The 72,089-nt window shown below is 47.2% G+C and overlaps 2 protein-coding genes across 5 annotated transcripts in view; both read left to right on the top strand.

Moving 5' to 3' along the window:
• Positions 1-3,863, top strand: part of LOC135054805 (NACHT, LRR and PYD domains-containing protein 12-like) — a 211,884-nt gene extending 208,021 nt beyond the window's left edge. For all 4 annotated transcript variants that reach the window (XM_063958158.1, XM_063958160.1, XM_063958161.1 and 1 more), the window contains one exon: positions 925-3,863. In XM_063958158.1, the coding sequence (XP_063814228.1) occupies positions 925-1,084 (160 nt within the window). In that variant the 3' untranslated portion in view covers positions 1,085-3,863. The remainder of the gene's footprint in view (positions 1-924) is intronic.
• Positions 3,864-43,161: 39,298 nt separating this feature from the next.
• LOC135054804 (zinc finger protein 260-like) lies at positions 43,162-61,459 on the top strand. Its single transcript, XM_063958157.1, has 9 exons — positions 43,162-43,264; positions 45,008-45,159; positions 45,617-45,808; positions 46,395-46,473; positions 46,592-46,689; positions 46,827-46,923; positions 51,877-51,974; positions 53,777-53,888; positions 60,267-61,459. Exons 2-9 carry the CDS (start codon positions 45,079-45,081, stop codon positions 61,442-61,444), a joined length of 1,935 nt encoding a protein of 644 aa, XP_063814227.1. The 5' UTR covers positions 43,162-43,264; positions 45,008-45,078; the 3' UTR covers positions 61,445-61,459.
• The last annotated feature ends 10,630 nt before the right edge of the window (positions 61,460-72,089 follow it).

The following is a 72,089-nucleotide window of genomic DNA, read 5'->3' as shown; positions in this document are numbered from 1 at the left end:
AATCTTAACCCTACACTGGCTGCTGCCTAACCATAAATGCTGATGATGGGGGGGGGGGGGGGATTTGGATCTGTGAGGGAAGAGTGAGCAGGAGAGCGAGGCTTGCGTGGAGGAGGGAAGGCAAAGGTGTCACAGATGGGGGGAATTTGGAGCTGTGAGGAGAGATAACAGGAAAGAGTAATCTGTCGGAGAGGGGCTGCCATGGATGGATAGGGCATTTGGAGCTGTTCGGGAAGAGAGAGCAGGAGTGGAGTACCTGTGTGGGCGATCTGTGGTGCTATGGATGGGGAGGGAGGAGGGGTGTTGTTGCTGTGAGGGGAGAGAAAGCTGAAGAACAGTACCTGTGTGGTGTGTGGGGAGGGTTAATACCCCTTTCACACCGCCAATGCCGTATCCCACCAAGGAATTGGAATCGGGTCTTTCCCGGGTGGGATCCGGCATTGGCCGCTGCTGCAGGCTTCCCCGACCCGGCAATAAGCTGGGCAGGTTGCCATAGCACTGGGGGCCGGAGCCGGCTGCGGGGCTGGGAGATGAGATCATCTCCGCGTCGCCTCTCTCTGCTGTAGTAAACGGGTCCCGGGACGCATCGACCCGGGAGCCCGTTTACGCAGCCACTGACCCGGTATTGAACCCGGGTTAAACACTGCTTTATTCCTGGGTTGACCCGCAATTTCGGATATGCCCCTTTCACACCGCACATCGACCCGTGTCGACCCAGCAATATGCCGGGTCGATACCGGGTTATTTGTGCGGTGTGAAAGGGGTATTAGGGTTGTCATGGATAGGGAGTAGTTAGGAGCTGTAAAGCATTGTATATATATATATATATTACACAGTGTTATTCTGTCAGTGATGACATCATGCTGAGTGTGAGGCTGGAAATGATAAGAAATGACCTAATGCAGATCTCTCCTCTCTCATCAGGTTATATAGCTGTGGTCTGACCTCCTCCTGCTGTGATGATCTCCGCTCTGTTATTACTACAAACCGCTCTCTGACCAGACTGGACCTGACAAAGAACAAGCTGCAGGGTGGTGTAGTAAAACTTCGGGGGGGTGTAAGGTCTCTGCAGCTTCTGGTGTAAGGTTATGGAGTTACATCCACTATATGTGTTACATTTGAAACTGTATTTCAACCTGCACTGAATGTGAGATATGTATTACCCGTATCTATACATTTGGTTTGTATATTGTTCATGGCATACTTGCCTATTCTCCCAAGAATGACCGGGAGGCTCCTCAAAATCGGATGGCACTCCCGACCTCCTGGTAGAGTGGTCAAGTCTCCTAGCTGGGTGCTGTAATTCCACACAATGCCCAGCAACCCCCCATGCCACTGTCTGTATTGGGCAGTCTGGGGGGTTCAGATGATGCGATTTGCACTGAATTACGTCTTCATGGCCCCCCCCCCCCTGTCTCTCAATGCCGGTAATCCCGGCATTGTGTTGCAGGGGACGGGGGCCACAGTGATGCAATCACGTGACCACGCCCCAGAGTTCCGCCCCTATGCCATGTCATTTACCCCCGCCACACACCCCTGTGCCAACCGGGCTGCCCCCTCCCACATGGGGCAGCCAGAATATCAGCAAGTATGAGTGGCTATATATGTAGGACCAGATTAACAATGGGGCAGAAGGAGGTCTAGGCCTCAACATTAAAAAAAAGCCCATCATCATGACAATATATGATCAACAGCCAACAGCTGGCCACACGGTCGTTCATAAATCATAAGTACTGTATTACAATTGTATTTCTATTTTCCTAATAAAATGATGCAACTTTTATACTTTTGCGTGTTTAGGGAGACTATGTGGTTGATATTGTAGGGGATGTACACACTCACATGGCGCTGGCCACACCCACACAGCACTGGTCACACCCACACAGCACTGGTAACAGAATTTCCCCTTCTCAATATAGGCCCTTGAATATCTTCAGCCTCAGGCTCATGCGAGCAGCATCTGTCCCCTCACAAATATTATCTACTGTAGCTCTTTTGTTGACATTACTGCTGGGTCTCTTATGAGATGTACTGTATTTCAATTTTCCATAGTTACTGCCAGCGGCGGCTCCTGTTTTGGATAAGGGGGCTGCCACTGCCGCTACCCATGCTGCAGAGGAGAGAGAGAGAGAAGCCCAAGCAGGCAGCCGGCCAGCCGGGTCCAGATGCATGTACAATGGATCTGGCAGGTGCTGGAACCAGCGCATGCACACAAGCAGCAATTTGACTGTGCATGCGCAAAACCCGGTTTCTATGGACTGCATCAGCTGCAGCCCATAGAAGCCAAATTGAGCTGACTATCAGGAAGGGATTGGCATCCTACTGGAAGCCTGCTCTCTGCTAATCACAGCCAGCCTGGTCTGGCAGTCCCAGACGGATTAGACACCTCCCAATGGGACTGCTTGTCCTGTGGGTAATTGGAAGGTAGCGCTTCCAATAGAAAGTCACTGCCAGTCACAGAGTAGCCACTGAAGTCACATAGTGACTGCAAAGGGCTCAGCTAAGGTCACTGAAGTGGCAGATTTTACTGGGGTGCTGCATAGGTAAAATCTGCCACTAGTTACTACCAGGGGCGTAGCCAGAAACGTGTGGGCCCCATAGCAACAATTTGAAAGGGCCCCTGTCACAATGCTTTTAGAGAGACACCTCTCCACAGCAGTTGTTCATTTTAACAACTGCCCTAATAGTGCCCTAGTTCATTTTCTGAACCACAGTAAAGCCTTATTTAATGTTATGCCCCATAGTCGTGCCCTATTTCATTTTGTGAACCATAGTAGTGCCCTAGTTCACATTATGTCACATTATAGAGCTGCCAATTCACATTATGACATAAGATATCTTCACCTCATATTCTGTCACATTACTCTTCCCAAGTTCATATTATGTAACATTATAATGCCCTCCCTTTCATTTTATACTATATTACAATGAGCAGGTACAGGGGCATACCTAGATATATTGCAGGCCCCAAGGCAAACGTTTATAAGGGCCCCTATGCATCACCCAATGGTAAAAAAATGTATCTAACACATGTAACTTTGGCAGGGAACATGGCCCCCCCTAAGCTCTGGGCCCCATAGCAGCTGCACTCCCTGCACCTATGGTAGCTACGCCCTTGGTTACTACTGTCACTGGGTGTGTTCTGTCTTTATCTGTTTAGCATTGGACATATTTAGAATGTGCTTATGTCAATTAACCACTTGTTACACCAGAGTTTTTACATTGGGAAATAGCTGCTCTGTATAAGGTGTAAGTAGCAGATTTCCCACTATCTGCCTTGGGTATATATATGAGGCGCTGGCGTTTCTATAATGGGTGCAGTGTGTGCGGTGCACACGGGCCCCTAAGTCCACAGGGGGCCCCCACTGCGCACGCTGCAACTATTTTTAAAATACTCACCCCTCCGGAGTCCAGCGCCGGCACCTGCAGCGCTGTTAAAACACTGTGAAAATGGCTCAGCTGCCATTTTCACAGAGTTCTGAGCATGCGCAGTAGAGAAATCTCAGGGAAAATGGCCGCCTCACCATTTTCCTGGAGATCTGCACATGTGCAGTAGAGAAATCTCTAGTGCTCAGACTCTTAGCACTGCTGGCATAGAGGAGGATACCTGAATGGAGGAGGCTGAAACCGGGCCTCCTCCTCTCTTAAAGCGCCCCTGACATGAGGTCCACAGGGAGGCACTCTTCTCTTCAACTACATGGATGTAATGACACAGGGACATTTCCCATCAGACATCACCCTATGATTCTCCTGTATAGGACTTAGATCTTTACACCTCTTTTTATGTTTTTAATAGTAAATATTTGTACAGGTCTGTGATATTGCTTCATTATTTGATGTTGATTAAACCATTATTTGCTTAACCTGCTCCCCATTTTTCATCTCCTTACCTTGTTTTTTTTACTTTCTGTGCCCATGATTTAAACACAATAAATATGTTGAGGAAAAAAGACAATGTGAATGTTGCTCGCTGCACGCTGCCACATTGTAATGAAGCTTCAGTTAATTAGTCAAATCTAAAATGCTGTGGAATGATGTCATGTAATTACACATATCACTCTTGTGATCAATGTAAGACATAAATATGGTATAGAAAGGGGTATTTGCTGTACAGTGTGGGGACACAGTACAACATGTATAACTGCTGGTATAATATGAGTGATATCTTGTATAATATATATAATATGACATTGGCGCAACTAATGATGTGACACATACATCACTTATAGACTTCAATGGGCCTGATGTAGATGTGGATGGAGTTGCTATCACTGCTGCTTCCCCCTCAACACCCTTAAAAATGACAGATATTCCGCTGCCATCCTGCGTCCCATGTCGCCGGACCCGTTGCTGCACCTAGTACTTTGCACCAACCACATCTGAATAACCCCCAGTGTGTGATTGATATCTCCTGCTATCTATATAAGATATGTATCAACAGCAGCACACTCTCATGTACCACAGACAAGAAAAAGTAAAATTACGTACATGAAGCAATTTTCCATTAAATATATTTATATACATTATCAAAACATCAGAAGACAATGTCATGATCAAAAATACAAAATAAAAGCCTACTGAATAATAAGCAGCTATTTAGAATATCCATAAGTAAATATGACCAGTGGAATTCCCAAGGAATCACCTATTTCTTATAGATATATAAATCCATCAAAACATTCTCAGCTGATTAGTTATCCTTGGAATTTTTCATTCCGGCAGTATTACTGGTCAGCTGTATAATCAGGCTACCGTGGACCGTGTATAGAATAACATATGGATAGTCCATTTAGCATATGATTAATTGAAATGATTCAAATACAAATTAGACACTGTTTTCCCTGACTGTTGGACGGTTTAGCACTCTATTGTCAGAGTGACGTAAATCACTACCATCTACTGCCACCACTTGTGAATAATTAAAGGGGTCACAGGTCCCCCAACACTTTTATATAACAATTGCATGTAGGTTTGGCAATACAAGCATCGCTACAGTCTGTGGTCCACCCCCTACTTTGGCAATTAATAACAATTTATAACATAGCCTAGCGGTCTAACAATCTCTTCAAAAGATTTGGGTTCTGGGAGCATACAGTATGTGATAGACTAACAAAGAAATGCTATATTTAAAATAAAATTAAAAAAAGGTACACTGCTTATTTAGAAAATAAAATAAATTTCAAATTAAAAAAAGACAAAAACTTACAAAGTTAATATGCAGCTAATCTGTCCTGGGAGAAACAGAAGGAAAATGCAGAGACTGCAGGTTGCAAACATCGGTGCCAAACATAGAACAAAAGGTGCTCATACATTTTATCAGCAGAGCATCACATCTTGCATTAGGTCACTTTAGGCCCTCCTGATTGGCTGGTTAATTAAATCTAAATGTTCATATAACTTTAAACTTAAATTCACATAATTACATACCCTCCAATATTTTACACATAAAAATCGGTACAAATTCGAAAAGGGGGCGTGGCCACACCCCTTTTCCTATACTTTCAATGGAAGTTTGGAGAGCCAAAAATCGGTACAGACCATAAAAAAAAGGTACTGTACCTGCCAAAAATGTACAGTTGGAGGGTATGTAATTAGGCATAATATCCCATGCAAATGGATTACCTAGAATATGGGGTGTTCATATTACTCTGCTATTTTAGCTACAAAATGACTATAAATATGATACACTGTGAGGTGGGATTAGCTAGATAATGCATAGGTTTGAAACAATGCTTCTTATGGGCCCTACACATTTGGCGAGAACACTGAACGATATGAATTTTCTCATTCTTTAATGAACGAGAACTTGTTCATATCTTTCAGTGTGTATGCACCAACGATGAATGATGCGCGGCCCCACGCTCTTACATCGTTGGTGCCAAGTCGCTTACCCGCGCTCGTTCATCGTTGGTACCAGGTCACTTATACATACAGGCCAATATGGACAATCTCATCCATATTGGCATGCATTGCTATGGGGCCGGGTGACGGTGGGAGTGAAGAAACGTCACTCCCCCCATCACTCACCCCCCGCCGCCGGGTCGGCCTTATCGGCTGTCGTGCACCTCGGCGGCACATCGCCGTATGTGTAGGGCCTATTAGAGATTTGCAACTCGCACTCCACCTGCGAATTCACCTCAGATATGTTTATGTTTTACACACTATACTACTATGGACATACAATGTCAAGTATTCAACAATATCAAAGATGACATGACTTTAATCTGTTGTAGGTACCAATGTGTGAATCCGAGTACACTTGTGCTTCAATTACCTCCTATTGGGTGCTTCTATAGCTGCAAAAGAGACAAAAAAACGATGTCCTTTCAGGTAAATTGTCTCTTCCTGTAGCCCAGCCACCATGAGTTCATCAGCATTCAAATGAAGCTTGGCCTGGCTCTGACTTCAATTACCTTTGAAGTAAGGACATGACTTTGCAAGGCCTGACTTAGCATTCCCCATGCTAATGATAACCTTACAGTGCTAACAAAAGCTATTTGGTATCGGTCTTATCTTTCAGATTACAAGCTACGATCCTGAGTCCTAGCATTTGTCACTGTATTGATAAGTGTGCGGCAGATTCATAACTCAGTTTTAAAAGAAACATAACTTATAAAACTCTAATACTGATATTCTATCTGTGATATCTAGATTCTTCACATTGATAGATCAAATTTGAATGAAGTCAATCATCTTTTATATATATATATATATATATATATATATATATATATATATACTGTAAGAGACAGTGTAATTTTTTAATGCATACCAATCTTCAAGACACAAAGTCCAGATGTCGATGTTTAAGTCTGTCATAGACCATTATCAAGACAGTCAGCAATGCAGCATGGTAATATCAGCATCCATCAGGGCAGAGTATTAACTTATCACTTTACCTGGAGCTCCCATTTGTAGTCACCATTCCCATGTGCTAAACACATCCAGAAGTATGGATCGGAAGTGCCGTGCATTCCACCTGCTTGGAACACAAGGTACACGACCAGAAGTAGTGCTACTGCGTTTAGAACATCAACAAAAACATCCTAACAGCAAGCGAAAATGCTGCTGTATATCTTAAAATACCCAAACGGCCACCAATATTTAAGTATAACTCACCAATCTATATAAATATTTAAGTATAACTCACCAATCTATATAAAGCCCCAGAAGTTAAGAAGCTCTGAGTTCGTCAGGCTGACCCACAGTCATTTCAACCAGCTTTATTAAACCGGACACTCTAAGGTCCCTAATACAAAATCAACAAATACTATGTGACAAAGGCCATCTAGTTGCTAGGGATGGAAATTACAGCCAGGTGCTCCAGTCAGTTTCTCATCTATTACTGTATTATAAGTACAAAAATGCAACCTAGTACATTATATCCTACAAATTATTTTTTAGAAATTGTTTTTTAAAATGTATGTAAAAAAAATTGATATAACAGATTCAAAAGCCCAAAAATTAACCCATACCAAAAAAAACACAAAAAAAAAATCAAAAAGCCGAAAAATCTCTATCCAAGACCAGGCAAAAATCTATTTTAGAAATACATTCAGGCCTCTTGGGGCCACTTTATCCAGAGTTTAGATCCATCTTGCCTCCTTTTTACATAAGCACAGTTCTCTGTTGCCACCTCTGGGAGGTATGGGGACCTAAGTCAATGGTCCAACATCTCAAAAGATGAAACTTGGTGTCCTGCATGGAGGAAACGGATGGCCACCGGTTTATCAGACTTTCCCATTAATAAAGCTTTATGGACAGTATAAAGTGATAAATTACTACTCTGACATGATGGATGCTGATATTACCATGCTGCATTGCTGACTGTCTTGATAATGGTCTATGACAGACCAAACCATCGACATCTAGACTTTGTATCTTGAAGATTGGTATGCATTCAAAAATTACATTGTCTCTCTATGCTCATGTGAGTGCCCCTCTAGTTATATATTGCTGTGTTTCCTGACGAAGGAGACTATATCCTCAAAACGTTGAAATAAAAACTTCACAGCTCCTTCACTGAAATTACAAGTCTCTGACTGCCGCTTGCATTACAACATTTATCTAAGGAGCAGGACTTCAAACTGGAAAGCACCAGAGCACGATATTCATAACAAGTGAGCAGAGTGCCAGATAGTATATGAATATATATATATATATATATATATATATATAAATCTGCTCACATACAGTACATCACAAAAGTATGAGTAGATCTATACCACTAAATATTAAAATAGTCAGGGAGCTCCAGCACTAAATTTGTAAGACCCCCTAGAGCTCACAAGAGGGTTTTCTGCCAATAACACTCTGCTGTTCCCTTGATACGCACACCGGTACTTAGGGGGTCACCTGGACTTAAACATCCCGCAGTAGGGGCTCACACAATAGGCTGGAGACCACAGGATAATGAACTGGAGAGTACCTGAGGGTTAAAGGCACACAGGAGCATGGAGGGTGAGGTCAGAGCTGGGTCGGGGTCTCAACCAGGACAGATGAGGCACTGTGAAGATGGCTTTGGATGTATGCAGGCACTGAGTGGATAGAATACAGGCACAGAGTAGATGGTATATATTGCAGGCTGAGAACAGGAACACTAGGAAGGCAGATAAAGGGTTAACACACTAGGCTGAAGTGGGTACATGCAGGGCAGAAATCAAGTACAAATGATTAGGAAATCTGGCACAGTATCCACAGAACCAGCAAGATTTGCAGACAAGGACCAAAGGCTTATACACAAGGCACAAACTATAACCGTCAGAGAGCACTGGGCTGACTGGATTATAAGAGAACATTGACCAATGGGAAAGCCAGCGTGAAGCCGTTTACTAGATTACAAACCTCTGTGCAGCTACAGTACTGCACATACAGCCCGGCATTTCCTGAAACTAAACAATAGGCACCCTGCATCCTGGTTGCTAGGTACCCGCGGGGTCTACTAGCCGGAAGTGCAGTAACGTCCTGGTCACCTAGCAATGACCGGGACCAGTCGGGGGGACAAGCCGTGGCAGCACGTGACACACATCGTAAATCTGTTAGACGGATGCCTAACATCAGGTTAATATAATGAAACACAGCCATCACATTTTAAAGTGTTACCATACAGATGGAGCCGCACTCATTTAGTGCGGCTCAACTAGGCAATCCGGCGCCTAGCTCCGCAACGGGAGTGCACAGAGACATCCCATTCTAGTGAATGGGGCGCGTGCGCATCACGGACAGATGTGGCGGTAAGCGCGCACGGGCACCCACAGGCACAGACAGAGCCATGATTAGCGTGGCTCCATCTGTACATCTTAACTGAGCGTTATATGCAACATATTTATTTAATAAACATAACAGACCTGATGCTGACACTATATGTAACTAATATTAGGAAAATCCAAACATTCCACATTCAAGACAGGAGATTAGGGACAGTTGTACCAAAATGTATTGTACAGTCATTTTACATTTGTACAGAAAATTACGTCTTCACCAAACAAAGTGAAGAGATGAAGATAAGGGTTGTCATTCCGAGTTGTTCGCTTGCAAGCCGATTTTAGCAGCATTGCACACGCTAAGCCGTCGCCTACTGGGAGTGAATCTTAGCTTCTTAAAATTGCGAACGAAAGATTCGCAATATTAAGATAAGACATCTCTGTGCAGTTTCTGAGTAGCTCGACACTTACTCAGCATCTGCGATCAGTTCAGTGCTTGTCGTTCCTGGTTTGACATCACAAACACACCCAGCGTTCGCCCAGACACTCCTCCGTTTCTCCAGCCACTCCCGCGTTTTTCCCAGAAACTGTAGCGTTTTTTCCCACACGCCCATAAAACAGCCTGTTTCCGCCCAGAAACACCCACTTCCTGTCAATCACACTACGATCGCCTGAGCGAAGAAAAAGCCGTGAGTAAAAAACCTAACTTCTTAGCAAATTTACTTGGCGCAGTCGCAGTGCGGACATTGCGCATGCGCACTAAGCGGAAAATCGCTGCGATGCGATAAAATTTACCGAGCGAACAACTCGGAATGACCACCAAGATTCCTTGAAAGGGATATTAAGAACGGGAATTACAAGAACTAGAAAAAATAAAAACAGTGAAAAGGAATAACCTTATAACTTATACACAAAAAAACGACCAGAAAGAATATATAGAACCATCCTTCATAAAGCAATTATAAGGAAATAGAAAGAATACTAAACAATCACTCGCACATTTTCTTGGTAGATGAAGAACTAAAGAAAACCTTACCAAAGAGACTGAAAATCATATATAGAATATAGATAGGTAAAAAATGTGAAACAAGAATTAACCAGGAGCTATATCCAGATACAGCAATCCGCACATACCGAATACTATGGATTTCACCACTGCACAATTTGCAAGAGATGCAAAAACCAAAGAGCAGTAACCAAAGCAATAAAAACATTTATATCAAAAACACAGCCAAAGAAGAATTCAAAATAAAGAATCAACTATCTTACAACAGTGAAGGAGTCATCTACTTGATTGAGTGTCCTCATTCGGACAACAATAAATGGGCCAGAGAGAAAATTAAAAGTAAGAATTTTGGAGCATTTGTATAACATCAAAAGAGGACTTAAGACCCACAGCCTATAAGCACATTTTTATGAAAAACAAAGATCCAAATGGATTCGGATTCTTCGGCATTCAAAAAGTTCTAAAAAACTGGAGAGACCCAGCATATTCTTGTGAATAGGTGTCCAGATGCCCTCTCTAAGATGGGGATTGGCGTACCCAATGGATGCTGGAGGTGCTCCATCGCCGCTGGCAACCCATTTCACATATGTTGGCAATGCTCCCACCTTCATTCATTTTGTTCGGAAGTTCTTAAACTTTCTGCAATCATTACAGAAAAACCGGTTCCTTCTGGTCCTGGTTATTTAATTTATCCCCCACCCCTATTTTCAAAATATAAGAAATCTGTTATTCCATTTGAATAATGCTAAGTCAGTTCTCCCGGTATGGTGGCACTCCTCCTCTGCTCCAACAGTTAGAGAATGGTTTAATAAAATTGATTTTTATGTAAATGGAAGCTATTCTGTCTTCTGTAGAAGGTGACCACGCAGTATTTAGAGATACATGGTTCCGCTGGGTGATCTTCGAGGAATTGAAGACAGCATTTCATCCCACCCCTCATAAACCACTCTAGGTTCTTCAGGTCCTTCTAGATCCGTGACCCCCTGGTTATGTCATTGATTGGGCCTTCTTTATTTGGCTGCCCTACAAGATTGTTGGTATGCAGCTTGCTTCTCTTTTCTTTCTTTTTCAGTTTTTGTGGGAACTGGAGCTGTTCTTTTCCATCCCTCTATCCCTGCTTTTTTTTCTTTTCTTTTTCTCTTTCCTTCTGCTCTTTTCTGTCTTTCCTCCCTTCCACTACTTCAACAGATTTATTGCCTCTTTTTTGTTTTGTTCCAAGACTGCCTTATATGCTCCTGACATTGTCTTATGTGTTTTTGATATTTTTATATTATGTTGTCTCATTTCTGATTTGTATGAAGATTGTGACAATCATATCTACACAGTTTGTCTTGTTTACCCATTTACTGAAAACCAATAAAATCAATTTGCACTAAAAGATTGGAGAGGAGATTTCGTAAACCTACTCAAAGAATGAAATGGTGGATTTATAAACTAAAAACACTGGAACCTGTGGGACTAAATATAGATATTGAGCTGAATGCATTCCTACATTAAACCCACGCATTTTACATGTATCCCCTAAAAGTGTTTTCCTCCATTTTAATTTCTTTTTTTTTGCTTTTTTCTTTGTTAGTTGAATATATTTGAATATTTTTTTTTATTCTTATTATTTATCTTTAATTCGTGTTTTTATTTTTACTCACTATTCTATTATTTTGTTCTATATACTGAAATTGGACAAATACTTACAGCCAAATGCCATGGAAGCATTGTTTAGAAAAAAAAAAACCCTGAAAGGAACATGTGGTTAACACCAAAGAACGGACTTCCGATGCCGGCCTCTTCCGCAGTTCCGGTTTTACAAATAAAGAATATAGAAATTAAACAGTACTTAAAGAACCCCCCCTCCTCCCCATCCTTGACAAAAAATCCCTTAGTGATTAAAAAAGCATCGGAAAGGAGGGCAGCACAGGAGAACCGCTGGAGCTGACTGCATACTGATCGGGAAAGATTCCCCCACCGTCTGACGTCATCAAGAGATGCAGCAAACCTACTCCGGCAGAGTGAATATCGGAAGCCACAGGAGCAGTTCCAAAGCTCCCTAGGGTAAGATCAGTGTTAGCTATCCACCTCCCGGGCAACCTGCACCGTCCACAGTGACAAAAAAAAAAAAAAAAAAAGAGCTAAACATTATTTGAGTACTGTGCAATTTATTTTTTTTTTTATAGGATTTTGGTACTCACCGTTAAATCCTTTTCTCCTAGTCCGTAGAGGATGCTGGGGACTCCAAAAGGACCATGGGGTATAGACGGGATCCGCAGGAGCTTGGGCACACGAAAAAGACTTAAGACTGGGTGTGAACTGGCTCCTCCCTCTATGCCCCTCCTCCAGACCTCAGTTATAGGAACTGTGCCCAGGAGAGATGGACACTAAAAGGAAAGATTTTTGTCTTAACCAAGGGCTACCAAATAACCAGCCCACACCATAAACATACCGTACAACCGGAATAACACCAAAAGCAGATAACAGTATGCATAAAACTCCAGCAACCAGCTGTAACAAACCAATACACAAGTCGTGTATAATTAACTTAACCAGTAAGAAAATATACATAATGCAAGTAAGAGTCCGCACTGGGACGGGAGCCCAGCATCCTCTACGGACTAGGAGAAAAGGATTTAACGGTGAGTACCAAAATCCTATTTTCTCTTACATCCTAGAGGATGCTGGGGACTCCAAAAGGGGATTATACCAAAGCTCCAGAACGGGCGGGAGAGTGCGGACGAATCTGCAGCACCGACTGAGCAAACGCCAGGTCCTCATTGGCCAGGGTATCGAACTTATAGAACTTAGCAAAAGTGTTCGAACCCGACCAAGTAGCCGCTCGGCAAAGCTGTAGTGCCGAAACACCTCGGGCAGCCGCCCAAAATGAGCCCACCTTTCTGGTAGAATGGGCTTTTACCGCCTTCGGCACCGGTAACCCCACCGAAGAATGAGCCTGTTGGATCGTACTACAAATCCAACGTGCAATAGTCTGTTTTGACGCGGGATGACCAACCTTGTTGGCCGCATACAAAACAAACAACGCTTCAGTTTTCCTAGTAAAAGCCGTCCTAGACTTTTAACGCTCTTACAACATCCAGAGATTTTGGAATCGCCACTTCTTCCGAAGCTACCGGAACCACAATAGGTTGGTTAATGTGAAATGACGAAACCACCTTTGGTAGAAATTGTTGACGAGTCCTCAATTCCACCCTATCCGCATGAAAAATCAAGTACGGACTCTTATGAGATAAAGCTGCCAATTCCGATACTCGCCTGGCAGATGCCAGCGCCAAAAGCATAACCACCTTCCAAGTGAGACATTTTAATTCAACCTTCCACAAAGGTTCAAATCAGGATGACCTGAGGAACCGCAAGACGACATCAAGGTCCCATGGCGCTACAGGCGGTACAAACGGTGGATTGATATGCATTACACCCTTTACAAAGGTCTGAACCTCTGGGAGGGTAGCTAACTCTTTTTGAAAGAAAATAGACAAAGCCGAAATTTGCACTTTGATAGAACCCAATTTCAGGCCTGCATCTACAGCCGCCTGTAAAAAGTGGAGAAAACGACCCAAGTGAAAATCCTCAGCAGGAGCTTTAACCTCACACCAGGAAACGTATTTCCTCCAGATACGGTGATAGTGTTTCGCCGTAACCTCTTTCCTAGCCTTAATGACAGTTGGAATGACCTCCCTGGCGCTCAACCTCCATGCCGTCAAACGCAGCCGCGGTAAGTCCGGAAACACGCATGGACCCTATAACAGATCCTCCCTTAGAGGAAGCGGCCAAGGATCTTCCACCAGCAAGTCCTGAAGATCCGGGTACCAGGCCCTTCTTGGCCAGTCTGGAACGATGAGAATCGCCTGAACCCTTGCTCGACGAATGATCCCCAGCACCTTTGGAATGAGAGGAAGAGGAGGGAACACATACACCGACTGGAAGACCCACAGAGACACCAGGGCGTCCACCGCCGAGGCTTGTCCTGGAACAATACCTTGGGAGCTTCTTGTTGAGCCGAGACGCCATTATGTCTATCATCTGAATTCCCCAGCGTCCTGTCACTTCTGCAAAAACCTCTTGGTGCAGAGCCCACTCTCCCGGATGAAGGTCGTGTCTGCTGAGGAAATCTGCTTCCCAGTTGTCCACCCCCGGTAGGAAAATTGCTGACAGTGCGCTGACGTGTTGTTCCGCCCAGCGAAGTATCTTTGTGGCCTCCGCCATTGCCGCTCTGCTCCTTGTTCCGCCTTGCCTGTTTATATGGGCCACCGCTGTGATGTTGTCTGACTGTACCAGGACCAGTCGACCCTGAAGTAGACTTCTTGCTTGGAGCAGGCCGTTGTAAATGGCTCTTAACTCTAGAACATTTATGTGGAGACAGGCTTCCTGGGGCGACCATTTTCCCTGGAAATTTCTTCCTTGGGTGACTGCGCCCCAGTCCCGGAGACTTGCATCTGTTGTCAGAAGTACCCACTCTTGGATACCGAATCGGCATCTCCCCAAGAGGTGATTCACTTGTAGCCACCACCGGAGAGAAATTCTGGCTCTGGGAGATACACTTATCTTCCGGTGAATGTGTAGATGAGACCCAGACCATTTGCTCAGCAAGTCCCACTGAAACACACGGACGTGAAATTTGCCGTATGGAATGGCTTCGTACGCCGCAACCATCTTCCCCAGAACCCGAGTACAATGATGTATCGACACACTCGACGGCTTCAGAAGTTCTCTGACCATCGTCTGCAATTCCAGAGCCTTTTCTTCTGGAAGGAATACCTTCTGTACCTCCGTGTCCAGAATCATGCCCAGAAACGTAAGCAGAGTGGTCGGAATCAACTGTGATTTCGGCAAATTGAGGACCCATCCGTGTTGTCGCAGGACCGATAGAGACAACTCCACACTTTTCAGCAATCGTTCCTTGGACCTCGCCTTTATCAGGAGATCGTCCAAGTACGGGATAATTGAAACCCCTTGTTTGCGAAGAAGCACCATCCTTTCCGCCTTGACCTTGGTGAAAATCCTCGGAGCCGTGGAAAGCCCAAACGGCAACGTCTGAAATTGGAAATGAGAATCCTGTATCGCAAACCTGAGGAAAGCCTGATGCAGAGGATATATCGGGACATGTAAGTAGGCATCCTTTATGTCGACTGACACCATAAAATCCCCCCCTTCTAGGCTGGAGATCATAGCTCGAAGGGATTCCATCTTGAACTTGAAAACTTTCAAGTATGGATTGAGGGATTTTAAATTTAGAATTGGCCTGACCGAACCGTCCGCTTTCGGCACCACAAAGAGGCTCGAGTAGAACCCCTCCCCCCGCTGAGATGAGGGAACGGGAATAATGACTCTCTGTAGACACAGTTTTTGAAACGCTGTTAGCACCACCTCCCTGTCCGGAAGACCTACTGGTAATGCCGAAATGAAGAACCGGTGAGGGGGCATCTCCTGAAACTCCAGTTTGTATCCCTGAGACACGATCTCTAGTACCCAGGGATCCAGGCCTGATTGAATCCAGACCTGACTGAAACTTCGTAGACGGCACCCCACCGGTTCGGACTTCCCCAGGGAAGCCCCAGCGTCATGCGGTGGCCTTGGTAGCAGCAAGGGAGGACTTTTGGTCCTGGGCGCCTGAACCTGCAGAAGGTTTTCTTCCCCTTCCTCTACCTTTTGAAGCGAGGAAGGACGAGCCTTTTCCACGCCTGTATTTATTGTGACGAAACGACTGCATCTGCTGATGTGGTGCCTTTTTCTGTTGTGTGGCAACATACGGAAGAAAAGAGGACTTACCCGCAGTCGCGGTCGAGACCAGGTCAGCCAAGCCGTCCCCGAACAAGACAGTACCTTTGAAGGGTAGCGCTTCCATAGCCCTCTTGGAGTCGGCATCAGCATTCCATTAATGGATCCACAGGGCCCTCCTGGTTGATATCGACATGGCATTGGTTCTTGAACCCAAGAGACAGATGTCCCTCGCCGCATCTTTTATGTAATCTGCAGCGTCCTTAATATAACCAAGAGTTAGAAGGACATTATCTTTATCCAGAGTATCTATATCATTAGCTAAATTCTCAGCCCTTTTAGCAATGGCACTACTCACCCATACTGGCGCCACAGCGGGTCTAAGCAATGCACCTGAATTAGCGAAAATTGACTTCAGAGACGTCTCCAGCTTGCGATCCGCCGGATCTTTGAGAGCCGCTGTGTCAGGAGACGGAAGCGCCACTTTCTTATACAAACGAGATAAAGCTTTGTCAACAGTTGGAGATGCCTCCCATTTTTCCCTGTCATCAGAGGGGAAAGGATACGCCATGTAAATCCTCTTGGGAATCTGCCATTTCTTATCCGGCGACTCCCAAGCCTTTTCACAAAGAGTATTCATTTCATGAGAGGGGGGAAATTTTACCTCAGGTTTTTTTCCCTTGGACAAGCAAATCCTAGTTTCCTGTACCGCAGGTTCATCAGAAATGTGTAAAACATCTTTTATAGCCAGAATCATGTACTGAATACTCTTAACTAAACGGGGATGTAACGCTGCCTCAGTGAAATCGACGTCGGAATCAGAGTCAGTGTCGGTATCAGTATCTACAACCTGAGTAAATGGCCGCTTTTGCGCCCCAGACGGGGTCTGAACCAGAGACAAAGCCTCTTCCATGGACTTTTTCCACACCTGGGTCTGTGCCTCAGACTTATCTAATCTCTTTGATAAGGAAGTTACATTCGAGTTTATCGTATTAAGTAATGCTAGCAAATCAGGTGTCGGCTGCGTCGACAGTCCCAACTCTAGCCCCGCATCCGCTCCCCCAATAACCTCCTCCGGTGAATAAGCTTCAGCCTCAGACATGCCGACACACCACAACACAAAGAACGTCCCTGCTAGGTGACAGGCCTACAATAAAGCCCAGATAGAGGACACAGAGGGAGTATGCCAGCTCACACCCCAGCGCCCATATATCGCAAAAACGATATATGTACCCAGCGCTGCCTTATCTCACTATTGAGCACCAACACTGCGGCCCCCCCTCTGAAAAAGCACCCCCCCCCCCGTTACCTGGAGAAGCGTGGAGGTCCCCGCAGCGTCTCTGTCCCTCAACCGCGTGTTGTAGGGAAAATGGCGCCGGTGAGCTGCGGGACGAAGCTCCGCCCCCTTCCCGGCGCGCTTCGGCCCGCCAAATTCAAAATTGTTTAAAAATGCCGGCGGGGGTCTGTATATGGTGCCTAGGCACCCACAATCTTCCTGCCGCCCTTAGAAACTTCAGTAACATGCTGCCCAGGGTGCCCCCCAGCGCCCTACACCCAGTGAATACCGTTGGTGATGTGTGTGGGAGCATGGAGCACAGCGATACCGCTGTGCTGTACCTTCCGTCACTGAAGTCTTCTGCCGTCCCAAAGTCTTCTGATCTTCTCATACTCACCCGACTTCTGTCTTCTGGCTACTGTGAGGGGGTGACGGTGTGGCTCCGGGAACAAGCAGCTAGGCGCACCAAGTAATCAAACCCTCTGGAGCTAATGGTGGCCCTCATTCCGAGTTGTTCGCTCGCAAGCTGCTTTTAGCAGCTTTGCACACGCTAAGCCGCCGCCTACTGGGAGTGAATCTTAGCTTATCAAAATTGCGAACGAAAGATTAGCAGAATTGCGAATAGACACTTCTTAGCAGTTTCTGAGTAGCTGCACACTTACTCGGCATCTGCGATCAGTTCAGTGCTTGTCGTTCCTGGTTTGACGTCACAAACACTCCCAGTGTTCGCCCAGACACTCCTCCGTTTCTCCGGCCACTCCCGCGTTTTTCCCTAGAAACTGTAGCGTTTTTTCACACACTCCCATAAAACGGACAGTTTCCGCCCAGAAACACCCACTTCCTGTCAATCACATTACGATCACCAGAACGAAGAAAAAACCTTGTGATGCCGTGAGTAAAGTACCTAACTGCATAGCAAATTTACTTGGCGCAGTCGCACTGCGGACATTGCGCATGCGCATTAGCGACTAATCGCTCCGTTGCGAGAAAAAAATAACGAGCGAACAACTCGGAATGAGGGCCGGTGTCCAGTAGCCTGTTGCATTAATATCACCAAGTTCCTCCTTCCCCAATCCCCTGCCCTCTTTTCCTATACGCCATACACTCTTAGTGCTCGGATAAACTCAAACAGCTGTGTCCTTATACAGTAAGTTATACAGGATGAAGATTGTAAAGAATTGATGGCAGAGCATGAATATGGAACATTGGTAGACATTCTCTGCACTAATATAATGCAAGTATCTGTAGGATACTTGATAATATATATTTGATGGGTGGTATTCATGTGGCCAGCGGTCAGCAGACCGACGGTCACATGATCTCCCCCAAAATCCTGCCCCCTCACTATGCCGACCAACAGGGACTACTTCCACTCGTGTATGTCCACAACCCATAGAGTGGGAATAGAACCCGTGGTGACCGCAGGTCGCCACCGAGCCCGCAAGGGGCTTGCTGCGCTAGCCCTCCCCCCCTCCCGCCGTCGGTATGCTGCCGGGCGGTCGGGATAGGAGAAGTAGTATGAAAGCTATAGACCAATCAGCATCACAACTTACAATCTACAGATGTGCCTAGTTCTAGCTTTGTTGGGTATAGCAGCGTTTCATACCGCATTGAGTCATAGCCGATGGCTCCCCCATTAAAGTAATGGCTAGCGGGAGCATGCATACAGTATGTGTGCTCCCTGCTATCATACGCTACAAGTGCCAAGATGCGGCAACAATATAAGCTCACACATCTGAATGAGTTTCATGGTATTCCCGTGTCCATAGGCCCTCATTAAAAAATAACTTCCAACCCCTCATTGTCAATAAACCCCCCCCAGTGGTCTTACATTCTAATAATAGTACCACCCACACCCCGTAGTAATAAAAAAGTTCCATGTTTTAAAAAAACCATCCCCTCCTATTAAAAGCACCTGTTGCACCCCTCCAATACCCTGTGACCAGAGTATTTTTGTGAGTATTTTTTTTTATTTTGCCCCCATCCCCCCATAAACATAATTTAAATATTTATATTTATATCCCCACTGTTTAAAGTTTCTCCCTGGTGATTACCCACACCCCCCCTGGGCTTATACTCCCCCCTTCCCTATGCCATACCTCCTAACTGTCCTGATTCCAGTGGGACAGTCCCGCTTCTCGGACACTGCCCCGCTGTCCCACCCTCGGGAAGCAAAGTCCCGAGGCGGGGGGTGGAGTTGGGAGAGGCGTTGATTACCTGCTGTTCTGCTCTGCAAAGGAAGGGAGCAGGGGCTGCCCAGCTGCTCAGGGAGTGCTGGACACGCCCCCCAAAATGCCGTAAGATCGGCCAGTGAGTGTGGCCACGCCCACACAGGCCACACCCACCACACTGGAGGTCACGCCCTTTTTTCGGGTCGTGCCGCACGAGATATCCCGACCCTATCGAACCAAAAGTTGGGAGGTATGCCTATGCAGAGTGCAGCGGAGCATGTGTCAGGGGGACCTGATAATTAGTACCCCCTGCTGCAGCTGATCTCTGCAGGGTGAGGAACAAAGTTCCCCTCCCTGCAATGTGCCTCTCCGGAGCATGCAGACCACCGCATTACTGCCGAGTCCAGGCACACAGAAGGGACAGCAGATGCTGGTGGCTGCTAATTGCCTGTGATGCGTCCTAGCCAGGTAATGGATTCCTGCTTTGGCATCACATTGCCACCAAGCCAGGAAAGTGGTTAATAATGTAACCAATATTTTTCATCAAACTTACTGGTATGGAATTACAAGTTTTCAAAACACAGCTGTACAGCACAGGTTAGTGCTACACTATGTAATAGCCCAGGTAGGAGGCTATATTATATAATATTACAAATGAAGATGGGATCACAATGTTGCAACTATATCATTAATGACACATAAAAACCAGAACCAATAATACATCATCATATGGATTAAGCTTCACAAACGAAGCCAGATTTTACAAAAACTCACAATATATCCTAATCAGAGTTATAGATTCATTATTCTCATGGTCAGACACAACTACTGGGATTACAGGAACAGGTACAAGGTTCAAATCGCTGATGCATTCATTAGGAAGATTTATTTTATTGATATTAGGAATAATAGTGATTGGCTATGGAATAATGAAATGTATACCAATAATAGTGAAAGGCTGAAAAAATAAGAATTTACTTACCGATAATTCTATTTCTCGTAGTCCGTAGTGGATGCTGGGACTCCGTCAGGATCATGGGGAATAGCGGCTCCGCAGGAGACTGGGCACAAAAGTAAAAGCTTTAGGACTACCTGGTGTGCACTGGCTCCTCCCCCTATGACCCTCCTCCAAGCCTCAGTTAAGATACTGTGCCCGGACGAGCGTACACAATAAGGAAGGATTATTGAATCCCGGGTAAGACTCATACCAGCCACACCAATCACACCATATAACTTGTGATCTAAACCCAGTTAACAGCATGATAACATGAGGAGCCTCCAGAAAAGATGGCTCACTACAACAAAACCCGAATTTTTTGGCAACAATAACTATGTACAAGTTTTGCAGACAATCCGCACTTGGGATGGGCGCCCAGCATCCACTACGGACTACGAGAAATAGAATTATCGGTAAGTAAATTCTTATTTTCTCTGACGTCCTTGTGGATGCTGGGAACTCCGTCAGGACCATGGGGATTATACCAAAGCTCCCAAACGGGCGGGAGAGTGCGGATGACTCTGCAGCACCGAATGAGAGAACTCCAGGTCCTCCTTAGCCAGGGTATCAAATTTGTAGAATTTTACAAACGTGTTTTCCCCTGACCATGTAGCTGCTCGGCAAAGTTGTAAAGCCGAGACCCCTCGGGCAGCCGCCCAAGATGAACCCACCTTCCTGGTGGAATGGGCATTTACAGATTTTGGCTGTGGCAGGCCTGCCACAGAATGTGCAAGCTGAATTGTACTACAAATCCAACGAGCAATAGTCTGCTTAGAAGCAGGAGCACCCAGCTTGTTGGGTGCATACAAGATAAACAGCGAGTCAGATTTCCTGACTCCAGCCGTCCTGGAAACATATATTTTCAGGGCCCTGACTACATCCAGCAACTTGGAGTCCTCCAAGTCCCTAGTAGCCGCAGGTACCACAATAGGTTGGTTCAGGTGAAACGCTGAAACCACCTTAGGAAGAAATTGAGGACGAGTCCTCAATTCCGCCCTATCCGAATGAAATATCAGGTAAGGACTTTTATAGGATAAAGCCGCCAATTCTGATACACGCCTGGCTGAAGCCAAGGCCAACAGCATTACCACTTTCCATGTGAGATATTTTAAATCCACCGTGGCAAGTGGTTCGAACCAATGTGATTTTAGGAATCCCAAAACCACATTGAGATCCCAGGGTGCCACTAGAGGCACAAAGGGAGGCTGTATATGCAGTACCCCCTTGACAAACATCTGGACTTCAGGAACTGAAGCCAATTCTTTCTGGAAGAAAATTGACAAGGCCGAAATTTGAACCTTAATGGACCCTAATTTTAGGCCCATGGACAGTCCTGTTTGCAGGAAATGCAGGAAACGACCTAGTTGAAATTCCTCTGTCGGGGCCTTCCTGGCCTCGCACCACGCAACATATTTTCGCCAAACACGGTGATAATGTTGTGCGGTTACATCCTTCCTGGCTTTGATCAGGGTAGGGATGACTTCATCTGGAATGCCTTTTTCCTTCAGGATCCGGCGTTCAACAGCCATGCCGTCAAACGCAGCCGTGGTAAGTCTTGGAACAGACAGGGTCCTTGCTGAAGCAGGTCCCTTCTTAGAGGTAGAGGCCACGGATCCTCCATGAGCATCTCTTGAAGTTCCGGGTACCAAGTCCTTCTTGGCCAATCCGGAGCCACGAGTATAGTTCTTACTCCTCTCCGTCTTATAATCCTCAGTACCTTGGGTATGAGAGGCAGAGGAGGGAACACATACACTGACTGGTACACCCACGGTGTTACCAGAGCGTCCACCGCTATTGCCTGAGGGTCCCTTGACCTGGCGCAATACCTGTCTAGTTTTTTGTTGAGGCGGGACGCCATCATGTCCACCTTTGGTTTTTCCCAATGGTTTACAATCAATTGGAAGACTTCTGGATGAAGTCCCCACTCTCCCGGGTGTAGATCGTGTCTGCTGAGAAAGTCTGCTTCCCAGTTGTCCACTCCGGGAATGAACACTGCTGACAGTGCTATCACATGATTTTCCGCCCAGCGAAGAATCCTTGCAGCTTCTGCCATCGCTCTCCTGCTTCTTGTGCCGCCCTGTCTGTTTACGTGGGCGACTGCCGTGATGTTGTCCGACTGGATCAACACCGGCTGACCCTGAAGCAGAGGCCTTGCTTGACTTAGGGCATTGTAAATGGCCCTTAGTTCCAGGATATTAATGTGAAATGACGTTTCCATGCTTGACCACAAGCCCTGGAAATTTTTTCCCTGTGTGACTGCTCCCCAGCCTCTCAGGCTGGCATCCGTGGTCACCAGGACCCAGTCCTGAATGCCGAATCTGCGGCCCTCTAGAAGATGAGCACTCTGCAACCACCACAGGAGAGAAACCCTTGTCCTCGGAGACAGGGTTATCCGCTGATGCATTTGAAGATGCGATCCGGACCATTTGTCCAGCAGATCCCACTGAAAAGTTCTTGCGTGGAATCTGCCGAATGGAATCGCTTCGTAAGAAGCCACCATTTTTCCCAGGACCCTTGTGCATTGATGCACTGACACTTGGCCTGGTTTTAGGAGGTTCCTGACTAGCTCGGATAACTCCCTGGCTTTCTCCTCCGGGAGAAACACCTTTTTCTGGACTGTGTCCAGAATCATCCCTAGGAACAGCAGATGTGTCGTCGGAATCAGCTGCGATTTTGGGATATTTAGAATCCACCCGTGCTGTCGTAACACTACTTGAGACAGTGCTACTCCGACCTCTAACTGTTCCCTGGACCTTGCCCTTATCAGGAGATCGTCCAAGTAAGGGATAATTAAGACGCCTTTTCTTCGAAGAAGAATCATCATTTCAGCCATTACCTTGGTAAAGACCCGGGGTGCCGTGGACAATCCAAACGGCAGCGTCTGAAACTGATAATGACAGTTCTGTACCACAAACCTGAGGTACCCTTGGTGAGAAGGGCAAATTGGGACATGGAGGTAAGCATCCTTGATGTCCAGAGACACCATATAGTCCCCTTCTTCCAGGTTCGCTATCACTGCTCTGAGTGACTCCATCTTGAATTTGAACCTTTGTATGTAAGTGTTCAAGGATTTCAGATTTAAAATAGGTCTCACCGAGCCGTCCGGCTTCGGTACCACAAACAGCGTGGAATAATACCCCTTTCCCTGTTGCAGGAGGGGTACCTTGATTATCACCTGCTGGGAATACAGCTTGTGAATGGCTTCCAATACCGCCTCCCTGTCGGAGGGAGACGTTGGTAAAGCAGACTTCAGGAACCGGCGGGGGGGAGACGTCTCGAATTCCAATTTGTACCCCTGAGATACTACCTGAAGGATCCAGGGGTCCACTTGCGAGTGAGCCCACTGCGCGCTGAAATTCTTGAGACGGCCCCCCACCGTGCCTGAGTCCGCTTGTAAGGCCCCAGCGTCATGCTGAGGACTTGGCAGAAGCGGGGGAGGGCTTCTGTTCCTGGGAAGAGGCTGCCTGATGCAGTCTTTTTCCCCTTCCTCTGCCCCTGGGCAGAAATGAGGAGCCTTTTGCCCGCTTGCCCTTATGGGGACGAAAGGACTGAGCCTGAAAAGACGACGTCTTTTTCTGCTGAGAGGCGACCTGGGGTAAAAAGGTGGATTTCCCAGCAGTTGCCGTGGCCACCAGGTCCGATAGACCGACCCCAAATAACTCCTCCCCTTTATAAGGCAATACTTCCATATGCCGTTTAGAATCCGCATCACCTGACCACTGTCGCGTCCATAACCCTCTTCTGGCAGAAATGGACAGCGCACTTACTCTTGATGCCAGAGTGCAAATATCCCTCTGTGCATCTCGCATATATAGAAATGCATCTTTTAAATGCTCTATAGTCAATAATATACTGTCCCTATCCAGGGTATCAATATTTTCAGTCAGGGAATCCGACCAAGCCACCCCAGCGCTGCACATCCAGGCTGAGGCGATTGCTGGTCGCAGTATAACACCAGTATGTGTGTATATACTTTTTAGGATATTTTCCAGTTTTCTATCACCTGGTTCCTTTAGGGCGGCCGTATCAGGAGACGGTAACGCCACTTGTTTTGATAAGCGTGTGAGCGCTTTATCTACCCTAGGGGGTGTTTCCCAACGCGCCCTAACCTCTGGCGGGAAAGAGTATAATGCCAATAATTTTTTAGAAATTATCATTTTTTTATCGGGGGAAACCCACGCTTCATCACACACCTCGTTTAATTCATCTGATTCAGGAAAAACTACGGGTAGTTTTTTCACACCCCACATAATACCCTTTTTTGTTGTACTTGTAGTATCAGAAATGTTCAAAACCTCCTTCATTGCCGTGATCATGTAACGTGTGGCCCTACTGGAAGTCACGTTTGTCTCCTCACCGTCGACACTGGAGTCAGTATCCGTGTCTGGGTCTGTGTCGACCATCTGAGGTAACGGGCGCTTTAGAGCCCCTGACGGTTTTTGAGACGCCTGGACAGGCACTAGCTGATTTGCTGGCTGTCTCATGTCGTCAACAGTCTTTTGTAAAGTGCTGACGCTATCACGTAATTCCTTCCATAAAATCATCCAGTCAGGTGTCGACTCCCTAGGGGGTGACATCACTATTACCGGCAATTGCTCCACCTCCACATCATTTTCCTCCTCATACATGTCGACACAAACGTACCGACACACAGCACACACACAGGGAATGCTCTGATAGAGGACAGGACCCCACTAGCCCTTTGGGAAGACAGAGGGAGAGTTTGCCAGCACACACCAGAGCGCTATATATAATATATAGGGACAACCTTATATAAGTGTTTCTCCCTTATATAGCTGCTGTATTGATTATTATGCCAATTTAGTGCCCCCCCCCCCTCTCTTGTTTTACCCTGTTTCTGTAGTGCAGGACTGCAGGGGAGAGTCAGGGAGACGTCCTTCCAGCGGAGCTGTGAGGGAAAATGGCGCTTGTGTGCTGAGGAGATAGGCTCCGCCCCCTTCTCTGCGGCCTTTCTCCCGCTTTTTGTGGAAAACTGGCAGGGGTTAAAATTCATCCATATAGCCCAGGAGCTATATGTGATGCATTTTTCGCCAGCCAAGGTGTTTCTATTGCGTCTCAGGGCGCCCCCCCCCCCCAGCGCCCTGCACCCTCAGTGACCGGAGTGTGAAGTGTGCTGAGAGCAATGGCACACAGCTGCAGTGCTGTGCGCTACCTTGTTGAAGACAGGACGTCTTCTGCCGCCGATTTTCCGGACCTCTTCTGTCTTCTGGCTCTGTAAGGGGGCCGGTGGCGCGGCTCTGGGACCGAGCTCCATGGCTGGGCCTGTGATCGGTCCCTCTGGAGCTAATGATGTCCAGTAGCCTAAGAAGCCCAATCCACTCTGCACGCAGGTGAGTTCGCTTCTTCTCCCCTTAGTCCCTCGATGCAGTGAGCCTGTTGCCAGCAGGACTCACTGAAAATAAAAAACCTAAACTTAAACTTTTCACTAAGCAGCTCAGGAGAGCCACCTAGTGTGCACCCTTCTCGTTCGGGCACAAAAATCTAACTGAGGCTTGGAGGAGGGTCATAGGGGGAGGAGCCAGTGCACACCAGGTAGTCCTAAAGCTTTTACTTTTGTGCCCAGTCTCCTGCGGAGCCGCTATTCCCCATGGTCCTGACGAAGTCCCAGCATCCACAAGGACGTCAGAGAAATGTTATTAGGGAAAACTATAAATATATAATAAGGACCAGACAAGAGGAAATTGTGTAGTTATATGAACGTGTTGGACCAATAAATCAAATCAATTCTGTGATAAAATCTAAAAAAAAAAAATAAGATTTTACTCACCGGTAAATCTATTTCTCGTAGTCCGTAGTGGATGCTGGGACTCTGTAAGGACCATGGGGAATAGCGGCTCCGCAGGAGACTGGGCACAACTAAAGAAAGCTTTAGGACTACCTGGTGTGCACTGGCTCCTCCCTCTATGACCCTCCTCCAGACCTCAGTTAGGATACTGTGCTCGGAAGAGCTGACACAATAAGGAAAGGATTTGGAATCCCGGGTAAGACTCATACCAGCCACACCAATCACACGGTACAACTCGTGATACTATACCCAGTTAACAGTATGAAATACAACGGAACCTCTCAACAGATGGCTCTCGACAATAACCCTTTAGTTAAACAATAACTATATACAAGTATTGCAGACAATCCGCACTTGGGATGGGCGCCCAGCATCCACTACGGACTACGAGAAATAGATTTACCGGTGAGTAAAATCTTATTTTCTCTAACGTCCTAAGTGGATGCTGGGACTCCGTAAGGACCATGGGGATTATACCAAAGCTCCCAAACGGGCGGGAGAGTGCGGATGACTCTGCAGCACCGAATGAGCGAACTCTAGGTCCTCCTCAGCCAGGGTGTCAAACTTGTAGAATCTTGCAAATGTGTTTGACCCCGACCAAGTAGCTGCTCGGCAAAGTTGCAAAGCCGAGACCCCTCGGGCAGCCGCCCAAGAACAGCCCACCTTCCTCGTGGAATGGGCTTTCACTGATCTAGGATGCGGCAGTCCAGCCGCAGAATGTGCAAGCTGAATCGTGCTACAGATCCAGCGAGCAATAGTCTGCTTAGAAGCAGGAGCACCCAGCTTGTTGGGTGCATACAGGATAAATAGCGAGTCAGTTTTTCTGACTCTAGCCGTCCTGGAAACATAAATTTTCAGGGCCATGACTACGTCCAGCAACTTGGAATCCTCCAAGTCCCTAGTAGCCACAGGCACCACAATAGGTTGGTTCAAATGAAAAGCTGATACGACCTTAGGCAGGAATTGGGAACGAGTCCTCAGTTCCGCCCTATCCATATGGAAAATCAGATAAGGGCTTTTACATGACAAAGCCGCCAATTCTGACACACGCCTGGCCGAGGCCAAGGCCAACAGCATGACCACCTTCCACGTGAGATATTTTAGCTCCACGGTTTTAAGTGGCTCAAACCAATGCGACTTTAGGAAATCCAACACCACGTTGAGATCCCAAGGTGCCACTGGAGGCACAAAAGGGGGCTGAATATGCAGCACTCCTTTAACAAAAGTCTGAACTTCAGGCAGTGAAGCCAGTTCTTTTTGGAAGAAAATCGAAAGTGCCGAAATCTGGACCTTAATGGAACCCAATTTGAGGCCCATAGTCACCCCTGACTGTAGGAAGTGCAGGAATCGACCCAGCTGAACTTCCTCCGTTGGGGCCTTCTTGGCCTCACACCACGCAACATATTTCCGCCATATGCGGTGATAATGTTTTGCGGTCACATCCTTCCTGGCTTTGATCAGCGTAGGAATGACTTCCTCCGGAATGCCCTTTTCCTTTAGGATCCGGTGTTCAACCGCCATGCCGTCAAACGCAGCCGCGGTAAGTCTTGGAACAGACAGGGCCCCTGCTGCAGCAGGTCTTGTCTGAGCGGCAGAGGCCATGGGTCCTCTGAGATCATCTCTTGAAGTTCTGGGTACCAAGCTCTTCTTGGCCAATCCGGAACAATGAGTATAGTTCTTACTCTACTCCTTATTATCCTCAGTACCTTGGGTATGAGAGGAAGAGGAGGGAACACATAAACCGACCGGTACACCCATGGCGTCACTAGAGCGTCCACCGCTATCGCCTTAGGGTCCCTTGACCTGGTGCAATAGTTTTCTAGCTTTTTGTTGAGGCGGGACGCCATCATGTCCACCTGTGGCCTTTCCCACCGGTTTGTAATCAGCCTGAAGACTTCTGGATGAAGTCCCCACTCTCCCGGGTGGAAGTCGTGCCTGCTGAGGAAGTCTGCTTCCCAGTTGTCCACTCCCGGAATGAACACTGCTGACAGTGCTAACACGTGATTTTCCGCCCATCGGAGAATCCTTGTGGCTTCTGCCATCACCACCCTGCTTCTCGTGCCGCCCTGTCGGTTTACATGGGCGGCCGCCGTGATGTTGTCTGACTGGATCAGTACTGGCTGGCTTTGAAGCAGGGGTCTTGCCTGACTTAGGGCAGTGTAAATGGCCGTTAGTTCAAGAATATTTATGTGTAGGGACATCTCCTGGCTTGACCATAGTCCTTGGAAATTTCTTCCCTGTGTGACTGCTCCCCAGCCTCGAAGGCTGGCATCCGTGGTCACCAGGACCCAGTCCTGTATGCCGAATCTGCGGCCCTCCAGAAGATGAGCACTCTGCAGCCACCACAGTAGAGACACCCTGGTCCTTGCAGACAGGGTTATCAGCCGATGCATCTGAAGATGCGATCCGGACCACTTGTCCAACAGATCCCACTGAAAGATCCTTGCATGGAACCTTCCGAATGGAATTGCTTCGTAAGAAGCTACCATTTTTCCCAGGACTCGCGTGCAGTGGTGCACCGACACCTGTTTTGGTTTTAGGCGGTCTCTGACTAGCGATGACAACTCCTTGGCCTTCTTCTCCGGGAGAAACACCTTTTTCTGTTCTGTGTCCAGAACCATCCCCAGGAACAATAGACGCGTTGCAGGAACCAGCTGCGACTTTGGAATATTCAGGATCCAGCCGTGCTGTTGTAGCACTTCCCGAGCTAGTGCTACTGCGATCAGCAACTGTTCCCTGGACCTCGCCTTTATAAGGAGATCGTCCAAGTACGGGATAATTATAACTCCCTTTTTTCGAAGGAGTATCATCATTTCGGCCATTACCTTGGTAAACACCCTCGGTGCCGTGGACAGACCAAACGGCAACGTCTGGAATTGGTAATGACAGTCCTGTACCACAAATCTGAGGTACTCCTGGTGAGGAGGGTAAATGGGGACATGCAGGTAAGCATCCTTGATGTCCAGTGATACCATGCAATCCCCTTCCTCCAGGCTTGAAATAACCGCCCTGAGCGATTCCATCTTGAACTTGCATCTTTTTATATACGTGTTCAAGGATTTCAAATTTAAAATGGGTCTCACCGAACCGTCCGGTTTCGTTACCACAAACATTGTGGAATAGTAACCCCTTCCTTGTTGAAGGAGGGGTACCTTGACTATCACCTGCTGCGAATACAGCTTGTGAATTGCCTCCAGCACTGCCTCCCTGTCCAAGGGAGTCGTTGGCAAGGCAGATTTGAGGAAACGGCGAGGGGGAGACGTCTCGAATTCCAACTTGTATCCCTGAGATACCACTTGTAGAATCCAGGGATCCACCCGTGAGCAAGCCCACTGATCGCTGAAGTACTTGAGACGGGCCCCCACCGCACCTGGCTCCGCCACTGGAGCCCCAGCGTCATACTGTGGACTTAGAGGAAGAGGGGGAGGACTTTTGTTCCTGGGAACTGGCTGTATTTTGCAGCTTTTTTCCTCTACCTCTGCCTCTGGGCAGAAAGGACGCGCCTCTAACCCGCTTGCCTTTCTGGGGCCGAAAGGACTGTACTTGATAATACGGTGCTTTCTTTGGCTGTTAGGGAACATGGGGTAAAAAAGCTGATTTCCCAGCTGTCGCTGTGGAAACTAGGTCAGAGAGACCATCCCCAAACAACTCCTCACCCTTGTAAGGCAAAACTTCCATGTGCCTTTTAGAATCTGCATGCCCTGTCCACTGCCGAGTCCATAAACCCCTCCTGGCAGAAATGGACATTGCATTTATTTTAGATACCAGCCGGCAAATATCCCTCTGTGCATCTCTCATGTATAAGACTGCGTCTTTAATATGCTCTATGGTTAGCAATATAGTGTCCCTGTCTAAGGTATCAATATTTTCTGACAGGGAATCTGACCACGCAGCTGCAGCACTGCACATCCACGCTGAAGCAATAGCTGGTCTCAGTATAATGCCTGAGTGTGTATAAACAGACTTCAGGATAGCCTCCTGCTTTCTATCAGCAGGTTCCTTTAGGGCGGCCGTGTCCGGAGACGGTAGTGCCACCTTCTTTGATAGACGTGTGAGCGCTTTATCCACCCTAGGGGATGTCTCCCAGCGTAACCTGTCCTCTGGCGGGAAAGGGTACGCCATTGGTAACTTTTTAGAAATTACCAGTTTCTTATCGGGGGAAGCCCACGCTTCTTCACATACTTCATTTAATTCATCAGATGGGGGAAAAACCACTGGTAGTCTTTTCTCCCCAAACATTATACCCTTTTTTGTGGTACCTGGGGTAATATCAGAAATGTGCAAGACATTTTTCATTGCCGCAATCATATAATGGGTGGCTCTATTGGAATGTACACTCGTCTCCTCGTCGTCGACACTGGAGTCGGTATCCGTGTCGACATCTGTGTCTGCCATCTGAGGTAGCGGGCGTTTTAGAGCCCCTGATGGCTTTTGAGACGCTTGGGCAGGCACGAGCTGAGAAGCCGGCTGTCCCACATCTGTTATGTCGTCAAACCTTTTATGTAAGGAGTCGACACTACCACGTAATTCCTTCCACATGACCATCCATTTAGGTATCGGCCCCGCAGGGGGTGACATCACATTTATCGGCACCTGCTCCGCCTCCACATAAGCCTCCTCATCAAACATGTCGACACAGCCGTACCGACACACCGCACACACACAGGGAATGCTCTGACTGAGGACAGGACCCCACAAAGCCCTTCCAGCGGAGCTGTGAGGGAAAATGGCGCCAGTGTGCTGAGGGAGATAGCCCCGCCCCTTTTTCGGCGGACTTCTCCCTGTTTTTTATATGTATATCTGGCAGGGGTATTTTACACATATATAGTCTTTATGACTATATTATGTGTTATTTGCCAGCAAGGTACTCTATATCGCAGCCCATATACTTTCTTTTCTAGGAGCTCAGGAGAGCCCCTAGTGTGCATCCAGCTCAGCCGGGCACAAAATTCTAACTGAGGTCTGGAGGAGGGTCATAGAGGGAGGAGCCAGTGCACACCAGGTAGTCCTAAAGCTTTCTTTAGTTGTGCCCAGTCTCCTGCGGAGCCGCTATTCCCCATGGTCCTTACGGAGTCCCAGCATCCACTTAGGACGTTAGAGAAATCTCTTAATATAAAAAGGTGGTATAATGTACAGAACACATGGTGGCTGATTCTTAGTCGCATGCTGCTGCAACCACATTGCCATAATCAGTCTGTAACTTCCTGCTAGTATCAGCCGTTCCCTCGGTGTACAAACATGTGTCTGAAAGTACCGCGACTGAGATGCCCACTCTCAGGGGTACATTTACTAAAGCTTCTAAAAATAATAAGTGCCCATAGCAACCAATCAGATTCTGTTTATCATTTCTCTGTTGCAGCCTGGAAAATGATACACAGCATCCAATTGGGCAACATCACCACTTTTCATTTTTAGAAGCTTTCGTAAAATTTATCCCTCAGTGTCTACAGATGCTGTAATACTGCTTGGTGCATCTAGACGATACCATCAGTCACACCATCAAAACTTATACCAGCATTATGGTAAGTGCAGATTTTCCATTGAGTATGGCTGCCAATGTGAGGCAGATACGTGACCGGCCCCCATACAGTCCCGACAGTTGGCATGCTGACTAACAGGGACTATTTCCACTTGTGTGTGTCCACGACACCCATAGAGTGGGAAAAGAACCTGTGGCTTCGTTCTGCTCAACCCACCTACCCTAGCCATCCGCAACCTGGGACGTCCACGCATACCCAACCCCTTTCATAACCACTTTCCCGACATGCCTGTGACACTCCCAAAACACGCCCAAACCACAGACCATATCCATGAGTCTGAATAGCCACCCCCCAGTCACCAACCAGGAACACTCAGCACATTTCCAGTACATCTGTGATATTGTGTCTCAATCATGCCTCTGTGCATACAACCTGTAATGCCTGCACTGTACCAGTTTTTACGGAATTTGGTGCATTCACAGAAACAATAATAACTCTCCACTGCGTGAACATCAGCTGTCTGCAATAGAGAGTGATAAAGGCATTTCTTTTTTTACTACTACATAAACTGCAAACTGAATTCCACCACAATGTATCTATACAATATTAAGGGGTAACTTACCACCTTGCCACTCCCTGTAGATAGGCACACGCATGAGCTGGCTAGTCAGACCACAAATGAACATTGGATCTATTAGACACATATAACAGCTAACAGGTAGTAGTAGTAGTAGTAGTAGTAGTAGTAGTAGTAGTAGTAGTAGTAGTAGTAGTAGTAGTAGTAGGGACACAGGTGACAGCTGGGATGTAGTAGGGGCACACATGAATACTTGGGGTGCTAGTAACAGTACGGATACGTAACAGCTGGGTGGGGCAGTAGACACACAAGTGGTAAGGTAGTAATATGGAAACTTCTGGGGTTGTACAAAAAGTAGTGTCGAAGTCGAAAATATTGTACCCACATGCATCACGTGCAAACACCACACAGAGTGGCCTCCGTGCGCGTGCTTGTTCTGCCGTGCATGCGCATGCCCGCACGCTGCGTACATTGGCTCACGAAGACCTGCGTATTAGCGCGTTGTATGAGTACATACGGTAGCATACGCTTTCACATGGAAAAGCCACAAAGACATATCTGATATTATATCCACATAGTGCATCATTTACACATAGACTACACGCACCACACCAGCAACTTACATTCACTTCAGAAGTAGAACAATAGAGATATTCAACTTTACAGGATCTGAGGGGACAGAACTAGGTTAGGACATAGTGTTTGGTATCCAGATGTACAGTAATTTAAGGGCTACATTCCAATCGCAGTATGCAGAATATAGCATGCTCCTGCGCATACAATATTAATATCTCACTGTAATTACTGTACTCCTGATAGTCGGCAGGAACCCAGTGGAGGACATCTGCAAGTGCACCTGGACCAAGCATCGCCCACCTATTCAAACAGACCTATGACCCTTCACGTACTGTAAATGACCAGGCCTTTGACCTATGAAAGAGCCCTTTGTGTTATGTTTTGGACAATTGTATAAAAGTCAGGCCCCCTGGCCGGTCCCAGTCTAATTCTCTGAAGGTCATCTTGCTAGACTGACGAGGACCGGATCTGGGTGGCGCAGGCGAACAAACGTATGTACTCTTGGTTGTAGCTTTTTCTCTTGTATCATTGTATTTCTGTGTGTATCCCCTTTTAAGTAAATATTTGTTGCTGCGTTGGACTACAACATAACATATACAATTGGTGTCGCATTCCATTCCTGTTAGGGGTTTAAAGGGTATTCACCCACACGTGTAGCTGCATTGTGCTAACAGCGTGTCGGCGTGCTTACGCAACGCGTACACATTTCCTAGAGGTTTATCGCATACACTTAGCGGCCCGAACCCTTGTGTAATAAGGTACTGCTTTTTCCTGAAAGTTAATCGAACTTAACAGTAGGGACACACAGGATGATAGGGAAGTACAAAGGGAGGCAGCTGTTAGCTGCAGCTCTCCTGGATGCCAGGACATTCTGTCCTCCATCAGTACAGGACCTCAATGCAGATAAACATCTTGTAGTGGTCTGCTGCAGGACCTGAACTCATCACGGTTCCGGTATGAATGGTCGACCATGTTATGGTCGACAGTCATTAGGTCGACCACTATTGGTCGACATTGACATGGTCGATATGGACACATGGTCGACACGTGAAAATGGTCGACACATGAAAAGGTCGACGTGATTTTTTTTTAACCTTTTTTTGTGTCGTTTTTTTGCGTAAAGTTACTGGGAACCCCAATTAGTGCACCGCATCCCCTCGCATGGCTCGCTTCACTCGCCATGCTTCGGGCATGGTGCCTTCGCTTCGCTCGGCACAGATTACAGTTCCAATTGTAGTCCACGTGGATCGTAAAGTATGAAAAGGTTCCCCAAAAGTTAAAAAAATCATGTCGGCCTTTTCATGTGTCGACCATGTGTCCATGTCGACCAATAATGGTCGACCTAATGACTGTTGACCATAACATGGTCGACCATCTGAACGGATACCACTCATCACTTACTCTGCGTATCTGGTACTGTCTGCATCTTCTCAACTCGTCCGAGTCTGGGCGACCTCATACAGTAGGTCTATTCTTAAAAACTATTCAGAGGAAAGAACAGTCCCTTCCCTATTGCCATTATCTGATGCAATATTGGTCCTATACAGCTTGCAGGCTACAAGAATACGGTCTAATCAGTGATGCTTCACTCATAGGCAGCCACAGACCCAGATACACTGCTGGACACCAGGAAATGGTGTCCAGAATATGCCATGGTGGTCCATTCCAGGGGGCAAAAAGCCCCCTATTTCACAGCCCAGTCCTCATACAGCTGGGAGGTGTAGAAGCCTTTGGATCAATTCCTCTCTATGCTGCCTCCCTCCAGGTCTCAGTCACATGGATGATATGTGACGCTCGGCACAGATGAGCCAGAATTAATGAGGTCATGGCAATAAAGGTCAAAGGATATCTGTAACATAGGTGGAGTACAGAACCAAGGGAATAACCGAATATCGAAATTATTAAATGCAACCAAACCGTGTGCCATATGTGCTGGAAAAGAAATCTTGTTCTCCAAGTAAGTGGCTGTATTTACTATTCACAGGGGTCACCTACACTAGAGAGCAGATATAGCTGCTGCACTGCAGACACAATGGGCCTCATTCAGAGCTGTACGCACTGCGATATTGGATGTAGTGTATCGATAATGCTGCTACTGCGCAGGTGTCACAGCGATTGACCCGCTTGTGTCCATACAGAGGGTCTGATTCAGAGATATACATCATTTTGATATTTATGTAAATCTCCGATGTTTGCAGATTTGCTTCTGATACATGGTCACAGTGTTCCAAGAGCCATAGGTGATGGGGATTGCTCAAAGTAATGGGCTGTGTGACAGCCTCGTTTTCTGGAATGCTAAAGCCTGTGGCTGCGTCCTTCAATGCAGGGTCATTGGCTCCGGCATCCTGAGTAACCTTTTCGTGCTGGCTCCGGCATCTGAGTAACCTGTTCATGCTGGCTCCGGCGTCCTGAGTAACCTGTTCATGCTGGCTCAGGCGTCCTGAGTAACCTGTTTGTGCTGGCTCCGGCGTCCTGAGTAGCCTGTTCATGCTGGCTCCGGCATCCTGAGTAACCTATTCATGCTGGCTTCAGCATCCTGAGTAACCTGTTCATGCTGGCTCCAGCATCCTGAGTAACCTGTTCATGCTGGCTCCAGCATCCTGAGTAACCTATTCATGCTGGCTCCGGCATCCTGAGTAACCTGATCCAATGCTGAATATTCTGCATATTTCGGCAGAAACTCGCAGGCAGGCAACCTCCAATAGCATGCGCTTTTGCTTGCAACTCTGAATCAGCCCACATATACTTACTACAGAAGAGGTGTTACTTCAACTCTCACAGCTATGAGCAGAGAAGACAGTGGGTCTGGAACAATGGAATACTGTACAAATAAAGAAAATCACAGTGCAAAAGACACAAGGTAACAATGAGCTGGTATACATGCTACCATAGGTGCAGGGAGTGCAGCTGCTATGGGGCCCAGAGCTGAGAGGGGCCACCTTCCCTGTCACAGTTACATATGTTATATACAACGGTGTAGCTACCATAGGTGCTGGGAGTGCAGCTGCTATGGGGCCAACCTTCCCTACCACAGTTACATGTGTTATATACAAGGGTGTAGCTACCATAGGTGCTGGGAGTGCAGCTGCTATGGAGCCTATAGCTGAGAGGGGCCCATCTTCCCTGTCACAGTTACATGCGTTATACACAAGGGTGTAGCTACCATAGGTGCTGGGAGTGCAGCTGCTATGGAGCCTATAGCTGAGAGGGGCCCATCTTCCCTGTCACAGTTACATGCGTTATACACAAGGGTGTAGCTACCATAGGTGTAGGGAGCGCAGCTGCTATGGGGCCAACCTTCCCTACCACAGTTACATGTGTTATATACAAGGTTGTAGCTACCATAGGTGCAGGGAGCGCAGCTGCTATGGAGCCTATAGCTGAGAGGGGCCCATCTTCCCTGTCACAGTTACATGCGTTATACACAAGGGTGTAGCTACCATAGGTGCAGGGAGCGCAGCTGCTATGGGGCCAACCTTCCCTACCACAGTTACATGTGTTATATACAAGGTTGTAGCTACCATAGGTGCAGGGAGCGCAGCTGCTATGGGGCCCAGAGCTTAGGGGGGCCACCTTCCTTATCACAGTTACATGTGTAATATACATGGTGTAGCTACCATAGTTGCAGGGAGTGCAGCTATGGGGCCCACCTTCCCTGTTACAGTTACATGTGTTATATACAAGGGTGTAGCTACCATAGGTGCAGGGAGTGTAGCTGCTATGGGACCTAGAGCTGAGAGGGGCCACCTTCCCTGTCACAGTTACACGTGCCCTTACAAACTTTTGATATAGGGCCACAAACATTTAGTTACACCCCTGACAATAACCACCCAATGTAGGACGCAATAATACACCAGTGACCTCAAAAGCAGACATTGGCCTGACTTATATATAGACACAGACGTGGCAGCACTTTTTACTGCAGTCACATCTGCATCTTAATGCTAATGACTCCCATCCCCAGTGTATTAGTGTGCATCTGACTGAGACGCCCGATTGCAGCATATTAAGACACTGCATTTCCATCCGGTGCTACTTTAGACGTACCATCGGCACAGCATAGGTCACACCATCGAAACTTGCACCAAACTTATAAAAGATGCAGTTTCCCCATCTGAGTAAGGTGTAAAATTTGCCAGTTTTGCCACCCCCCTGTTACCTCCGAGTCACCTCACAGGAACATCTAATATAATTCCCAGACTGTACTGTGTCTCAATGCATAAGGAGGAATTACCTACCACAGGAGTGATGGGAGACCAGGAATTACCTACCACAGGAGTGATGGGAGACCAGGAATTACCTACCACAGGAGTGATGGGAGACCAGGAATTACCTACCACAGGAGAGATGGGAGACCAGGAATTACCTAGCACAGGAGTGATGGGAGACCAGTGCTCTGTGTGGCTTGTGGTCTGCATCGGGCTGGTTCACTGGGGATTCGCTTCTGGTCCATTTATGACGGAACAAGTTTTAGAGGCACCTGGTTCTCAGCACTTGCACCTGCATTCACAGCCTGGTGCATCTAAACATTGTTCCGGCATAAATGGACCGGAAATGAATCCCCAGTCATCCAGTCCGACACTGGTAAACAGCTGTAGCACTGAGGTCCACAATGGAGCCCAAAGAGTATTACTGGGAACAGATAAGATAACAGCAGTCAGACACGTTTCATTACAATAAAGAATTTCCTCAGAGAAACATTATACACTGTATGGTACAAAATATTATATGTGTGAGGCATATATTATATGCCTATGTATAATAATATATCACACTACCATTACACTGTTACTGGGGGTACAGGGGAAAATATGGGTGAGACACTGCTGTGCACCCTGTTATATTACACACGTATAATACACCTATACATAATAATATATCACACTACCATTACACTGTTACTAGGGGTACAGGGGAATACAGTCAGGTCCATAAATATTGGGACATCGACGCAATTCTCATATTTTGGGCTCTATAAACCACCACAATGGATTTGAAATGAAACAAACAAACACGATTTGCTTTAACTGCAGACTTTCCACTTTAATTTGAGGGTATTTACATCCAAATCAGGTGAACGGTGTAGGAATTAAAACGGTTTCTATATGTGCCTCTCACTTTTTAAGGTACCAAAAGTAGTCTACCCCACAGGTGACCAAATACAGCAGGGAAGCTTTGCGGCCCTCACTGCCCTGTGTGGCAGGGATGCAAACATCGTAGACACTGAAATGGATGACCGAGCGGCCGCGCCCCCTTCCAACACCCCCCTCCCCCCGCGCGCGCAGCCCGGTCGACGACTGGTGGGTGGATCGGCGGCCCCGGAAAGAGAATGACGGGAGGCCCTCATGTCGGCTCTAGTAGAAGGACCTGGGCTCAGAGAAGAGGCTGGCGCCCTAGTGAGGGCACCGGTCTGCACTTCCCACAATCCTGCTTTGGAATGTGCGCTCACTGGCAAACAAGTTCAACGAATCGTCCCTTCTTTTGGGCAGTGCAGGGGCAGGCATTACAGGGTCGTCCGTCCTCTGCTTTATGGAGACGTGACTGGACGACTATATTGCGAACAACCCGATGTCTGCCGGGCTTCAGTCTCTTCAGGTGGTGGCATCTGCTTCTACATCAACGACGGATAGTGCACCAATGTCACGATCCTAGGCAAATCATGTATCCCTTACCTGGAGATGCTAAGTATCAACTGTAACCCCTTCTATTCCCCCCCGGGAATTTGCCTCAATTGTCCTTGTGGGAGTGTACATCCTCCCCTCGTCTGCGCGAACGAAGCCCTGCACCACCTGGCCGTAGGCATATCCGACATAGAACAAAAACACCCAGACTCTCTGCTTATAGTACTGGGCTACTTCAACAGAACTAACCTGAGCAAGGAGCAACGTAAGTACAAACAACAAGTCACATGTCCCACTAGGGAAGGGCGCACCCTTGATCACTGCTACACTACCCTCAAGTTTGCCTTCCGGTCTATCCCATGTGCTGCACTCGGCCGAGCTGGCCATTGCCTCGTCCACCTACTCCCTACCTATACACAGAAGCTGAGAGCGGTTAAGCCTGTTGTCAAGACTGTTAAGAAATGGACCAATGAGGCTAAGATGAAGCTCCAGGCCTGCTTTGACTGCACGGAATGGGGGGGTCTTTGATGCCTTGACAACCGACCTGAACCACCTGACAGACACTGTCACATCCTACAAAAAAGCGGTTCTCAGACCAGCTCACAATCAATCTCTCCACCAATGACCCCGTATCTGTATGGAAAGGAATGCAATCCATAACCAAATATAAGAAATCATCGAAGTCCACCACCATGCACCAAGACCTAGCAGACGAACTGAACCACTTTTATTGCAGGTTCGCAAAAGAAGTCCCCTGCAACCCAAACAATCACCTCTACGATGCCACGAACACCGACGGGCAACCCCAGGCACTACAAGTCGCCCAAGAAGAGGTGGAGGCATTGTTCAAAAGGGCCAAACCCAGCAAAGCTCCGGGTCCTGACGGAGTGTCACCATCTGCCCTAAGAGCATGCGTGGGTCAGCTCGCCCCCATATTCACCAAGATCTTCGACAAATCGCTGGAGCTACAGAAAGTCCCTTCCTGCCTCAAAAGGTCTACTATCGTCCCGGAACCCCAACAAACCCTCTATCGCGACCCTGAACAACTACAGACTGATAACACTCACGTCTGTGGTCATGAAAACGTTCGAGCGTCTGGTTTTAAATCACCTGAAAACTGTGACTGGCCCCCAACTGGACCCCCTACAGTTCACCTATCGATCGAATCGGTGTGTCGAGGATGCAGTCAACCTGGGCCTGCACTACATTCTACAGCACCCAGACATTCCCGGTACTGTTTGTCGATTTCAGCTCGGCCTTCAATACAATCGTCCCCAGAATCCTCCACCCCAAATTACTTCGCCTAGGGGTCCCAGAAGCTACCTGTTCCTGGATAGTAGACTTCCTGACAGATAGGACACAGGTGGTGAAAGCGGGGCAATTCACCTCTCAAGCGTGGTCCATTAGTACAGGGGCACCTCAGGGCTGTGTCCTCTCACCCCTGCTCTTCTCCCTGTACACAAATGACTGCACCTCAGAGGCGCAATCAGTAAAGATCATCAAATTCGCCAATGACACCACCGTCATCGGCCTCATCAAGGACGGGGACGAATCGGCCTATAGACGGGAAGTAGACCGGTTGGTCCAGGGGTGCATCCACAACAACCTTGAGTTCAACCCCCTCAAAACTGTCGAGATGATAGTGGACTTCAGGAAGAAGTCAGCTAGTGCACCTCCGCTGACGATTGCTGACAGTGTGGTATCGCTAGTGGACTTCTTCAAGTATCTAGGGACCACAATCTCCCGGGACCTTAAATGGGGATCCAACGCTGACGCCACTGTTGGGAAAGCGCAGCAGAGGTTGTTCTTCCATAGGCAACTAAGGAAGTTCAACATCCCACAGAAGCTTCTGCGCCTCTTCTACTCCGCGATTGTGGAGTAGGTACTGTGCTCCTCGATACTGGTATGGTACAGCTCCACCAGCGCGAGGGACAGATGCAGGCTCCAAACAGTGGCGGATCCAGACTTCACTTTGGGGGGGGGGGTTTAAAAATTATGACCCCTCCCCCTAATCATAGCTCCTCCCACTTAGAGATGCCCTTCCCGTTCGCTTCTAAAATTTCCTAATGTTGCCATTACTAATAAAATGTTGTCAGTTAGTGGAGAGAACCCTGCGCACTGGTGATACAGACTGGCGAATCACAATTCCTGCATAGCACACAGAATGAGCCGAAATTCACATTATAGCACACAGAATGAACCGAAATTCACATTATAGCACACAAGATGAGCCGAAATTCACATTATAGCACACAAGATGAGCCGAAATTCACATTATAGCACACAAGATGAGCCGAAATTCACATTATAGCACACAAGATGAGCCGAAATTCACATTATAGCACACAAGATGAGCCGAAATTCACATTATAGCACAAAACATGAGACGAAATTCACATTATAGCACATAGAATGAGCTAAAATTCACATCAGATCCACAAATGACCCCAGCGGTGCCAGATACTCAAATGCCACCCATGGTGCCATATACACACTTGCCCCCAGCGGTGCCAAATACACATGCCCCCAGCGGTGCCAGATACACATGCCCCCAGCGGTGCCAGATACACATGCCCCCAGCGGTGCCAGATACACAAATGCCCCCAGCGGTGCCAGATACATATGCCCCAAGCGGTGCCAGATACACAAATGCCCCCAGCGGTGCCAGATATACAAATGCTCCCAGTGGTGCCAGAATACAAATGCCCCCAGTGGTGCCAGAATACAAATGCCCCCAGCCAGTGGTGCCAGAATACAAATGCCCCCAGCCAGTGGTGCCAGATACAAATGCCCCCAGCCAGTGGTGCCAGATACAAATGCCCCCAGTGGTGCTTACCCTCCTGCTGCCAGTGCCTCTGCTGCCGATTCCTGTCTCTGATGCTGAGGGGGAGCGAGCACACCGCGTGTCTCTTCTGCGCCTCCTTTCACTCTCACTGAGTCCATGTCTCCGGCGGCCATTTGAAATATAGCGCCGCCTTGTGAGCCAATCAAAGCTCACGGACCGGCAGCCAATCAAGAGCCGGTCCGTGAGCTCTGATTCACTGACAGCCACAGACATTTAAAATGACTGCTGGAGACGGGGACACAGTGGGCAGGAGAGGCGCACGCAGCGCTCTCCTCCCTTCAGCGTCAAGGAGACGGGAATCGGCGGCAGCAGCAGGCGTGTGTGAGGGGATGCCTGTGCGCACCAGGCACCCCGTGCGCACACCTACACTGTCACTCTTCGTCTCCCCTTCCCCCGCCGCGCTGCACCGCTCTCCAGTCCGGCACCGTGGCGGGACCCGGCCATCCATCCCAGTGCCGGTATGTGTAGGGGGGGCGTTCGCCCTAATCGCCCCCCGCTAAATCCGCCACTGGCTCCAAAAGGTGGTCAGAACCGCAGACAAGATCATTGGGGCCGACCTTCCCTCAGTCCAGGACCTGTACCTGTCCAGAGCTAAAAAGCGGGCAATGAATATAGTAAAGGACCAGCTACACCTCGGCCACAGCATGTTTAACTTGCTTCCTTCAGGCAGGCGTTCCAGAGCCGTCCCCGCCAGGTCCACCAGAAGCCTCAAAAGTTTCTTTCCCCAAGCGGTCCGCCTGCTGAACTCCTGAACATTGATTGACTAGACGTACATGTAACTTATGCTGCATTTAGATCGCAAATGCCGGATCCTACCCGGTAAGAGAAACGTGTCCTTACCGGGTGGGATCCGGCATTTGTGCTCCGTTGCTGGCTTTCCGACCCGATAATATACCGGGTCGGTTGCCATAGCAACGGAGGGCGCAGCAGCATTAGGGGCGGGAGTGGAGGCGGCGCCGGGAGATGAGCTCATCTCCTGCGCCGCCTCTGCCTATGCTGTGAATGGGAACCGTGTCGCATCGACACGCCTCCCATTCACACCGCACCTGACCCGGTAATCAACCCGGGTAGAACCCTTCTTTTTTACCGGGTTGAATTACCGGGTCAGGCGACCCGCTAATTCCCCAAAGGAGCTTTCACATCGCACACTGACCCATTTCGACACGGCAATATGTGTCCCTACGGTATACCTATCTGTATGACTGTACTTTCCCCCTCACCCCCACCTGCTTATCTGTTACCTACTGGCTGTTGTATAGCAAACTGAAGATAAATTCCTAGTATACGCTAGTATACCTGGCCAATAAAGCTGATTCTGATATTACACACATATATAATATGCCTATGTATAATAATATATCACACTACCATTACACTGTTACTGGGGGTACAGGGGAATATATGGGTGAGACACAGCTGTGCCCCTGTTATATTACACACATATAATATACCTACGTATAATAATATCACACTACCATTACACTGTTACTGGGGATACAGGGGAATACATGGGTGAGACACAGCAGACATTACATAGCACAGTCAGTGTACTCATTGCTAGTATTCTGTGGGGCAACATATCTCTATGGAGTTACTTAACTAGTGACAGTCTCACCTCACAATCACATACATTCCACACAACAGCAGACAGACGGAACATCTCCATCCAATCGTATTTCAGAGATTCTCGGCTCCTCCCACCTATCAGTATAATGATTGACGCACCAAGTGCCCAATCAGGCGGAAAAAATACAATGAAAGCCCTAATGTACATAGCTGAACCTGCGTCTGACTGGTTAATGTCACATCACTAGGGTAGACAAAGCATAAATTCAATGTCCTTCTCCTGGATGAGCGGCGGCCATTTTCTTATAGTCATTCATTATAGCAAAAATGTCTACAGGGGGCGGGGCTACATCACACTCGGATTATACAGTCTCTGCCATTTCTTCTTGGAGATATGTGCAGTGAAAGAGCCTGAGGTAAATGTCTTCATTGTATAATATATTATTAGCATATAGAAGAGAGGGGGCTGTACAGTGATATATGATGGGGGATAACACAGCTCCCTGCACACACTGATATGTGGTATTATTATATAAGGGAGAGGAGACTGTACAGTGATGTATGATGGGAAATAGCTCAGCTCCTAGCATACACTGATATGTGGGGTTATTATATAGGGGAGAGGGGACTGCACAGTGATTTATGATGGGAAATAACACAGCTCCTTGCATACACTGATGTGCTATTATTATATAGAGGATAGGGGGCAGTATAGTGATATATTATAGGGATAACACAGCTCCCAGCACTCACTTATATGTGGTATTATATAGGGGAGAGGGGACTGTACAGTGATATATGATGGGAAATAGCTCAGCTCCCGGCACACACTGATATGTGGTATTATTATATAGGGGAGAGGGGACTGTACAGTGATATATGATGAGGGATAACACAGCTCCTGGCACACTGATATGTCGTAGTAGTAGTAGTATTATTGTATAGAGGAGAGCAGTGGTGCAAGTAGAAAAAATGTCTTACAGGTACTGTGTGCGCGCACAAAAATGGGTGTGACCAAATGCCATATGGGGCGTGGCCAATGAAAATGTGGGCGTGATACACATATGGGGGAGGGGCAGATACACATATGACCCCCACAGTGCCAGATACACGTTGCCCCACAGTGCCAGATACACGTTGCCCCATAGTGCCAGATACACGAATCCCCCACAGTGCCAGATACACGAATGCCCCACAGTGCCAGATACACGAATGCCCCCCACAGTGCCAGATACACGAATGCCCCACAGTGCCAGATACACAAATGCCCCCCACAGTGCCAGATACACGAATGCCCCCCCATAGTCCAGATATACATTGCCCCCCACAGTGCCAGGTATACATTGCCCCCCACAGTGCCAGATATACATTGCCCCACACAGTGCCAGGTATACATTGCCCACAACAGTGCCAGATATACGTTGCCCACAACAGTGCCAGATATACATTTCCCGCCACAGTGCCAGGTATACATTGCCCCCCACAGTGCCAGGTATACATTGCCCCCCACAGTGCCAGGTATACATTGCCCCCCACAGTGCCAGGTATACATTGCCCCCCACAGTGCCAGGTATACATTGCCCCTCACAGTGCCAGGTATACATTGCCCCCCACAGTGCTGCCTCCCCCCCCTTCCCCAGCTCACTGCTGCTGCTGTTGTGTTGTCTCCCGTGTGTGAGGGGAGGAGAGCGCAGCCTGCGCCTCTCCTTCCCCTCAGTCTCCAGCGGATGAGTTCAATATTCAGCGCCGATCCGCAAGCTCTGATTGGCTCACGGGCGGCGCTGATTTGAATGAAGACACTGAGGGCAGGAGAGGCGCAGGCTGCACTCTCCTCCCCTCACATCAGCGGTAGCAAGCGGCGGCACGTCGGTGTGGGTACAGCGTACCCACTGCAACATTCTTAAGGGTACGCCGTACCCACCCGTACCCGCATACTTGCACCGCTGGAGGAGAGGGAGCTGTACAATGATATGTGATGGGTAACATTAGGCAATGACAAAAGTGAAGGTCACTAAGCTTTTGACAAACACTGAACAGCGTTCTATATGGCTCAGGGAATAGGGGAGAACTTAATAGAAAGTGAGTGTTTTATATATGAATATGTTATATGTACTCTATTATTATTATTATTATTATTATATTATTACATTTATCCCTAGAAAAGTGAGAATTGAACAAGAGGATCATCTTTACTAGAAAGCACGTGAGGAAGAAACCTCATTGAGCACTGATGATGGATAAGGATAGGAGTCTCATAAATGAGCGAATATTAAATATAACCCTGGAAATCATCTCTCTACTGACTGGGGAGGTGAGGGGCTCTGACAGTATCACAATGACATCACCTCTATTACTAACACAGGGACCTGATTGGAGAGGTGAGGGAATCTGGGAGTGTCACCGTGGCGTCACTCTTATCTCTATTGCTAACACAGGGACCTAACTGGGGAGGTGAGGGAGTCTGGGAGTGTCATAGTGACATCACTCTTATCTCTATTACTAACTCAGGAACCTGTTTGGGGAGGTGAGGGAGTCTGGGAGTGTCATCGTGGCGCCACTCTTATCTCTATTGCTAACTCAGGGACCAGACTGGGGAGGTGAGGTCATCTGGAAAGTTCACGTTAACATCAGTCTGATCTCTTGCTAACACAGGGACCTGACTGTAATGGTGAGGGATATTGGGCTTGTACATTTGTATGTAGCTGTCAATATTATATGTGCTTTTTGGCTTCATTTATCTTTTTATTGATATCTAATTTAATACACAGAATTACAAAGTAATAAAGAAGACGTTAGGCGAGTGTGTGACATCCAACAGCCATCGCTGTGTGTCAGGTGGCTTGAGGAGGACCCAGATCCCCATCACAGTGCCTCCACCTCACTCACGGATAAATGAGAGACACAATGACCAGAAGATCCTGGAACTCACCCACAAGATCATTCAGCTGCTGACTGGAGAGGTGACTGCTGGGAATGGGGCATTATACAGTAACACCAGGGGAGGTGTCTGGGTGATGACTGGAGAGGTGACTGCTGGGAATGGGACATTATACAGTAACACCAGGGGAGGTGTCTGGGTGATGACTAGAGAGGTGACTGCTGGGAATGGGACATTATACAGTAACACCAGGGGAGGTGTCTGGGTGATGACTGGAGAGGTGACTGCTGGGAATGGGGCATTATACAGTAACACCAGGGGAGGTGTCTGGGTGATGACTAGAGAGGTGACTGCTGGGAATGGGACATTATACAGTAACACCAGGGGAGGTGTCTAGGTGATGACTGGAGAGGTGACTGCTGGGAACGGGACATTATACAGTAACACCAGGGGAGGTGTCTGGGTGATGACTGGAGAGGTGACTGCTGGGAATGGGGCGTTATACAGTAACACCAGGGGAGGTGTATGGGTAATGACTGGAGAGGTGACTGCTGGGAATGGGACATTATACAGTAACACCAGGGGAGGTGTCTGGGTGATGACTGTGTCATTGTGTGTGACAGGACCATATAATGTGTCAGGATGTCACCGTCTATCTCTCCGTGCAGGATTGGAAATATTTAGAAGGAGACAAGAGTCTGTACAAGGACACGAGTTTGGAGAATCGCTGGTCCCTTATGTCACAGGGTAAGAGTAGGCTTTAAGTTATTGTAAAGGAGAAAGCAATATTATTGCCATTTAGATACACACAACATCTGATAATCGCATATACACAATGCACTCAGTCTCTGTGTGTCTCCTACAGATGGACTCAGTAACAGAGATTCCCCAGAGAGATGTCCCCGTCCTCTTTATTCACAGGATTGTACAGAGGAGAATCACAGGACCCCACAGGAGGATCAGGTAGGTGGGATTTAGGGTCTCACCAAAAACCAAAGTGACACTTCATATATAATCTGTGTGTCGGTGATATTCTTCTGTTTAATCTCATTTAATGAAATCAGACATTACTAAAGTGTTATTTTTTGTATGTAATTTAGGGTGTTAAGGTAGAAGATATAGAGGAAGAAGAAGAGACATATGTAGAATGTGATCAGCAGAGTAAGGAGGAGGAAATCCATACATATATCAGCACATGTGAGTAATAATCACTTATTACAGAGAGAGTCACATGTTCTCCTTGTCCTATCACTACAACAGTCTCTTATTCTACAGACGCTTCCGTCAGTACAGACTAATGAGGGAAATGTATCTACCTGGTTGGGAAGTAAGCAACAATTTATCTGCCATAGACTCTTGTTCTCCTCACATAAGTTTGTTTTGTACCACCAGTCTCCTCCCCACACTATCTCCAGTGATTGTTATGCATGGACAAGTTAATAATCCTTACATGTGCTCAAATTTGTAATAATATTCCTCTCCCGTCCATTGGGCACCCGGTAACACTAGTGTGAGGACTGGAACTTGGGCACTTTCACATTTTTAACCAGAAAGCATAGACTCCTCTCACTCTGGGCCTAATTCAGAGTTGATCGCAGCTGCATATTTGTTAGCAGTTGGGCAAACCAGGGCCCTCATTCCGAGTGGATCGCTATCTGCCGTTGTTCGCAGCGCAGCGATCAGGCTAAAAATCGGCACTTCTGCACATGCGTATGGTGCGCAGTGCGCACGCGCGATGTACAATTCACAAAAGCCGATGCAGTTTTACACATGCTCTAGCGACGCTTTTTAGTCGCACTGCTGGCCGCAGAGTGATTGACAGGAAGTGGGTGTTTCTGGGTGGTAACTGACCGTTTTCGGGGAGTGTGTGTATAAACGCAGGCGTGCCAGGTAAAAACGCAGGAGTGGCTGGGGAAACGTAGGCGTGGTTGGACGAACGCAGGGCGTGTTTGTGACGTCAAAACAGGAACTAAACAGACTGAATTGATCGCTAGCTAGGAGTAAGTCTGGAGCTACTCTGACACTGCACAATTTTATTTTGTAGCAGCGCTGCGATCCTTTCGTTCGTGCTTCTGCTAAGCTAAGATACACTCCCAGAGGTCAGCGGCCTAGCGTTTGCACTACTGCTAAAAGCAGCTAGCGAGCGATCAACTCGGAATGAGGGCCCATGTGCACTGCGGGGGGGGGGGGGGCATATATAAAATGTGCAGAGAGAGTAAAGGGGGGTACACACGGAGAGATCTGTGTTTAAAATCTAAGCAATCTGACTAGAGTGCTTAGATTTTAAGCACGGATCTGCCGTGTGTATGCCCCCCAGCGATGTGCTGAGCGAGGGGGGGGCAACGACAGAGGGCTGCTCACTTCACACAGCGCTGAAGTGAGCGACCCGTTAGATTGAGCCTGCATGCATCGCGCTGTGCTGATCGGGGGGAGAGATGTGTGCTGAGCGGTCTGTGTTAAGATCGCTCAGCACACATCTCCCCCGTCAGTACCCCCCTTTAGATTTGGGTGGGGTGTGTTCAAACTGAAATCTAAATTGCAGTGTAAAAATAAAGCAGCCAGTATTTACCCTGCACAGAAACAAAATAACCCACCCAAATCTAACTCTCTCTGCACATGTTATATCTGCCCCACCTGCAGTGCACATGGGGGGGTAATTCCAAGTTGATCGCAGCAGGATTTTTGTTAGCAATTGGGCAAAACCATGTGCACTGCAGGGGGGGCAGATATAACGTGCACAGAGAGTTAGATTTGGGTGGAAGCCAACCAGGAAGCTTCAGGTTTTTTTTTTTACTTGATCTTCAGGTCATTTCACTTGTTTTATGGCTGATTGTTTAAACTTTTTTCAGCAGTAGGGTACACTGTGTTCCACAGGAAACATCGGGGTGTAGAGTGGATCTTAATCCAGAAGCACCAACAAGGTAAAGCTTTAGGGGTATATGCAATTCCGGGCGAATTGCGGCTTTTTTTCGCCCGTTTTAAATTCGACACAATTCGACCGTCGAATTCCGGCCGACGGGTGGCGGAATTCGACATATTCAATAAAAAACGGATTCGACAGTCCCGCTATCCAGAAACGGACGAATTGACGGATGTGTGCGTCCTGGATTCGACATTTCCGACGGCGCAAAAATGGATAAAAAAAACAGAAAAAAATTGCGTGGGGTCACCCCTCCAAAGCATAACCAGCCTCAGGCTCTTTGAGCTGGTCCTGGTTGTAAAAATACGGGGGGAAAACGGACAGGGGATCCCCCGTATTTTTACAACCAGCACCGGGCTCTGCGTCCGGTCCTGGTGCAAAAAATACGGGGGACAAAAAGCGTAGGGGTCCCTCGTATTTTTTGTACCAGCACCGGGCTCCACTAGCTGGGGAGATAATGCCACAGCCGGGGGACACTTTTATACCGGTCCCTGCGTCTCCGGGACTACAGGGCAAGGTCTCCCTTGTAAAGCCACCTGTATACAGCGCTGTGACTTTACAAACACTTGAGTATTCTACATGTCTTTATACAGACAGCGTTAGTTAAGAAAAAGTCTACCAATTACAGAATATATTGTACAAGTATTCTGATATATACCTCCAGTCTAGGACCGCACTGTGTTATATATATAAATGTACATATAATAATTCAGTGCAGTTTCTGCTGCGGGGTACACTGGGCTCCACAAGGATAGACATTGGGGTGTAGAGTAGGATTTTGATCCGAGGCACCAACAGGCTCGAAAGCTTTGACTGTTCCCAAGATGCATAGCGCCGCCTCCTCTATAACCCCGCCTACTTGCACCGGAGCTCAGTTTTGTAGTTGGTGCTGCAGATAGCAGGCACTTAACAGAGGGGCTGCTCCTGACAGCCCTAAGAAGAGCTTTTTTGTGGAAGAAAAGTGAAAACTACAAGGGCTGCAGCAGAGTTTAGATGTCAGGAGACATTCCCTGCTGCAGCTCCATCACTACCAGCGGCGCTGTACACTCCCGTGTCCTGGTTGCCGGGTAACTACAGCAGTAGGCTCCGGTTTTCTTCTTGTTAGACCCACACGGCTGGGGCTCTCCAGGATCGCGTGGCCGCGCTTCGGGGAGGTGGTAAGTGGGTCCCGTATCGCGATCCAGCGTGGCCGGTGGGAGGCGGGACGCGCGCGCTGGCGTGGACACTGTGACAGTACAGACGACCCCACTAGGCCACCAGTGCGTGGGCACAGGTCGGTTTCTCTTATAAACCATTTTTATAAAAGCCCATAGTACCGGTGGTTATGTCCAGCAGAGGGGATAGGGCTGGCTTCTAGGGTATACCCAGGAAGCTGCCTACACCATGCTGTGTCAAGCCATGCCCCCACTCCACAGGTTTTTACCTGGGTATGCTTGTCATGTGCCAGTATCCTGCTTCCAGCATGGGATAGCAGCGTAGACCTGGTCACTGCCACTGCAGTTAGTCACCCCAATTCCCATGTTTGTATTGGCAATGGACCATGCACTAGGTACACCAGTAATCATATGGCTCTCCACTTCTGTACTTGGGAGCCAGATAAAACTTTCGGTAAAACCTCTGAGATCGGTACTGCACAGGCAAAGTTGATGCATAGTCTCCAGTACATGACCGGTAGCCCCGCACTAGGCATAGGGAGGCAATTGCAGCCAACCTTAGAACATCTGCCAAGGAGTTGCCCTACCTGCATCATCTCCCCGGTATAGCTTCCCAGGTAGGCAAACCCATCAGAAGGCACACTGCCCTTTGGTAGATACTACAGTTTAAAGATGGTAATTCCCGATAGTTCATCCGTTTCTTTCCCCTCTTGTCCTCTGTGGGAAGGCCTGCTTTGTGTAGCAAGCTTGACTGCAAATTTCATGCAGATTGCAGTCCCTGTACTCTCTCCCTCAAATTACTTCAAGAAACCCAACTTGATACTTTGCCAGCGGATGTTCTTTCTGGGTCTTCTGTTGGGCACCTGTCAGACTAGGGTGATCTCGCTGCAGGACAAAATCCTCTTGCTACAAGAACAGCTAAAGTCACTTTTAGCAAGCCTCTATTGAGCTTAGCATGTGGGTCCGAGGGAAGATGGTTTCCACCTTCGAGGATCTGCAGTTTTTACAGTTCCCTTGAAGGATTTTCCAGATATATTTAATCTCTTTAAAAGTGCATCTGTCACACATGCATTGATCCTTCTCCATCCTGGTCTCGTTGATTGCGACAGCCTAGTGCAATAGACATACCTTTTCACCCTAAGGATGTGCTTTTTCCCCCTGCTCTACCCAGACTTGTCAAAATATGATGGGTGCGGTTTAACTTTTTTGGCATTTACAGATGCTCTTTTTGTTTCTTGATGCTCTTTTTGTTTATTTGATCAAATGAAGAATTCTCTGTCCTCGACTAAACCATAAAATGGGTTACCGTCACCAGACTCATCATGCGTTTCTGTGTAATCTGTGACACGTCTTGTGATTTCTGCAGCTGATTCTCTTCTCTATGGTGTTAAAAAATGGGAATACGTTTTTGGGGAGGTTGTTTTCAGATAAACAGCCGTGTACAATGAGATGTGCTTATTAGATTTTCCTCCTTATACACTTAGTGAATGCAGCATAGTGAATTATTCTGGTAACCACATATATACAATGGCCCTCATTCCGAGTTGATCGGTCGCAAGGCGAATTTAGCAGAGTTACACACGCTAAGCCTACGCCTACTGGGAGTGTATCTTAGCATCCTAAAATTGCGACCGATGTATTCGCATTATTGCGATCACAAACTACTTAGCAGTTTTAGAGTAGCTCCACACTTACTCTGCCTGTGCGATCAGTTCAGTGCTTGTCGTTCCTGGTTTGACGTCACAAACACACCCAGCGTTCGCTCAGACACTCCCCCGTTTCTCCGGCCACTCCTGCGTTTTTTCCGGAAACGGTAGCGTTTTCATCCACACGCCCCTAAAACGCTGTGTTTCCGCCCAGTAACACCCATTTCCTGTCAATCACACTACGATCGCCGGAGCGAAGAAAAAGCCGTGAGTAAAAATCCTATCTCCATTGTAAAATTATTTGGCGCAGTCGCAGTGCGAATATTGCGCATGCGTACTAAGCGGATTTTCATTGCGATGCGATGAAAAAGAACGAGCGAACGACTCGGAATGAGGGCCAATGTACTCAGTCACTGTGTCTCTCCTACAGATGGATCCAGTAACAGAGATACCCCAGAGAGATGTCCCCGTCCTCTTTATTCCCAGGACTGTACAGAGGAGAATCACAGAACCCCACAGGAGGATCAGGTAGGTGAGATTTAATATCTCAGTGCACACAGATGTAATAATAATAAATTTATTTATATAGCACTTCACATCAAAAACAATGCACATAATACCTTATATACCCAGCCTCAGTAGGCCACGCAGCACAAGATGCCTTGCGTGATCTGCCAGGTCCCGTGCAACTTTGCTAACATCGGGCATCTTTATTTACCAAACATGCGTCTTAAGGTGCCCATACACTTATGCGTCTTCGCCTGGCAGCTTCCCAGCGGCAGGATCGCATATGGGCCCTCATTCCGAGTTGATCGCTTGCTGGCTGCTTTTAGCAGCCGTGCAAACGCTAGGCCGCCGCCCTCTGGGAGTGTATCTTAGCTTAGCAGAAGTGCGAACGAAAGGATCGCAGAGCGGCTACAAAATAATTTTGTGCAGTGTCAGAGTAGCTCCAGACCTACTCCTAGCTTGCGATCACTGCAGACTATTTAGTTCCTGTTTTGGCGTCACGAACACGCCCTGCCACGCCTATGTTTCCCCAGCCACACCTGTGTTTTTTATCTGGCACGCCTGCGTTTTTTCACTCACTCCCTGAAAACGGTCAGTTGACACCCAGAAACACCCACTTCCTGTCAATCACTCTGCGGCCAGCAATGCAACTGAAAGGCTTCGCTAGACCTTGTGTGAAACTACTTTGGCTGTTGTGAAAGTACGTTGCGCCGCTTACGCATGCGCAGAAGTGCTGCTTTTTTGACTAAACGCTGCGAACGAAAACAGCTAGCGAACAACTCGGAATGACCACCATAATACATTGTATGCGGTCCTTTTGCATACGATGTATCATATGTGATCCCAGCCACGCCTGTGAGACTGTGCTGATTAATGTTATATGTGACACCTGTATATTGTGTGTGACTAAGGCCCTCATTCCGAGTTGATCGCTCGCTGCCGTTTTTCGCAGCATAGCGGTCAGGCTAAAAATCGGCTGTTCTGCGCATGGGTATGTTACGCAGCGTGCACGCGCGAAGTACTTTCACAAAAAACGACGCAGTTTTACACAAGCTCGAGCAACGCTTTTCAGTAGAGTGTTCGTAGTGTGATTGACAGGAAGTGGGTGTTTCTGGGCGGCAACTCAGCGTTTTCAGGGAGTGTGCTGAAAAACGCAGGCGTGCCTGAAAAACCGCAGGAGTGGCTGGGGAAACAGGGGAGTGGCTGGCCGAACGCAGGGCGTGTTTGCGACGTCAAACCAGGAACTAAACATTCTGCAGTCATCGCAAGGTAGGAGTAAGTATCGAGCCACTCTGAAACTGCATGAAATTTTTTAGTAGCAGAACTGCTAACCTTTCGTTCACACTTCTGCTAAGCTAAAATACACTCCCAGAGGACGGCGGCTTAGCGTTTGCACTGCTGCTAAAAGCAGATAGCGAGCGAACAACTCGGAATGAGGGCCAAAGTCTGTATACGGAGCAGAACAGGACTTGTATTGGAAAAAGATGCAGCTGCTACATTGTAGCACTTCGTGTACAGATTCAGCAACTCAGTTGCAGACAGATGTAAAAGTGTCATATCAAATTAATCAGCACAGTCTCCTCGTGCCTCCTGGACGCATTGCATTGTGGCTAAGACATATTTTCAGCAAGAAGATTCTCACGCAGCCTGGCGTGTCAAGAGGGGCTCTTTGGCGTGACTGCAGCAAAGATGTATGAGGACACATCTGTGCCAAGTGACTTATCACTATACACTATGATCTGCAAAGCAGCTGAGTGTGATAGTCTTCTGTTTAATCTCAATTAATGAAATGAGACATTTATTTTGTTTTGTGGGCTATGTAGGGTGAAGAACTGACTTATATTAAGGTAGAAGAGATAGAGGGAGAAGAAGAAGAGACATGTGTGCAGGGTGACCAGCAGTGTAAGGAGGAAATCCCTACAGATCTCAGCACAGGTGAGTATTAAGCACTCTCCATGTTCCGTCACTGCAATGGGCTGTATTTATGAGGTGGAGGCTTTGTAAGCATTCCCAGTGGGTTGGAGCTGAACATTTTAATCGCCACTCAGGTTAAAACAGGCTGAGCTTTTATAAGCCACCGCTTTGTATTTAAAGCCCAATGTGTCTGTGGGGGAGTCAGGCGCCATCATTCCTGCAAAGTTACCATTGCAGATGTACTGTATAGTCAGTTACTTATACCCCTTTCATATCAATAACCTGGATTTGCCCTGGATTACTGAACATGGTTTCAAGCCGTGTCCAGGTGCTCGAAACCGCATTCACACTGCAGGCTGGATCCAGGTTATTGCCGGGTCATCACTTTACAGGCGCTTGGAGATGATATAATTTCCAAACGCCGGGGATCCAGCTCTCTGCTACTTCTAGCGTGACCCGGGTCGTGCTTTCACTCTGCAGGCTACCCGATTTGGTCCCAGTATTGACTGTGACCTGGGTTTGATTCCTGGGTAAAACAACCAAGGTAGACCCTTTCACACCAACTCAGGATGCAGGTTGTCTCTATAATATCCCGGGTCAAAGGCTCAGTGTGGAAGGGGTATAAGTAATGACAGAATAACATTAGTACATTCATTAGGGTTGGATTGGCAGTCAGTTATTTTTGGCAGGTGAGGAGTTGGGTCTTGCTGTGTGGGTACATACCTTCTGTGTCTTAATAAAGAAACTGAATTGAACCAGCTACCGGTTGTCAGTAGGAGTGATTGAGTACCTGCGTTACAACACAAGCAGCTTGCCAGAACTGGCAAAGTCTGTGGTCCCGTACTGGAGCTTGAGGTTGGAGTGGAGGGTGAGTGCCAGAAACTGGACAGTCTTATTAATTTCCTGTACACGAGCAGGGCACAGGAGGTGAGGAATTAGATGATCAGGCATGGATGCCAGACTGGGACCGGCTAAATTAAGAACCGGTCTAATCCAGTTAAAGCAGGGGACTGTCGGCAATGGAACCAACTTGGCTTTGAACCGAACCGGGAGCTGTTTACTGAGTTCCGAACTGGAGCTGATGGTACTACGGAAAATTAACGAGGCCGGGGCTGAAAATGTTGGTTTACCGGGCTTGGACCAGTAGTGCTTTGATAGCTTAAGCAGGCTGGGACTGGTAATGCTGATGCGCTGTGACCAGGAGATGCGGGGAGACTTTAACCAGGCTGGAACTGGAAACATAAATTCACTGGCTGGGACCAGTAGAGCTGTGACAGAATAACTAGAGTACTAATCTGAGAGATCAGGAGCCGAGGGACGCAGCAAATAAGTGTCATTGCACTGGCAACATGCACACTGCTTCAGGAAGCCTTTTTATGTGGGCTGCTGATCTCTGATTGGTGTCTTGAATCATCTGGCCCGGGACTGACGCTCCATTGGCTGTAAGGCGTCAGATGATCTGACAGGAGAGTACCAGAGAAATACGTCGGGACAACATGCAGCACACAGTTGAGGGAGCAGCACACACCACCTGGAGGATAGCAAACACGCCAGGATCCCCAGAAGAGGTGTGCCAACCAGCAGAGAGGTAAGTGTCGGGAGGCGGGTGCTGCTGGGAACTTAACACAGCTATTAGAATCCTGCTCTTTTATCCGTTCTATGGGGGTGATTCAGACCTGATTGCACGTAGGCCTTTTTTTGCAGTGCTACGATCAGGTAGTTGCCACCTACAGGGGGAGGGGGTAGTTGATGTGCAGGGGTGCGAACGCTTGTGCACAGAGCTGCACAAACAAAAGTTTGTACAGTCTCTGCCCAACTCAGGACTTACTCAGCCGCTGCGATGATCCGGCCAGGAGATGACGTCAGGAATCCTCCCTCCAAACGGCTGGGCACGCCTGCGTTTCTCCGGAAACTCCCCAGAAATGGTCAGTTGACACCCACAAACGGCCTGTTCCTGTCAATCTTCTTGCGATCGCCCCAGCAATCGCTTTCTTCGTAAAACCTGTCGCTTTCCGGTGATCCCCGTCCCCGGGGAGGGGGGCGACGCAGTCCTGACCTGATCACAGCGCTGCTAAAAAAATGTAGCATGCGATCAGATCTAAAAGACCCCCCATGTCTGCCAACATCCAAGAGATGTGAGCAGGGTTTCTTCTATTCAACCATTGAGGGGCACTGGATTATCATGGTTTATAGAGTAGGGTTCAGGGGGGCCTGTCTTTGTGCAGCCACGTCATTTTAAGTTTATTTTCTTAGTTCTGTTATTTTAATTTATTTTGGAGATAGCATCCTGTAGATACAGCTGGGGATGGCTGCAGAGGGATTCAGAGGTGCCAACAGCCGACTTCCAGCACTGTTTCCGGAGTGTACAGACAGTGATCGGGATCCTGTGCTTCCAGCACCATAGAATTGGGACTATCACTGTACTGCGCAATGGAAACATGTAACTAAAGTTTGCAGCTCACTTCTCCCCTGGATTGAAAAAAGAACTCAACTGCTCAATGAAATTGGAAACATGAACAAAAGCTGACGTATGCTGAGATAAATTATAAAGAAGAATTTAATATGACTATGAAGGAAATTACATACAATAAAACATATAGTCTGGACATTAAACCTTATAGAGAAAATAGTAAAATACCCTGTACTGGATATCAGATAAAACAAGTACTTGTGAAGTGAGCAGTAACAATATGCAACATTTGTATCCAACAAGTAGAAACAGTATCGTATCCTGGATATGAATAAATTGTTAGAATGTGGAGTGATTCATAAGTTTTAAACTGGTAACTGCAATCCCATGAATGTATTAATGGAGCTCCGGTATGTAGAAATACTCCGATGTCAGATAAGTCAAAATTACCTCTCCCGTGGGCTGGTTTCTAACCGAGCGTCCTCGGTTAGATTATCCTGCGTTGCCCACCACGTAGCTGTCACAGGGAGGGAGAGTGCAAAGCTTGCACCGGGCGGAGTCCTACATGGAGACGCTGCTGGAGGTATGAAGGAGCCGCTATGGAGACTGAGTTACCAATGCCGCTCGGCAGGCCTCGATGTCCGCTGCGGGGTGCAGAGAATATAAGCCGCTGCAGGGGCTGCAAGGCCAATATCGGTCTATAAATATAGATGAAAGTGCTTGTCGTGCAAAATGCTTGTTAGGCAGAGTGTAGAAGTCCAGTAGGTAAAAAAGAATTGACTCCTCACAGTTGACACCCAGAAACGCCCGCTTCATGTCAATCACTCTGCAGCATCCAGTGCGACTGAAAAGCATCGTTAGACCTTGTGTGAAACTACATCGTTCGTTGTAATAGTACATCGCGCGTGCGCATTGCGCCGCATGCACAGAAGTGCTGTTTTTTTGCCTCATCGCTGCGAACGAATGCAGCTAGCGATCAACTTGGAATGACCCCCATGGTTCTATCCAGGTGGTTCCACACTCCTGTGGTATTGCACGTAGGTTTACCTCTTCCTCTGAAATATGGAGACTTTATGGCAGCTTAGTGGCACGCTGTGTAGAATTGCCGCTTCATAGTGCTGGTTCATTGGTTCAGTTTCATCCAGGGCAGTGTCTGTGTGTAGTTTGTATGTTCTCATGTATGTGTGGGTTTTCTCCAGGTCAGTAGGCTTCTGACAAAATACTGTGTTTGTGTGTGTGGTTGGGAATATCAATTACAAGCTTCACAGAGGAAAACACTGATGTAAGTATTTAAGTATTCACTGTAAATATAAATTGCTATAGAAATAATGAATAAAATACATTGTTCCATATACATTGTTCCATGAGACCACATTGGGAGCACGGCTGTTGACTTACAGGGACAGGAGGATATTGGCAACATCAGATGCTTGGGAGAGGTTGATTGACACCAGCGGTCTACCTCAAGAGTTCTCCACCCAGATAGCTTAGCAAGGCTTGCCGGTAGGCAATGGTGGGACTTGTTGTTCAAACACATACCACAGGTACTCAGTTGGATTGGTCTGGTGAATGTGGTGGCCAGGGCAACACCTTGAACACTTCATCATGATACTCAAACTATTTTTGAACAATCCATTTTACTAAAGGATGCCACTTCCTTTTAAGGTTACTGTTGCTATGAAAGGATGCCACTTCCTTTTGGGGTTACTGTTGCTATGAAAGGATGCCACTTCCTTTTGGGGTTACTATTGCTATGAAAGGATGCCACTTCCTTTTGGGGTTACTGTTGCTATGAAAGGATGCCACTTCCTTTTGGGGTTACTGTTGCTATGAAAGGATGCCACTTCCTTTTGGGGTTACTGTTGCTATGAAAAGATGCCACTTCTTTTTGAGGTTACTGTTGCTATGAAAGGATGCCACTTCCTTTTGGGGTTACTGTTGCTATGAAAGGATGCCACTTCCTTTTGAGGTTACTGTTGCTATGAAAGGATGCCACTTCCTTTTGAGGTTACTGTTGCTATGAAAGGATGCCACTTCCTTTTGAGGTTACTGTTGCTATGAAAGGATGCCACTTCCTTTTGGGGTTACTGTTGCTATGAAAGGATGCCACTTCCTTTTGAGGTTACTGTTGCTATGAAAGGATGCCACTTCCTTTTGGGGTTACTGTTGCTATGAAAGAATGCCACTTCCTTTTGGGGTTACTGTTGCTATGAAAGGATGCCACTTCCTTTTGAGGTTACTGTTGCTATGAAAGGATGCCACTTCCTTTTGGGGTTACTGTTGCTATGAAAGGATGCCACTTCCTTTTGAGGTTACTGTTGCTATGAAAGGATGCCACTTCCTTTTGGGGTTACTGTTGCTATGAAAGGATGCCACTTCCTTTTGGGGTTACTGTTGCTATGAAAGGATGCCACTTCCTTTTGGGGTTACTGTTGCTATGAAAGGATGCCACTTCCTTTTGAGGTTACTGTTGCTATGAAAGGATGCCGCTTCCTTTTGGGGTTACTGTTGCTATGAAAGGATGCCACTTCCTTTTTTAGGTTACTGTTGCTATGAAAGGATGCCACTTCCTTTTGGGGTTACTGTTGCTATGAAAGGATGCCACTTCCTTTTGGGGTTACTGTTGCTATGAAAGGATGCCACTTCCTTGTGGGGTTACTGTTGCTATGAAAGGATGCCACTTCCTTTTGAGGTTACTGTTGCTATGAAAGGATGCCACTTCCTTTTGGGGTTACTGTTGCTATGAAAGGATGCCGCTTCCTTTTGAGGTTACTGTTGCTATGAAAGGATGCCGCTTCCTTTTGGGGTTACTGTTGCTATGAAAGGATGCCACTTCCTTTTGAGGTTACTGTTGCTATGAAAGGATGCCACTTATTTTTGGGGTTACTGTTGCTATGAAAGGATGCCACTTCCTTTTGAGGTTACTGTTGCTATGAAAGGATGCCACTTCCTTTTGGGGTTACTGTTGCTATGAAAGGATGCCACTTCCTTTTGAGGTTACTGTTGCTATGAAAGGATGCCACTTCCTTTTGGGGTTACTGTTGCTATGAAAGGATGCCACTTCCTTTTGAGGTTATTGTTGCTATGAAAGGATGCCACTTCCTTTTGAGGTTATTGTTGCTATGAAAGGACGTAAACATCCTTTTTTTAAGTCCACATCAATGACCGGGCCCAGGGCTTCCCAGCAGATTGCACAAAGCATCAGACTCTCTCCACCGACATGTTTTCTTCTAAACAGTGCATCCTCGGGCCATTTCTTCACTAGGTAAAGGACACACACGGCCATCCACCTCATGCAACAGAAAATGGCATGTATTGGACCAGGAGACCCTCTTCCATCGGTACAAGGTCCAGTTCTGACGCTCAAGTATCCTGTGTCGGCAGACTGGTGGACAGGAGCTACCTTAAGCAAATACCTGGCGTGTGGCCATAGCCTCATGCAGCTGGGTTCAGTGCACAGACTGTTGTGACACATTACTCATGTAACCATCACTGGAATTTCTGCACAGTAAAACCCTTCTGTTGATTTGTTACAGATGGGATACCCTTAGTTGTTTTTTTTGCATCAGTGAGTCTTTGCCTTCCATCACCCTGACGGTGGTTTGTGTTTTTCTCCTCCTTGGACCACAATCAGCAGGTACTCACCAGGGATGGCTTTGAGTACCCCACTACCCTCGCCATATTAGACTCAGTCACCTGCATATAATGATTTCGCCCTTATCAGCTTACTGTCCAGTCTATCTCAGACCTTGATGTGCGCCATTGTTACGAAATAGCATGCGTCACTCGCTTCATTTGGTAATGGTCGTAATGTTTGGCTGCTGTATATAGAGCAGATGAAAATGTCCGTTAATGAGATATACGTTGTACCACGAACCACAGAATTAATCATTTGGTGTATTTTGGGGGAGCTTTTCAACATTGTCATTAATGAAAACTTGTTACAGTTAAACATTTCTATTTCCATATATTTATTTTATTTTCAACAGATGGAAGTAACGGAAGGAATATCTCAGAGGAACATCTCTTATCTCCAGATTCGGAAATAGAAGATAACAAAATCGAACGAGATTCTCCAGGAGAAAACCGTATTATCCCAATTATACATCCAGTACGCCATAGTGCAGATACGTCATCTGATCCCGCTTATCACATGGAATGTTCTGATAACTTAGATACTGTTACACAAAGTACGGCTCTTAGAGTACCAGCAATTGCTCCCTGTTCTATAGATGGTAAATGTTTTATACCGGACTCAAAGCTTATTACCTATCAGCCAGCTAAAGCCGGGGAGAAATCATTTCCATGTTCTGAGTGTGGGAAATGTTTTACACAGAAATCATATCTTGTTCAACATCAGAAAATTCACACAGGTGAGAAGCCGTTTTCATGCTCTGAGTGTGGGAAATCTTTTACACACAAGTCAACACTTGTTACACATGAGAGACTGCACACCGGTGAGAAACCATTTTCATGCTCAGATTGTAGTAAATGTTTTTCGCACAAATCAGCTTTGGTTATACATCAGAGACTTCACACAGGTGAGAAACCATTTCCATGTTATAATTGCGGGAAGCGTTTTATACACAAATCACATCTTGTTTCACATCAAAGACTTCACACAGGCGAGAAGCCATTTTCATGTTCTGAGTGTGGGAAGCTTTTTACACACAAATCAGCACTTGTTACACATCAGCGCAATCACACAGGAGAGAAGCCATTTCCATGTTCTGAGTGTGGGAAATGTTTTACAGAGAAATCATCCCTTGTTTTACATCAGAGACTTCACACAGGTGCAAAACCGTTTCAGTGTTCCGAGTGTGGAAAATGTTTCACACAGAAATCAGATCTTGTTACACATTTGAGAATTCACACAGGTGAGAAGCCTTTTTGTTGTACCGAGTGTGGGAAATGTTTTACACGGAAGTCAGTTCTTGTTACGCATGAGAGACTTCACACAGGTGAAAAGCCATTTTCCTGTTCGGAGTGTGGAAAATGTTTTACACATAATTCAGCTCTAGTTATACATCAGAGAAGTCACACAGGAGAGAAGCCATTTTCCTGTTCCGTTTGTGGGAAATCTTTTACGTGGCAATCAGGTCTGGTTATACACCAGAAAAGTCACAGAGGTGTCAAGCCGTTTTCATCTTCTGATTCTGGGAAATGACAGAAATCAGATCTTGTTAAAACATACACAATCATATTGTACAGATCTCATTAAGCACAGTATTTCATTTGACATGGTTTAAAGGATTACTTATCCAACCATTTTATTACTTTCTCTAACGTCCTAGTGGATGCTGGGGACTCCGTAAGGACCATGGGAATAGACGGGCTCCGCAGGAAACATAGGCACTTTAAGAAAGCTTTGGATTCTGGGTGTGCACTGGCTCCTCCCTCTATGTCCCTCCTCCAGACCTCAGTTAGAATCTGTGCCCGGACTAGCTGGGTGCTTTCTTAGTGAGCTCTCCTGAGCTTGCTATTAGAAAGTATTTTGGTAGGTTTTTTATTTTCAGAGAGCTTCTGCTGGCAACAGACTCTCTGCTACGTGGGAGAGAAGCAACCCTACTCTCTGCAGATAGGTCTTGCTTCTTAGGCTACTGGACACCATTAGCTCCAGAGGGATCGTACACAGAATCTTACCCTCGTCGTCCGATCCCGGAGCCGCGCCGCCGTCCCCCTCGCAGAGCCAGAAGACGGTGTCAGAAGATAGAAGGCTACCCTCAAAGATGCTGCGGATAGAAAACAGGAAGGTACCCTGAAATCTATTTATACGCACTCGGGTACCTTACTACGGCTGGCAATAGCATCGGCCTGGGTATGTAGTGCAGTGGCAGCATGGACGGATACCTTGTCCGAGGAACTGGACACCTTGGACAAGGATACTATATTAATGACCTTGGGGCATATCAAAGACGCTGTCCTGTATATGAGGGATGCTCAAAGAGACATTAGCCTGCTGGGCTCTAGGATTAATGCGATGTCGGTTTCTGCCAGAAGGGTCCTGTGGACGCGGCAGTGGACAGGTGATGCAGACTCTAAGAGGCATATGGAGGTTTTCCTTACAAAGGTGAGGAATTGTTTGGAGAGGGTCTCTCGGATCTGGTCTCCACAGCTACTGCGGGAAAGTCAAATTTTTTGCCTTATGTTTCATCACAGCCTAAGAAAGCACCGTATTATCAAATGCAGTCCTTTCGGTCACAGAAAAACAAGAAGGTCCGAGGTGCGTCCTTTCTTGCCAGAGGCAGGGGCAGAGGTAGAAAGCTACACAGCGCAGGAACAGAAGTCCTCCCCGGCTTCCACAAAATCCACCGCATGACGCTGGGGCTTCCCTGGCGGAGCCAGGCCCGGTGGGGGCGCGTCTCCGAATTTTCAGCCACAGGTGGGTTCACTCCCAGGTGGATCCCTGGGCTATAGAGATTGTGTGCCAGGGATACAAGCTGGATTTCGAGGAGATGCCCCCTCACCGATACCTAAAATCGGCCCTGCCAGCCTCCCCACAAGAGAGGGAGTTAGTGTTGTCTGCAATTCACAAGTTGTATCTACAACAGGTGGTGGTCAAGGTTTCCCTCCTTCAACAAGGAAAGGGTTATTATTCGACCATGTTTGTAGTCCAGAAACCGGACGGCTCGGTCAGACCTATTTTAAATCTAAAATCCCTGAACAGATACCTGAAAAGGTTCAAGTTCAAAATGGAATCGTTCAGAGCGGTCATTGCCAGCCTGGAAGGGGGGGATTTTATGGTGTCTCTGGACATCAAGGATGCATACCTACATGTCCCCATTTATCCACCTCATCAGGCGTACCTCAGGTTTGTGGTACAGGATTGTCATTACCAATTTCAGACGTTGCCGTTTGGTCTCTCAACGGCACCGAAGATATTTACCACGGTAATGGCGGAAGTGATGGTAATCCTGCGGAAGCAGGGTGTCACAATTATCCCGTACAGGTTGAGTATCCCATATCCAAATATTCCGAAATACGGAATATTCCGAAATACGGACTTTTATGAGTGAGAGTGAGATAGTGAAACCTTTGTTTTTTGATGGCTCAATGCACACAATCTTTGTTTAATACACAAAGTTATTAAAAATATTGTATTAAATGACCTTCAGGCTGTGTGTATAAGGATTATATGAAACATAAATGAATTGTGTGAATGTAGACACACTTTGTTTAATGCACAAAGTTATAAAAAATATTGGCTAAAATTACCTTCAGGCTGTGTGTATAAGGTGTATATGAAACATAAATGCATTCTCTGCTTAAATTTAGGTCCCATCACCATGATATCTCATTATGGTATGCAGTTATTCCAAAATACGGAAAAATCCCATATCCAAAATACCTCTGGTCCCAAGCATTTTGGATAAGGGATACTCAACCTGTACTTGGACGATCTCCTAATAAAAGCGAGATCGAGGGAGCAGTTGCTGAGCAATGTAGCACTCTCTCTGGAAGTGTTACAGCAACACGGCTGGATCCTAAACATTCCGAAGTCACAGTTGGTTCCTACGACTCGTCTGCCCTTCCTGGGCATGATTTTAGACACAGACCAGAAAAGGATCTATCTTCCTATGGAGAAAGCTCAGGAACTCATGACGCTGGTCAGGAACCTATTACAACCAAAACAGGTGTCAGTGCATCATTGCACCCATGTCCTGGGGAAGATGGTGGCATCATAGGAGGCCATTCCATTCGGCAGGTTCCATGCGAGGACTTTTCAGTGGGACCTACTGGACAAGTGGTCCGGATCACATCTTCAGATGCATCGGTTAATCACCCTATCACCCAGGGCCAGGGTGTCACTCCTGTGGTGGCTGCAGAGCGCTCACCTTCTCGAGGGACGCAGATTCGGCATTCAGGACTGGGTCCTGGTGACCACGGACGCAAGCCTCAGATGTTGGGGTGCAGTTACACAGGGAAGAAATTTCCAAGGTCTGTGGTCAAGTCAAGAGACTTGCCTGCACATCAACATCCTGGAACTAAGGGCCATGTACAACGCTCTGCGTCAAGCGGAGACTCTGCTTCGCGGCCAACCTGTTCTGATTCAGTCAGACAACATCACAGCAGTGGCTCATGTAAACCGTCAAGGCGACACAAGGAGCAGAGTGGCGATGGCGGAAGCTACCAAGATTCTTCGCTGGGCGGAGAATCACGTAAGCACACTGTCAGCAGTGTTCATCCCGGGAGTGGACAACTGGGAAGCAGACTTCCTCAGCAGACACGACCTCCACACGAGAGAGTGGGGACTTCATCAGGAAGTCTTTGCTCAGATTACAGGTCGGTGGGGACTGTCACAGGTGGACATGATGGCATCCCGCTTCAACAAAAAGATACAGTGGTATTGCGCCAGGTCAAGAGACCCTCAGGCGATAGCTGTAGACGCACTGGTGACACCGTGGGTGTTCCAGTCGGTTTATGTATTTCCTCCTCTTCCTCTCATACACAAGGTGCTGAGGATAATAAGAAAAGGAGGTGTAAGAACAATACTCATTGTCCCAGATTGGCCACGAAGGACTTGGTATCCAGATCTGCAAGAGATGCTCACAGAAGATCCGTGGCCTCTTCCTCTAAGACAGGACTTGTTGTAACAAGGGCCCTGCGTGTTCCAAGACTTACCGCGGCTGCGTTTGACGGCATGGCGGTTGAACGCCGGATCCTAGCAGGAAAGGGCATTCCGGAGGAAGTCATTCCTATGCTGATAAAGGCTAGGAAGGACGTGACATCTAAACATTATCACCGGATATGGAGAAAATATGTTTCTTGGTGTGAGGCCAGGAATGCTCCTACGGAGTAATTCCAGCTGGGCCGTTTCCTTCACTTCCTACAGGCTGAAGTGAATTTGGGCCTAAAATTGGGTTCCATAAAGGTCCAGATTTCAGCTCTATCTATTTTCTTTCAAAAAGAGCTGGCTTCTCTACCGGAAGTTCAAACGTTTGTGAAGGGAGTGCTGCATATTCAGCCCCCTTTTGTGCCTCCAGTGGCACCTGGGGATCTTAACGTGGTGTTGAATTTCCTGAAATCCCACTGGTTTGAACCACTTAAGACCGTGGAGTTGAAATATCTCACGTGGAAGGTGGTCATGTTATTAGCTTCGGCTAGGCGTGTATCAGAGTTGGCGGCTTTGTCACATAAAAGCTCCTATCTGGTTTTCCATGAGGCTAGAGCGGAATTGCGGACTCGTCCTCAATTTATGCCGAAAGTGGTTTCATCCTTTTATATAAACCAACCTATTGTGGTGCCTGTGGCTACTCGTGACTTGGAAGATTCCGAGTTGCTTGACGTGGTCAGGGCTTTGAAGGTGTATGTAGCCAGAACGGCTAGGGTCAGGAAAACAGAGTCCTTGTTTATCCTGCATGCTTCCAACAAGCTTGGTGCTCCTGCTTCAAAGCAGACTATTGCTCGCTGGATCTGTAACACGATTCAGCAGGCTCATTATGCGGCTGGATTGCCGCTGCCAAAAACAGTCAAGGCCCATTCCACTAGGAAGGTGGGCTCTTCTTGGGCGGCAGCCCGAGGGGTCTCGGCAATACATCTTTGGCGAGCAGCTACTTGGTCAGGTTCAAACGCTTTTGCAAAATTCTACAAGTTTGATACCGTGGCTGAGGAGGACCTTGTGTTTGCTCATTCGGTGCTGCAGAGTCATCCGCACTCTCCCGCCCGTTTGGGAGCTTTGGTATAATCCCCATGGTCCTTACGGAGTCCCCAGCATCCACTAGGACGTTAGAGAAAATAAGATTTTACTTACCGGTAAATCTATTTTTTCGTAGTCCGTAGTGGATGCTGGGCGCCCGTCCCAAGTGCGGACTTCTTCTGCAATGCTTGTATATAGTTATTGCTTAAATAAGGGTTATGTTATAGTGGCATCAGGGTTCATCTGATGCTCGGTTGTGTTCATACTGTTAACTGGGTTACGGTATCACAAGTTATACGGTGTGATTGCTGTGGCTGGTATGAGTCTTACCCTGGATTCCAAAATCCTTTCCTTGTAATGTCAGCTCTTCCGGGCACAGTTTCTCTAACTGAGGTCTGGAGGAGGGACATAGAGGGAGGAGCCAGTGCACACCCAGAATCCAAAGCTTTCTTAAAGTGCCCATGTCTCCTGCGGAGCCCGTCTATTCCCATGGTCCTTACGGAGTCCCCAGCATCCACTACGGACTACGAGAAATAGATTTACCGGTGAGTAAAATCTTATTTTTTTTATATTTTTATAAAGGTGCAATATGTTTCTATTTGTATTTTGCATTGTTGCAATGTTATGTGTTACTATCCATTTCACAAAATCGAATCCACTAACTGAGTAGAAGGAACAAAAAGACACTCTGCAGCATCAATAGTAGTCTTTTGATTTAGATCATCCAAATGGTATAACAGGGTTTAGAAAGATATGAGGAACATTGCTCAAGGAGTCAACTCAAGGACAAACTCCTATAGACTGATAATTGGCCATAAGGTCTGAAGGTGCATACACACTGGGCATGGTGTATGCTGAGCGATGATGTGAAAATCACACAGTGCATACACACTGAGCAATTTTCACCCTGCCCAGCGATGTTTACGGGGGTGAACCACTTTTCACAGTAGGAGACTGTGGAAAGTGGTTCACTTGGCCGGCTCAAAATCACCCAGTGTGTATGCACCTTGAGAACGGACATACAAGTTCCTGCCGCAAACTTCCTCCCATCAAAAACCTATGGCATTCAGTAACGAGACCCTGGGACAGATGTTCTAAAACTTGGAAAGTGATTAAGTGGAGAGAGATAAACTACCAACCAGTCAACTTTTCTCTGACTTCCACTAGGGAACACTGGAGATTATACAGACGGGTGTGAAGAATGGAGTCCGCAGGTGGCACAATATATGCAAAACAATTGAAGTGCACAGCTGGCTCCTCCCCCTTCACACCCCTCTCCCTCTAGTTTTGAAAATTGTGCTACGGAAGAAGCACACCAGGGAGCTCATGCTCCTATGACAGAATACAAGTGCAGTAACCTCTTACCCAGCTAAGGGTGAGACCACGGTTTTCTATTTACTCTTTGGAGTCACAGTGACCAAGATCCTGTGTGAAAGGATCCACTGATCACGCTGAGACAAGAGTGAGTACTTGCCTCCCCATTCCCCTGCAGCGACAAGGAACGTGGGGCGCGCTTAGCGGGGAAGCAGTCGGGTAGTGCAGCGTCTCCGGTCAGGTGATTCCGCCGGAGATGCGAACATCCAAGCCACAGCAGTGCAGGTAAGTGGTACAAAGCGCTGCTCGGTCTGTGGTGGGGTGAGCGTTAATTGCCATAGGCGGTGGTTCTGTGCTTGCTTCTGTAGAGGAAACAGCCTGATAAAACAGGCTGTGAGTGGTGTAGGGCGCTTCCCCCAGATACTTAGATTATACATACACTGAAGTGTCTTAAATTTTGAAGCGGCGGCCATTTTAGATTTTCATTTGGGCACACTCAGCAGCGGGGGGATCAGCAAGGGGAGGAAGCAGCAAACTTATCTCACGTCTCCCTGTATGTTATATTATCTCTGAAGGGACTCTGCTGACAGGTCCTATAGGAGAAGCATCGGAAAAGGAGCAAGGGACAGCCAGACCTGAATTATCCTGCAATTACAGCGGTGTGGGGTTTGTAAACCAAAGGCTGGTACAGCGACTGATTTAAACTGTTACTTCACAGATCCAGCTGTGCTCTCTTCAGTGTTTTCACTGTTCCCTTCTCCTTACAGTGTTTCTTTCTAGTCAGTAGAGTGATAGGTCTGCTGTTTGTGGTGTGGATGGGTGAACATGTACTTAAAACATGGCCTCTAAACCACCATCCAAATCCACAAAAAATTCCTATGTACAGTGAGGATTGAAAGTTTGGGCACCCCAGGCAAAAATTCATTTTAATGTGCAAAAAGAAGCCAAGGAAAGATGGAAAAATCTCCAAAAGGCATCAAATTTCAGATTAGACATTCTTATAACATGTCAAAAAAGTTTGCTTTTATTTCCATCATCTACACTATCAAAAGAACAGAAAACAAAAAATGGCATCTGCAAAAGTTTGGGCACCCTGCAGAGTTATTACCTTGTACTGCCCCCTTTGGCAAGTATTACAGCTTGTAAATGCTTTTTGTAGCCAGCCAAGAGTCTTTCCATTGTTGTTTGAGGTATCTTCGCCCATTCTTCCTTACAAAAGTCTTCCAGTTCTTTAAGATTCCTGGGCTATCTGTGACACACTGCTCTTTTAAGGTCTATCCATAGATTTTCAATTATGTTGAGGTCAGGAGATTGTGAAGGCCATGGCAAAACCTTCAGTTTACGCCTCTTGATGTAATCCACCGTGGATTTTGAGGTGTGTTTAGGATCATTATCCATTTGTAGAAGCCAGCCTCTCTTTAACTTCAGCTTTTTCACAGATGGCATCAAGTTAGCATCCAAAATTTGCTAGAATCTTATTGAATCCATTTTTCCTTCTACTCGTGAAATGTTCCCTGTGCCACTGACTGCAATACAACCCCAAAGCATGATTGATCCACCCCCATTCTTAACAGTTGGACAGAGGTTCTTTTCATTAAATTCTGTGCCCTTCCTTCTCCAAACGTATCTATGCTCATTCCGGCCAAAAAGTTCTATTTTAACCTCATCGGTCCACAGAACTTTATTCCAAAATGCATTAGGCTTGTGTATATGTTCATTTGCAAACTTCAAACGCTGATTTTTGTGGTGAGGACGTAGAAGAGGTTTTCTTCTGATGACTCTTCCATGAAGACCATATTTGTACAAGTATCTCTTTATAGTGGAATAGTGTACCACAACTCCAGTGTCTGCCAGATCTTCCTGGAGGGATTGTGCAGTCAAACGTGGATTTTGACTTGCTTTTCTCACAATCCTGCGAGCTGTTCTGTCTGATATTTTTCTTGGTCTTCCAGATCTTGCTTTAACTTCCACTGTTCCTGATGACTTCCATTTCGTAATTACATTCTGAACAGAGGATATGGGCATCTGATAACGCTTTGCTATCTTCTTATAGCCTTCTCCTGCTTTGTGAGCGTCAACTATTCTCAGTTTCAGTGTTCTACACAACTGCTTAGAGGAACCCATGGTGCTGATTGTTGGAGCAAGGTCAGATGAGTCTGGGCTTTTAAAACCTTTGAGATTGACATCACCTGGTCTTTCCAGACGATGATTGAGAACAATCCATGACACTGCCAGGTCTCAGCTGTCCAAAGGGGGCAGTACAGGGTATTAACTCTGCAGGGTGCCCAAACTTTTGCAGACGCCATTTTTTGTTATCTGTTGTTTTGAAAGTGTAAATGATGGAAATAGAATCAAACTTTTTTTGACCAGTTATAGGAATGTCTAATCTGTAATTTGATGCCTTTTGGAGATTTTTCCATCTTTCCTTGGCTTCTTTTTGCACATTAAAATGAATTTCTCTGACGTCCTAGTGGATGCTGGGAACTCCGGAAGGACCATGGGGAATAGCGGGCTCCGAAGGAGACTGGGCACTCTAAGAAAGAATTAGGACTACCTGGTGTGCACTGGCTCCTCCCTCTATGCCCCTCCTCCAGACCTCAGTTAGAATCTGTGCCCGGCTCGAGCTGGTTGCACACTAGGGGCTCTCCTGAGCTCCTAGAAAAGAAAGTATATGTTAGGTTTTTTATTTTCAGTGAGATCTGCTGGCAACAGACTCACTGCAACGAGGGACTTAGGGGAGAGAAGCGAACCTACCTGCTTGCAGCTAGCTTGGGCTTCTAGGCTACTGGACACCATTAGCTCCAGAGGGATCGAACACAGGCCCAGCCTCTGTCGTCCGGTGCCGCGCCGCCGTCCCCCTTGCAGAGCCAGAAGCAAGAAGATCTTCACGGAAATCGGCAGCTGAAGACTCCGGTCTTCATTAAGGTAGCGCACAGCACTGCAGCTGTGCGCCATTGCTCCCTGTGCACACCACATACTCCGGTCACTGATGGGTGCAGGGCGCTGGGGGGGGGGGGGGCACCCTGGGCAGCAATTAGAGTACCTTAAGGTGGCAAATCACACATAATATAGCCTAAGAAGCTATATATGTGTAAAATACCCCTGCCACTTAATTATTATAAGAGCGGGAAAAGTCAGCCGAAAAAGGGGCGGGGCTATCTCCCTCAGCACACTGGCGCTATTTCCTCTCACAGCTCCGCTGGAAGGAAGCTCCCCAGGTTCTCCCCTGCAGTTTCCAGGCTCAATAGGGTAAAAAAGAGAGGGGGGGGCACTAAATTTAGGCGCAAATACTATATATATAGCGGCTATAGGGTAAATCAATTGTGTAGTGTAACTCCCTGCATTATATAGCGCTGTGGTGTGTGCTGGCATACTCTCTCTCTGTCTCCCCAAAGGACTTTGTGGGGTCCTGTCCTCAGTCAGAGCATTCCCTGTGTGTGCGGTGTGTCGGTACGGCTGTGTCGACATGTTTGATGAGGAGGTGTTATGCACACCAGTGCCAGCAGGAATGTACTGATGTCTGAACGGAGAGGGATGCAAAACAAATGAACTCACAGACAGACTGGGGAATATGACATTACACACACAGAAGGTGATAGAGTAACAAAATAAACACAAAGTGAACAGAGAAGCCCAAAGGCTAAGAGACTGGGTGTCTCCCTAGTTTTAGGAATGCTCAGATGGAAAGAAGCGAGATGTTGTGATTAAATACGTAGAGAACCCTAAATGCTGTTGCTAAGGGCAACAGCAAAACCCTAAAGGGTTACCAACGGGTGTGGCAGTAAACTCCTTGGTCAGAGATGGAATAATAGACACAAGGAGAGTCTCCACAATCCTAGTCCTCACTTGCAGTGCACTGGTTCAGCTTACTGCCACTAAACTGACACCTGAACACCTAGCACAGTGAGAAAGGATTTTGGCAGGCAAGTCTGAGAATACAGCCGCAAACTTGCTAGGTTCACAGAGTAGCAAAAGAACCCCAGCAGGTTAAACGACTGACTCCAGTCTTACTGCTAGGTCTGGATTGGCAGAGTGTAGTACCAAATCCCAAGGCCTATTTGCAGTAAGCAACAAATACAAAGTTACACAGTACTAGCTAACTTTCAGGAACTGACTAACCAACAAAGATTCAGCAGCATCTGCCTACCCTGAGAAGAGGGTTTATATAGCAGGTGCTGTCCACGCCCCACTCAGACCTCACAGACTGTGAGCACAAAAACCAGCACCGGATCCCCTGCCGTGTACAGAGCCTGTAACCACTGCACAGCAAAAGATCCGAACCGGAGTATCAGCTGCGCTCAGGTTACTCCGCTAGCACTTGTCTCCCGGTTGCCATGACGACGTGGCAGCACAGGGCAGGAGACCCTAACAGGAGGCTTATGTGGAGGCGGAGCATGTGCCGATAAATGTGATGTCACCCCCTGCGGGGTCGACACCTGAATGGATGGTTATGTGGAAGGAATTACGCGACAGTGTCAACTCCATACATAAAAGGTTTGACGACATAGCAGATGTGGGACAACCGGCTTCTCAGCCCGTGCCTGCCCAGGCGTCTCAAAAGCCATCAGGGGCTCAAAAACGCCCGCTACCGCAGATGGCAGACACAGATGTCAACACGGATACTGAATCCAGTGTTGACGACGATGAGACTAGTGTACATTCCAATAGAGCCACCCGTTACATGATTACGGCAATGAAAAATGTGTTGCACATTTCTGACATTACCCCAGGTACCACAAAAAAGGGTATTATGTTTGGGGAGAAAAAGCTACCAGGGGTTTTTCCCCCATCTGATGAGTTAAGTGAAGTGTGTGAAGAAGCGTGGGCTTCCCCCGATAAGAAACTGGTGGTTTCTAAAAAG

The sequence above is a fragment of the Pseudophryne corroboree genome, chromosome 3, assembly GCF_028390025.1.
Source record: "Pseudophryne corroboree isolate aPseCor3 chromosome 3, aPseCor3.hap2, whole genome shotgun sequence".
NCBI lineage: Eukaryota > Metazoa > Chordata > Amphibia > Anura > Myobatrachidae > Pseudophryne > Pseudophryne corroboree.
This window is presented reverse-complemented; position numbering and strand designations above follow the sequence as displayed.

Bases quoted from the DNA above. Each gene is read 5' to 3' on its own strand.
- LOC135054804 (XM_063958157.1), top strand. From the start codon at position 45,079: ATGATGGATAAGGATAGGAGTCTCATAAATGAGCGAATATTAAATATA. The intron at 45,160-45,616 runs GTGAGGGGCTCT...TTTAATACACAG, and splicing joins TCTCTCTACTGACTGGGGAG to AATTACAAAGTAATAAAGAA. The intron at 51,975-53,776 runs GTAGGTGAGATT...TGGGCTATGTAG, and splicing joins GAACCCCACAGGAGGATCAG to GGTGAAGAACTGACTTATAT.